Source organism: Aphelocoma coerulescens, chromosome 4, assembly GCF_041296385.1.
Source record: "Aphelocoma coerulescens isolate FSJ_1873_10779 chromosome 4, UR_Acoe_1.0, whole genome shotgun sequence".
Taxonomy (NCBI): Eukaryota; Metazoa; Chordata; class Aves; order Passeriformes; family Corvidae; genus Aphelocoma; species Aphelocoma coerulescens.
Window position 1 is genome coordinate 26,267,859 of NC_091017.1, and position 71,482 is coordinate 26,339,340.

A 71,482-nucleotide genomic window follows, 5' to 3' on the forward strand; every position below is an offset into this window, starting at 1 on the left:
CAACTCAGTTGTCATAGGTGGGATGCTGTGGGCAGCTGGCTGGAAGCACAGCCCTTGCTCTGAAGCTCCAACTTGCACGTCCCTCCACGTCCCTTCTTGGTGGTATCCCTAGAGGGAGAAGCCCTTGTCAGGATGGCACCGGCAGATCTGTGTGTTCCTTGTAGTTCTAGCATTGACTGACAGACTGCACATATTCCAAGTTCTGTTTGCCTGGTGCCAATAGAGCAGCTATCTGCAATTCTTTGCCCCAAATTCCTTTAGTTGTGGTTTGCGTTCCTCAGGAACTGTTCATCTAACATGAAGTGTTTAGGGCTATGACTGCAGAAGTTGCCTTTTTGGGGGCTAACGAGGGAAAGAAAAGGTTCTAGCCCAAATCCAGTCAGGGATCTGAAACAGGGAAGCAGGACGGAGTGGCTTCAAGCAGATCCTAATCTGTCTCCATTTTCACCCCACTACAGGACTGGGAACGGAGCCAGCAGTACTCGCTCGGCTCCATCTCATCAGATACTTCATCCGAACCTCTGCCAAGATTCCTTTTTCTGGAGCCAAGAAATACTGAATTGTAAGTGACAGATAAAGTGTCTCTCCAAAGGCTAATTTCTTGTCGCTGTTGTCCTCAGGGACGGCGGCAAGAATCACGACATAATTCCAGGGAAGAATAGCTTCCTTTATTTGTTTACAGACCAGCTCATATACTTTGGTCCAAAAGAGTGGCTGGAGGTCATTGGTCCTTTGACCATCCACCTCCTAGAATGATTGGCTGAATGCTACAACACCCATTCTCAAAATACTATTCTCAATGAGCCATAACAATATCCACAGTATTCCCCAACAACCTGCACCTGCAAAAATAATTTACAAAATAGCAAACGGTTTCTCAGCTAGTTTGCGTGAGAACAGAGACTTTCACAAGAGGGTGCAAAAAGCTCAGAAAATATCTCTGCTAGCCTTTCTCAGCATCCATAATTTCTGATATACAGTTGACACAGGATTTTGCCAATCTTTTGGGTTTTGCTTGATTCTGCTTGAAGAATTCTGACTTGAACATAGTGGTCTGTCTGGAAGAGAAGTAATGGAAAAGAAAGCCCTAAACCCAGCAAAATCCAGGAGAAACCTTCCTTCTCCATTCAGGAAGTCATTCTTGAATGTTTCTTACATTATGGATAGCGACAGACTGAAATGCTTGCAGTACATTAAAGCTCTTGCACGGGCTGTGTTTCTGGGCTGGGATGTTGCTAACTGAGACTAAGGGGATGTTCTGATTTCTGCAATTTTATGTCTTGGTAACCCTCTGTGCACTGTGAAATTGACGGCTGCATGTTCTTCTGGTTCTGCTCCCTCTAGTGAACCGCCAGGAGGTCTTGTTAGCACTCCAACTAGGGAGGATGACAACGCAGAGGTGAGGATCCACATGTTGTTGTCTTTTCAGATTTGTGGGAAGGGAGGGGAGAGAAGGGGAGCTGCACAACTCAGTTGTCATAGGTGGGATGCTGTGGGCAGCTGGCTGGAAGCACAGCCCTTGCTCTGAAGCTCCAACTTGCACGTCCCTCCACGTCCCTTCTTGGTGGTATCCCTAGAGGGAGAAGCCCTTGTCAGGATGGCACCGGCAGATCTGTGTGTTCCTTGTAGTTCTAGCATTGACTGACAGACTGCACATATTCCAAGTTCTGTTTGCCTGGTGCCAATAGAGCAGCTATCTGCAATTCTTTGCCCCAAATTCCTTTAGTTGTGGTTTGCGTTCCTCAGGAACTGTTCATCTAACATGAAGTGTTTAGGGCTATGACTGCAGAAGTTGCCTTTTTGGGGGCTAACGAGGGAAAGAAAAGGTTCTAGCCCAAATCCAGTCAGGGATCTGAAACAGGGAAGCAGGACGGAGTGGCTTCAAGCAGATCCTAATCTGTCTCCATTTTCACCCCACTACAGGACTGGGAACGGAGCCAGCAGTACTCGCTCGGCTCCATCTCATCAGATACTTCGTCCGAACCTCTGCCAAGATTCCTTTTTCTGGAGCCAAGAAATACTGAATTGTAAGTGACAGATAAAGTGTCTCTCCAAAGGCTAATTTCTTGTCGCTGTTGTCCTCAGGGACGGCGGCAAGAATCACGACATAATTCCAGGGAAGAATAGCTTCCTTTATTTGTTTACAGACCAGCTCATATACTTTGGTCCAAAAGAGTGGCTGGAGGTCATTGGTCCTTTGACCATCCACCTCCTAGAATGATTGGCTGAATGCTACAACACCCATTCTCAAAATACTATTCTCAATGAGCCATAACAATATCCACAGTATTCCCCAACAACCTGCACCTGCAAAAATAATTTACAAAATAGCAAACGGTTTCTCAGCTAGTTTGCGTGAGAACAGAGACTTTCACAAGAGGGTGCAAAAAGCTCAGAAAATATCTCTGCTAGCCTTTCTCAGCATCCATAATTTCTGATATACAGTTGACACAGGATTTTGCCAATCTTTTGGGTTTTGCTTGATTCTGCTTGAAGAATTCTGACTTGAACATAGTGGTCTGTCTGGAAGAGAAGTAATGGAAAAGAAAGCCCTAAACCCAGCAAAATCCAGGAGAAACCTTCCTTCTCCATTCAGGAAGTCATTCTTGAATGTTTCTTACATTATGGATAGCGACAGACTGAAATGCTTGCAGTACATTAAAGCTCTTGCACGGGCTGTGTTTCTGGGCTGGGATGTTGCTAACTGAGACTAAGGGGATGTTCTGATTTCTGCAATTTTATGTCTTGGTAACCCTCTGTGCACTGTGAAATTGACGGCTGCATGTTCTTCTGGTTCTGCTCCCTCTAGTGAACCGCCAGGAGGTCTTGTTAGCACTCCAACTAGGGAGGATGACAACGCAGAGGTGAGGATCCACATGTTGTTGTCTTTTCAGATTTGTGGGAAGGGAGGGGAGAGAAGGGGAGCTGCACAACTCAGTTGTCATAGGTGGGATGCTGTGGGCAGCTGGCTGGAAGCACAGCCCTTGCTCTGAAGCTCCAACTTGCACGTCCCTCCACGTCCCTTCTTGGTGGTATCCCTAGAGGGAGAAGCCCTTGTCAGGATGGCACCGGCAGATCTGTGTGTTCCTTGTAGTTCTAGCATTGACTGACAGACTGCACATATTCCAAGTTCTGTTTGCCTGGTGCCAATAGAGCAGCTATCTGCAATTCTTTGCCCCAAATTCCTTTAGTTGTGGTTTGCGTTCCTCAGGAACTGTTCATCTAACATGAAGTGTTTAGGGCTATGACTGCAGAAGTTGCCTTTTTGGGGGCTAACGAGGGAAAGAAAAGGTTCTAGCCCAAATCCAGTCAGGGATCTGAAACAGGGAAGCAGGACGGAGTGGCTTCAAGCAGATCCTAATCTGTCTCCATTTTCACCCCACTACAGGACTGGGAACGGAGCCAGCAGTACTCGCTCGGCTCCATCTCATCAGATACTTCATCCGAACCTCTGCCAAGATTCCTTTTTCTGGAGCCAAGAAATACTGAATTGTAAGTGACAGATAAAGTGTCTCTCCAAAGGCTAATTTCTTGTCGCTGTTGTCCTCAGGGACGGCGGCAAGAATCACGACATAATTCCAGGGAAGAATAGCTTCCTTTATTCGTTTACAGACCAGCTTATACACTTTGGTCCAAAAGAGTGGCTGGAGGTCATTGGTCCTTTGACCATCCACCTCCTAGAATGATTGGCTGAATGCTACAACACCCATTCTCAAAATACTATCCTCAATGAGCCATAACAATATCCACAGTATTCCCCAACAACCTGCACCTGCAAAAATAATTTACAAAATAGCAAACGGTTTCTCAGCTAGTTTGCGTGAGAACAGAGACTTTCACAAGAGGGTGTAAAAAGCTTGAAAAATTTCTCTGCTAGCCTTTCTCAGCATCCATAATTTCTGATATACAGTTGACACAGGATTTTGCCAATCTTTTGGGTTTTGCTTGATTCTGCTTGAAGAATTCTGACTTGAACATAGTGGTCTGTCTGGAAGAGAAGTAATGGAAAAGAAAGCCCTAAACCCAGCAAAATCCAGGAGAAACCTTCCTTCTCCATTCAGGAAGTCATTCTTGAATGTTTCTTACATTATGGATAGCGACAGACTGAAATGCTTGCAGTACATAAAAGCTCTTGAACGGGCTGTGTTTCTGGGCTGGGATGTTGCTAACTGAGACTAAGGGGATGTTCTGATTTCTGCAATTTTATGTCTTGGTAACCCTCTGTGCACTGTGAAATTGACGGCTGCATGTTCTTCTGGTTCTGCTCCCTCTAGTGAACCGCCAGGAGGTCTTGTTAGCACTCCAACTAGGGAGGATGACAACGCAGAGGTGAGGATCCACATGTTGTTGTCTTTTCAGATTTGTGGGAAGGGAGGGGAGAGAAGGGGAGCTGCACAACTCAGTTGTCTTAGGTGGGATGCTGTGGGCAGCTGGCTGGAAGCTCAGCCCTTGCTCTGAAGCTCCAACTTGCACGTCCCTCCACGTCCCTTCTTGGTGGTATCCCTAGAGGGAGAAGCCCTTGTCAGGATGGCACCGGCAGATCTGTGTGTTCCTTGTAGTTCTAGTATTGACTGATGGAATTCTTTAGTCCCAAATCCCTTCTGTGGTTTCCATTCTTCAGCTGCTGATATTCCAATATGAAGTGTTTAGGGTTATCATAGCAGAATTAGCCAGTTTGGGGAGAAAGTGGGAAGGGAACAGCTCCAGCCCCAATCCAAGTAGGGACTGATACAGGGGAGCAGGGAGTACTGTGTTCAGGTAGTTCCTAAGTGCCTCCATTTCTACCCCGTTGCAGCAGCGAGAGCAGAATCAGTGGCACCCACTTATTTGTTCTCAGGGCAGCAGCTCTTTGTGCTACTGCTTTGAATGTTCTTAACCAAAGTTAGAGGGCGATACGCCACCCTTCCTCACCTCCTGTGCTATAGCTGCTTGCTGAGCTGAGGTTTGCCTGCAGCACGGGGGTGCGCACCAAAGCCTAATTGTATCTTCTTTTCTCTCCCTTCCCTTATGCATCGATGGAAGCTTCTTCAAGGTGAGTTGAAGTTTTACAGTTGAAAATGGATTTTATCTAAAGTGTTATAGGTATTTTTGTTGTTCTTTTCCAAGCAACTCGAGCAGCAGGGATTGAAACTACTTTTAGCAAACGGCAACGGCCAGGGCTAAAGCCTCTGGCCAGTGTCTTAGAGAATGGATCCAATGTGTGTGTGATGGCCTCTAGCAGTCATGGCAGAAAATCCCTGCAGTAAAAGTTGTAGCGGAAGACTTATGCAGAAGGAACTTTAATTTGCTGGCTCTTTCTGCAGTTTTAATTGATTAGTGATTGATTAGTGTTACACGGACACTGGAGTTGCAGAGGTCATTGCTGCCTGTGGTTTCTGAGGGGTAAAAGGCAAACAGCATTTTGTGACCCTTTGGGTGTATCTGACCAGGCCATTAAAAATTGATCTCCCTTTAACTTGGTCAGTACGTTGTCCACAAAAGTTGAATTTGTTACTGGGGTGCAACAGGTCAATAATTATACACTTGAGACAGACAGTGATTTTTTATTCCAGCCTTGCACAAGTCTGGGTGCTCAGTGGTATTTCACAAGTCAGGCACACCCACTATCAAAACTTTTCATTATTTATAAATTTTAGCAAACAAAGGAATGAGTATTATTGGTTACAAGTTACATGGTTATCTTATTAGTTAGTATTCTGTCTTCTCCTGGTTAATGATTGTCTCACTTCTCCTGGTAATTAGTCCGCATGCTCAGTCTCTCTCTTCTGTTGGGCTGGGGAGTTTCTTGAGTTGCTGCTCCGTGAGTCGGTGGTCGCAATCTCCCCCTGCCGGAATTAGTTTTCCCGGCCAGAGCTGATTGCAGGACAGCTGGGATTTTTGCTTTCTTCAGTTTCTCCCTTGTCTCGGGAGCTGTGCCAGGTGTCCTTTTGGCGCAGCAATTCTGCATTCTTTGTGTCCACTCTCAGTGGGCATCCTTTTCGGCAAGCTTTGTTAACCTTCCCCTAGGTGTGAGCTCCTTGAAGCATGACAAGCCCAGAACCTTTACAAGGCACTTCTACCAACAAGGAATTTGTTTTTCCAACCCATGGAATCACTTAGAGCTTGCCTCTTAGTTGCTGTCTATTTCATGGATTAAATCTCCCTTCTAGTTGATTGGGCTTGAAAGTATACAAAGATCCAATATATCTATACAAACAGTATCCTTCCTTAAGAAATCTTTTACATATTCTACATTTTGCATGACATATAACTTCCGAAAATTAAATTACAGGGCATGAACAGCAAAGGGTAAATGTCGCACTGAACAGCCACGGGCAGGTGGATGGCTCAGGTCATGGAACAGGAGCTAATGATGCACCTGTGGCTGATGCAGCCCCTGCAGAAGAGGGAGCAGAGGAGGAGGCCACTGCAAGTTCAGAGTACGTATGGCTCATGCCCTACCAAACACGGAATTCTGTGCCTTTTTTCCTTTTCTGTACAGGACTGAGTTATACTGCTGTGCCTGGTTTATCTGGGAAGCCTCCCCTTACTCTAGTTATTTCCCTCCTTCTCCCGTGTTGCATGATGAGTAAATGAGACCTTTTGCATTTTGGGAGAAAAGGGCAGCCCAAGGCAGATGTACAACTTTGCACACAACCTTAGAGACGAGTGCGGGGGTATGGCAAGGAAGGGGGATTGGTCACAGCTCATAATGTATTGCATTTACATTTTCTGACCAGCTCTAGTAGCGCTGTTAGATATGGAAATAATTCCATTGTTATCGATGAGGCTTGGCATCATGGGACCGGCAGGCAGCAGCTGGGCAAATTCCAGCAGAAATTCCCTGCTTTTTCACACGTGGCATCAGCTGTCTGCCTCTCTCCTGGAGCTGGAGCCCTTCTTCCCAGGGCAGGCTTGCACACAGGCGGTTGTGGAGGTCATGCTTTTATGGCCAGTCCTGGCTGTCACAAGGCCTGATTTGTTTGCATGTGTGATGGGGATCTTGCAGCCCAAGCTGGGTGCCTGCACAGTAAAAGCCCCATTCTGCAGGGGGAAACAGGAAAGTCCTGCTGTAGGAGAACTCCATTAGGATAAGAAAGGTGCAGTGCATTAGAGTGGTGAAATTAAATCAGGTGTCCATGTCACTAGGGGAGACAAAGGAGATGAGAATGATGGTATAAGGTTTTCTGAAGTGTTTCTTTGGGGTGGGGGGGAAAGACACAGGTTTTAATGAAGCTGGTGTGCTTTGAGCCTTTTGGCAAGGCAACGTAGGAGAGCACTTGAGTATGGAACTTTTAGGTGTCAGGTCTTAAATATGCCACCTCAAGGGCTTCTTCTATTCTAAACCATAATGCATTTTGCTATTGAATTTGTAGATGTTTAAGTTTTGGTTGTTTAGTCTGTCGGTGAACAAATCCCACCACTTGATTAATATAAAAAAGGAATACTTTGTTCCTTCAGTCTCAAGCTTCTCTGTTACTGAATGAGCCTTCCTGCTCTGTTTAGGTAAGGCTGAAAGAGCTCAGTGCTGCAGTATTTAACATGGACCAAGGGCTCCTTCCTGGGGCTGGAGCTGGCCAGAGCCGTGTTACTCTGTAGCGTTAGACCTGGGTCCTGGAATGAATATTCTGGGGTGAATAGTTCCCAGCGGAAAGCTGGATGCTGTAGTTCCAAAGCTGTTATTGATGACCTGGTGGAAGTCAAAGCTGCCATACATAAACTGCTAGAGACTGCTGTTACTTCAAATCCCAGAGCAGAATGACTGGCTGCACCTTTCTCCTGGTGAAAGACCAGGACACTCTTTCTGTCAGGGCAGGGAGACCCTAACTGCTCATCATGTGCAGCAAAGAGAGTTAAAGGCAGCAGGGTTTTTCAAAGGAAATGTGTCATGGCTGGTCAGTGCAGTTGCAGGATTATGTGAGCTTTTATGTCTCAATAAGCACTGCAGTGTGGTGATATTAACAGCTGCATGTTCTTTCTCGTTCTGTTCCCTCTAGTGCCCAGCGAGGAGTTGTTATAAGGTGTCCAATTTGCATGGATACTTACTCAGAGGTGAGGATCCACACAGTGTCATCTTTTCTGCTTTGTGGGAGGGGGAAGGGGACAGAAGGGGAGCTGCTCAAGTCGGTGGGCTGATGTGGGATGCTGCGGGCAGCTGCTGGAAGCAGAGCCCTTGCTGTGAAGCTCCACAAGTCCCTTCTTGGTGGTGAACGTACAGGGAGAAGCCTTGGCCAAGATGGCACTGGCAATCTGTGGGTCCCTCATTATTCTGATTGCAGGTGCTCTAAAGTCTCATTTGCCTGGTGCCAATGGAGCAGCAAACTCAAATTCTTTCCTCCCAATACATGCTGTGGTTTTCTTTCTTCCAGATTGTGCAAAGTGAACGACAGCTTGTGTCAACTCTTTGTGGCCATGTTTTCTGTAGTCGGTGCCTCCCTATTGCCCTGGAGAATGCTGACATGTGCCCAACCTGCAGGGTGGACCTCAGTCCAGGACTGTATCATCCCATTTATCTATGAGTACTTCTGCTGCTCAGAACAGACTCAGATGGATCCTGGAGAAGAGGCGATGTCGAGACTTGTTTCTTCATGTATATAGTTATTCCTGTATATAGTTTCATTTAATTCAATGAGAAATGATTGATTTAAATATAGTCTGTCTCCTCCTCTATGCTGGACTCTGCTGACACAGAGATGTTGTTTAACAGGTGGAAATAAGGCTCTTGGTTTGAGCAGTCAGAAGCTCGTTCCTTTCATCCCACTGTAGTCATTGGTTTGGGGGAAATGTGCTAAAGACATAAGCTTTGTAGTCCTTGTGGCCAGTGTGTGTTGTATGGGGAGAAAGAAACAGGCCCTGCTGGGGTGTGAGGCCTTGTATTTCTAAGGACAGACTCTGGTGGATGTTTTGGTGAAAATGTCATGATTTCGGTGTTCTGAAGATTGAAAGAACAGCAGGTTGTGCACGCATGCAAAGAAAACAGTTTTCTTTGAGAATAGGTATCCAGACAGCTTTTCTATGGTCCAAGCTGCTCCATTATGTTGTGGTTAGCATCCCATTGATAACTGCCAGCTGATGACAGGAGCACTGCCAGCTTCTCTGAAGCTCTTTGCCCTTCTAAAAAGCCTGTAAGCTTCAGGGCAATCACAAGAACATGGATGTGTAGACTGCTGTGTTCCACACTTAGCCTGCAAAACAGAAGACAGAAGTAAGTAGTGAGGTAAAGAAATAAAGCAACCACCATCAGCGTCACCATCACTATCATCATCATCTTCATCATTACCATTTACCTTTCCCACTGCAAAAGCAAATTGTCTCCAGGGGGGACAAGGAGCCAGTAGCAGCTCCTAGACCCAGGGTGCTGATGTGGGCTGGCAGCAAGTGGCCCCATTCATCACAGGGAGTTACATGGGACATGGCCAGCAAGTGCCAATGGCATGTACCTGTCCATATATTTGGGAGAAAGCATCATGCTGAAGGCACAGCTCTTTAACTATCTGCAGGGCTAAGTGAGACCTACACTTCCCAAGCTCTGGTTTCAGGGCTGGTGAACATCTCCATCTACCAGCTGGCTATGGTACTTCACAGCTCAGGGGCTGCTGCTGCTGCTGCAATATCCTTCCCTGCATGGCAGCCCTGCACAAGGGCTCCTCTTGCATTTCCCCTTGAAAAATTCTTCAGTTTATAAGCAGACTTTTCACTTCCAGGGGACGGAAACCCCAAGGAAAAATAAACCACCACAGGCTTTGCTACCTACCCACCACCACTGCAAGTGGGGCACCCAGGGTTCATCTAAGGGCATTTGCAATCAGAACACCAAATTTCTTGCTGCTTGAGGAGGAAGAAAAGAAAAAGATGGTTACTTTGTTACACTGACATTTCTAGTCTCTCTGGATTAAAAGAGAGACATGTGCTGCAAGTTGTCCAATACAAAAAGCTCTGCTTCCTTTTGTAAATGAACTTTTTAACAGGTATTTTTAGGATAGAATTCTTTAGTTCTCTATTGCAAGTTTATAGATTTCATAGGTTGTGTGCTGAGCATTTACTTCTTCCAACAGATCCAAACCACTGCTTTGATTTTGTTTGCTTGTTTTACACCTGCCCCAGAAGTTTTCAGTATTTCTCTAGCAATTTGCTATGGTGTGCTGGAGATTGCAAGTCAGCTTAGCTAAAAACAATTTTGATTAATGTGGGAGATGAAAGCAAATGGCATGGGAGTGGTGGTTGGGGCATTGATGCTCTGAGGTGGCAAGAGGCAGTTTGGGGGCTGATGTAACAAGTTTGATTGCCAAATATTTCTGGTAAGGCACCTGCTGTCATGTAGCTTCAGGTAAGCCACAAAAACATGGAGGGGTGAACAATTAAAAAGTTAAATTACATTTAAATTAAAAAAACCAAAAATAAAACAGGGTGGGTTAACATTATCCCACTATTAGCCTGGATGACTGGCCCTTGCAGCTTCCCTTGGTTTCTATTTCACTTGCAGGACTTCAGGCTTGAAAGGTGTTTCCCTGGACATGAAACCTGCACAGCAAAACAGGAGTCACCTTTGGATGGCAGCTGTCCCTGTCCCCACCACAGGCACCTGTCATGCCTTGGCAACGTGATGAACTTTCAGTCTTGTTTTTTCCCTTGGTAACGTGAGAATAAGGTCACTCATTTTCTCTTAGAAAACACAGACTCTAAATACTCATGTGCTCTATTGGAAAGAGTTCTCTGAAAGCCATGAGATTATTTGATCCATAGTAGGGTTTCTTCTTCCCTGAACACAACCTTGAATACTTAAAATTCTTCAGTAGTTGTGGTCATTAACTTTTCCTTATTTCGCTCTACCAGGTATGTTGTTTAAACTCTACACTAATTCCTGCTGCTTCCAACACACAGGGGCAAAATAACTAATTTAATATGTCAGACACAGCTATGGAAAATAGAAACCATATGTGCCTAATGACTGAGGCTCAGCTGAAGTTAGTGCATTGTCTTTGTGCTGCAGCTGAATCCTAATGATTCTGTTCCTAAAACTGGTACAGTAAACCAGCACATTAGGTGTCCTCATTTAATGAGGAGGGAAATAAAAAAAGTCTGGAATATTTTAAACTGTGAGGAATGAGACAACTCTTTGTAGAAATTAAAACAATTTATTAAAACAGAAAAAAAATTGAAAAATTGCAAAAAACTAACAAAATATAAAAATTTGGGATCCAGATGGCTCGAGAGATATGCCCCAGGAGCGCAGGGATTCAGGAACTTTAGGCTTAAGACAGCTCTGAACCTCAGGTAGAGAAAAAAATAAACTTGCAGTTTAGGCTGGTCAAAAAGAAATCTATTTCTAAAAGCCCCTAGAAAGGGGTAGGCTTCTCCAGCACTGCCTTAGCAAGCTGGAGAGGAAGGGAAAATGAGAGTGGGCGTGTCTTCTCTTACACTTTTATAGCTTTTGCTCCGCCCACAGTCCGCCCACAGCCCACCCACAGTCCACCCACAGTCCACCCCCCTGGTTCAAGGCGGTTGGTGTTTTCCCCTTGACAGACCACCTCTGTCCACCAATGGCTCCTCCTGGTCAGAGGGGTGATATCAGTTGAGATAAGGGTCATGTGCTTATGGGGGGCTGGGCTGTTTGTTGCAACTGGGGTTTTTTTAAAATCTGCCTTGAAACCAAGATACAAGTAAAACATAAAAATACATCCAACACATCTTAAAACACTTGTAAAAGTATACAGTAAACGCAGGAAGACCATAAAAACTTGATTAGTGTACCTGGACTGATGGATTGATTTTAACATTCAATTTAAAAATATTAAGCTCAAATTAATTAAAGCACTTAATATGCAAAGACCAAGCACAAATAGGGATTTCATGTATGACATAAACCAAGCATTTCTGGATCTAGAAGTCACCTCCACTCTGCAATCAATGGCAAGGCTCAGAAAGCTGCAGTTTTTTCAGACAAGTTTTTTCCAAGTGCAAGAAAGCAAGGCTCTTTATCTCCCCATCAGACCCATGCATCTGCCTTGCAGTCCCTCAGAGACAGCTACAATCTTATCAGATCACCTGGTGCACTCCAGGAAAATAGAGGGCGACACACTTTAATTTCATTCCCCAAGACGATGCACAGGTACATAAATTCACACCCGCTTGCCCCAGGGATTCAGGACCCCACTGACTTTTTCAGTGTCAGGATTCCTCCTCCTTATACTTTAATTTATGACCTGTATGGAGGTAGAAAACTGTGTGTGTGCACAAAGCACCATCACAGCTGACCCAGCCCTGCTGTGTTGAAGAGGGCAGTATTTAACAAAGCCACGTGGAGGAAGGCTGGGATGTGTTTTCCAGACTACAGATGGCACAGGGATGACTTCTGTGGAAGTTCCTCCAAGGAGTATGTGGGGCACACCTCACCAAGGGGACAATCCCCAAACAGCTCATTCATTATTGATCTGTAGGCACAGGAGAATTGGTTTTTTTTGGAGCTTTGAAAGCCCAGAAAGCAGAGATGCAGCATATTGGCATTCTTCATTTATCAAAAGCCACCCCTTACCTTTGCTCTCAAGACATTGCATGAAGCAGCAGGCTGGCCCCTCCCCACCTGCCCAACTCCTGTTTATGCTTCTCATTCCACATTCTTCCATCACCTTCACTGTGTTGCGGTCCTGTGCATGCTACTGCTTCAGGCCAGCAAAGTTTCAAAGAACCGCTAAAATGCTGTCTAAAAGAAGTCTAAAAATTATGAGCTGTGAGGAACTGTTTGAAGGGGCAAGCATCACTCTGGATTGCATCATGTACAGGTTTTGAAGCTGGGCACTGGGAACAGGGAGTTGGGTACCCACCTTGAACACCAATCTTAAAATGGAGTTTTGAACCGTATGTTTTTAGGTAAAGAGCTTGATGCTGGCCGTGTGGAGGGGGCTCTTCTCAGTGTGCAGACACCTTCATGGCTGTGTGAGGGCAGCAGGCACAGCCTGGAGAGGGGTGGATGTTTTGTCCTTTGTAACACTGTGGTTTTTTAGAAGAGGCCTGCCTGAGGGAGCAGATGAAAGCAGCACCTCTCCAAAGGGAAGGAACGCGGCAACAGGACAGTAACAATTTTCCCCCTCACTGAGACCCATCATCATCCCGTGCCAAGCACTAGGAACTGAAATGTACTGAACTACTGCACAGACCCCCAGCAAACCCCTCCTCCCACTGCTCAGCCTTCCTGCTCCTAAGCTGGCAGCCAAGCTTGGGCAACTGAAGGGGACCCAAATATGTCCAGGTTTTTGGAGGATGGGAGATGCCCCAAAGCCTCCATCCTCTGCCAAGAGAAGCATTTAGGAGGGTGCAAAGCAGACCCAACAATAAGAAACCTACCTGGGAGAGAGGGAGGGTGAGATGGGAGGCAAAATCTTCCCAGTTAATACACAGTAGTGGCACCTGAAAGAAATTATTGGGGTGATGGGGAACACAAGTGCCTCAGGGCCAGCTTCCCTGTGGAGTGGGCCCCTGGTGTCTCTCCCAGCCCCTTGGCCATGCACAGTCTGGCACAGGTGTGTGACAGCTTGCCATGGCTCCTAAAAGCACCTGGCTTAAGCAGCATGAAAGTGCAATCTGGTTCATATCCTGGCCCCTTTGATCTCCATCTTCCAGAGGTTTAGGCCAGGCCCTTCATGCCGAGCACTGAGCAGAACTAAAACTATAGTGCAGTAGGATTAAGTCTTTTCTATCCCTCTCTGCAACGAATGCCCACAGGTTTGGGGATGTGAGGAAGCGACCTAGGGAGAGTGTGGTAAGCAAGCCCAGCAAGCCTGGGGCTGATAAGGGGTTTGTACCCAGTAGGTGCTTTTCCTCCCATCCTGCCTCCTGCTCCCCATTCCATAAGCAGGGGCTCTGACTGAGGGGGGGGGGGGGGGGGCATTTAGACATTTCTGTAACTCACCTTCGGGATTTCACCTGCAACTCCAATCATCCCCGATCGTCAGCAGAGCAGCTGCTGCTCTCTGCTCTTTCCATCAGGTGCGTGCTCCACTGAGGTCAGCTGCTAAATCCCAAGGGAAAAGTCTCCCTCCGATTACTTTTTTTCTAGTAGCAGCTCTTTGTTGAGCTTCCTAGTACCGAGTCTTCTTTGGAAATGCGCACGTGGGATTTGTGAAAACAGGACTGAAAGATTCCGAGTGTGACCAGCTTGGCTGGCATGGGACAGCTGCAGCCTGACCTGCAGCACACAGCACTTACCATACTCTGAGGGCTGAAGGTCTGAGGTGGTTTTCTCTCTCACATGCAGCTTTTCTTTGGATGATGTGGCAGCAGAGTTCAGCTCTGGCTCTGAACTCCCCAAGCTATGTGGATTTAGTTTGGTATGCTCTTCCTCACCCTTCCTTCCTCACTTTGCCAGCTAAATTCAGACAAGGTGCTTGTATGCATAAGAGTTGTCAGAAGAACAACTTACAAGTACAGGAGCTAGAAAAGTCTTGAAGTATGAAGCTGGCAGCCCCCGAAGACCTGCAGGGACAATCCAATCCATCTGGTACTCCAGGGTGCAGAGCAAACAGACTTTTGACTAGTTCATAACCGCAGCATATGCAAAAGGCTCAATTATTGCTTCTTAAAAAGCCCAAATTATCTCCTGGAGTTGGAGACTGACAGCCACACAGTCTCCACAGCGTTATGCACGACTGAATTTTTGCTGGCTTATTCTCTGCTGTTCTGTACTGCCTCTAATTGCATTGCATTTTAACTGTTTAGCATTGTCAGAACTTCAGCCCCGGGGGCAGTGGAGGTGGTGAGAGCTCAATACATCAAATTACTACCCAAAGAGCAAGCAGACAAAAAGCAGAGCGGGGAGGGAGGGAAACAGACAAATGAGCCACATTCATTAGAAAAACAGCAGCCCTGACCAGGGAAGTGTCCTACTGATGACATGAGAAAGGTGAAAGTTGTTAATAATACTAAAGAACACAGTAACACAGTTGCTTTTCTATCAGAAAGCACCAAATCTGGAGAAAATAAATGCTCTGTGGAAAGCAGAGATGGAAACCGATGAAATGCTCCTTGCCCACATAGCACTACCTTTCTTCCCAGTTTTATTTAGCGTGGTTTTTTGTGGTATTGAGTTCTGTAGCTGCACTGTTTAGTGCTGCTCCTTTGAGTGCCATGATGTGGCCCCAAAAGCTGACATTGCTGCTACAGAAGCCCCTCCATGCAAGGCAGTGAGGCAGTTTCCCACAGGCAGGTTTGTGTTTCACTCTTGACCAGCCAGAGGTCCTGATTGCTGCTCCTCTCTTTGGAATTTTGCCACCCACGCAGGTCCTGAAGTGCATCAGAACTCTTGATGAGGCTACCCTATTGAGGCACCTCAGTAGCTTTGACCTCAAATAACAGACTAAGCTCTATGCAGCTTAACACCTTTAAATTACAGGACATTGTTCCAGGGAACAGGCCCAGCACAGCGCAGCGGCCACAATGTGACAGCCGCGGAACGAAGGGGTTACCTGTGGATGCCTGAAGAACAGCCCCAGAGCTGCCCACCATGGCACAGGGTCCCCAGGACCCAGCAGGACCTGCTGGGTGTCCCTTGTAGGCCACCACCAGGCTACTTGTGGGTCTTTGTCTTGCCTACCTGCAAAGCCATGGGGGGAGAAGATCACAGAATGATTTGGGTTGGAAGGGACCTTTAAGGTCTTGTCCAGCCCTCAAGATGAAGCAAAGACAGAGGCACATCCACAGGCACGGCCAGCACAGCCAGCAATAAACATGTTTGTGGTAGCAGAGAGGTTTCTGTCCTTGTTCCAGTGCAGCCTGATAGGGAAGTGCCTCTACTGTGGCTCTCCACCCAGGGAACATGCAGAGTGGATGTGAGGGAGCTGAGAAGATCCTTCAGCTGTCTATGCTGAAAATTTTGAGGGTATTGACATTTCATGTCAGCTGCACTCACCAGGGTTAATTAAAGTCTGTGTTTTATAGATTGTCTATAAACGGAAAGCTGCCTCAACTGGAAATCAATAGAGCAATCTTTAAGCTCTTTTATTTTATTACATATAGGGTTCTAATTGGAAAAAATTGAGGGCCGTAATTAATGGTGCCAGAGAGGTCCTGAGATGTATGTTCAAAGCGTCCTGAGGAGAGTGCTTTGCTGCAGGCAGCGTGCTGGAGATGCCCAGCATGCCGGGGCACAGCATTGAGGCCAGGCTCACTCAGCGCTGGTGAGTGAGCTCCCAGGAGCACTGCAGAAATCCAACAGCAAATCAATAGCCAGCACTCTGCCCAGAAATTGAGGGGACGGCTGTGAAGGCAGTGCTGTCACCACAGGGCACTGCAGAAAAGCCATATCTGCTGGCTGCTGACAACCAAGGAGTGTCACAGATGCTGCCAATGGCCTCCCTGTCCCGAGCCAGTGAGACTGATGTGCTTTATGCCTTTCTCTAAGTCTACTGTGCACTGGTATGCAGTGAAATGGTTCACCCCTCTTCAGTGGGGTGGAGTCATTCCAAAACCACAGGTGCCTTTGGGGCTTATGGAAGGTGAAGTATCCTGACAGGGCTACTGCTTTCCCTTGCAACAGCCTTGCTGGCAGGCCATACAACTTTCCCACAACAAACAGGCCAAGGAATATTTTTCATTTAAACAACTTTCTGAGCAGTGCCTGTGAAATAATTCTGTCCACAAACAATGGAGTGTCAAGGATCAGAATCATTCCTGTGATCCAATAAGCAGAATAAACCCCAGAAGACTGGCCCATTCACGAGCAGCCAACATGAGGCCCTCGGCCAAACGTGTGAGAATAAAATGTAAGTACTTAGAAGGCTAATAAGCTGCTTGTGCTTGAAAAGCATTTCATGCCTACCTCTTCAGCATTTACCTTTTAGAAATAATTATTTTCAACTTTTCTATGTTGTTTTTCTCATTTCTAGACCTTTTCCCTGTAAATAATGACAAAAGCATTTTTCTGTCTGTGAGTCAGATAAGTTACTTGATACAGCATCTTAGGGTAGAAAGCCAATAGTCAATAGACTGTGCCACATGGGGTTTTTTGTTTGGTTGGTTCTTTTCCTTCAGTGCCCACTTGTCTTGTTTAGAGCTGGGTCCGAAATCCCAGCATGCTGCAACTGGTCACTCCCAAAATATTGCAAAGCTTTTTACTGAGCAGGGTTAGACTCTGGGAAGAGCCCAGGGAAACTTTTCTGTGCTTGAAAACAGTGACTTGCTTTCCCAAGTTGAGCCTGAGATAAGCAGTGCTGAAAACACTTTCTCCTGGCAAAACTGAGCCCTGCACACTTTGCTGGCAGTGATTAATGATACCCCAAAGTCTTTGCCACCCAAATACGTTCTTTAGTCTTGGATTGTAACATGTAGATCAGAATTATATACTCGACCTACAAACTTGTTCAACAAGTAACTCACGAGCTGAACTAATTTGTAAGCAGATCCAGTTCAATTACATTTCTGTGGGCATGTTCATTCCACAGTGAAGTGGATGTCATTTACTGCTTTAGCAAATTAGGACACAGAAGCTGAAGAACACAAAATTTAAATAGGACTGTCCACAGAGGATTTAACCAAACTTTAGTGAAAAGACTTTTACAAATATAGATCCATTTTCCTGGTATTCTCATACAGACGAAACTCACAGTGGAGGACCAACTTTAACTTTTGGGGGCTTTTTTTGCCATACTAGTGGCTAGAAAAACTGTAGTGGCTCTTTTAGACATGTATTACAGTGGAGCTGTTGAGCCAGACAACCTGAATTGATTTTTCATTTCTTTTTCATCTACCTGATCCATTGCATGTAACTTCTTTAAATACTGAGCTCTCTCTGCAGACAGTTCATCACTTCCCATTAAAGCCAATTCCAGCACCTCCAGCCCTGCAGAAGTGCCCCAAATATTCTTTCAAATCCTTTCTGTGCTTTACAGATATCCTTCAAGCAAATCTGTCTTCTCTCCTTCATACCAACATTAATTCCCTTGTGATTTTTAACAAGCATGGAAGTTCATATGTCTCCCTTTACTACAAGTTTTGTAATTTCAGGGGTTAAGAGGATCTCAGGCTCTTATTTCCGCTCTCCACTAAACTCACCTCTTTTACTTGATACACACTCAGCACAAGTCAGTCCCTTTGAGAGATGTTTCCCAGCCTTCTGATGAGTTGGTTGTCTGCCGTGCCCCTTATCATGAAGGGCCCAAACACCTTCCCTGTTTTGGTGTTTTTCACTTTTCCAGCATCAGGATTTGCAGAGGCCTGCTCTCTCCCCATCACTGATTGTAATGAGGAGGAGTTTCCACTTGCCACCTCCAGCATGCCTTCTGCAAGGTTTCATGGCGCTCCTGCCACCACCATGCCCAGAATATCTAATGCCTGCTCTCCAGGCTTGTCAGAAAGGGTCCAGCTCATTCTGTGATACAGGAATGTGGAGTAATGGACAATAGTTGTGCTAGACACGGGTAACGGATTACATTTCTGCAAACAGAAAAGGATAGCTACTTAATAAAGATAATACATTTTAATAGGCAGTACATTTTTTTTTTCTTGACGCAACATGGTATTTTCTGAAAGTATTTTGCACAAAAACACAAACAGGTATTTCACAATCTTTCTCTGCTTTTTTCTACTGTCCTTTCACTGTACAACATACCACAAAATATCTTCGGTTTTTAATCAACATGAAAATCCACAGTGACTGCTTTTTTTTTGAAGGAAACTTCATCAATCAGGAACCAGAATAGTTGTAGATGCCAACTAGCATATTTCAGATGGCCTGACCTTTCCAAAGTAGGCATCCAAGACTCCTCTGCTCCTGAAGAACACAAGTGATCCAGGAATACCTGAATGAACCACGTAAGTTCAGCTGAAGCATGGACACTTGTTTGTTCCCCATCTTTTATCAAGCTTCATCAAAAGTCTTCCATGGTGCCACTAAGACAGAAGATTGTCAGATCCAACAAAGTGGAAGTAAGAGCAATGGCCAAGCACAGGGAAAAAAACACTTTTCAGATTTGTCTATAGACATGAACTAATAAATCTGCTCAGTCTCTTACCATAATGCTGGGCAAGTTTTAATATTTCAGAGAAGGAAATTGGAGAGAGAAGTTCCTCAAAAGTGTTGCATCAATAGGTAACAAAACTTAGATGATCATCCTGGATCGTGGTCCTACACTTAGACCAACAGTTGTCTTCTTTCAATTTTCAATTTAAAAAAAAGTAGTTCTTGGAATGCTACCAGTCAGTGGATTGAGACTGAGCAGATGCTCACAGTAATACAACTTTCAAACATTTATAGTTCTAGAAAGGTAGGGTACATGCAGATAGAAGCACTACTTGATATTTTGGAACTGCCAGCTCTGTACAAATTAAGAGCTACTGTAATTAGCACTTGAAACACTCTCTAAACTTCCAGAGTTATTCAATAACCCACAGGAATCCAATGCATTACTCAGAACACAGGGACGAAGGTTCAGCTGTGAAATTGCTTCCCTTGCTGATTCCCACTGTGTGCCCCAGGCTATATGGGAGTCATATTTGTAGCACACATAATGCAATTAGCCAAGGAACAGGTGAAAACCAACTATTGCCTGCTACATTACAAGGATTATATTCAGTAATTTACAGAATTTAAAAGAGCCTCAGTGCAAGGTATATTCCTCCCTTCACAGAAAACAAGCACACACTTCAGCATCTCAGCCGGGCATCCCACCCTGTAAACATTTGTGACAAGCAAAGCATGTGCTACAGTGAGGAGTCTCATGGAAAACACTGAATTAATTTTCATAGTGGCTGTTTGCCCAGTCCTGTTTCAAGGGTCAGGCCCTGTTTGTATTCTGCTACATACAATTAAAAGATCCCTAGCTACCATAAGTTCAACAAAGTATACTGACATATTCCTTCCTCTGTGTGCAGAAAACATTTTTAGTAGCTACTATGCAAACATCACCTAATTTTTACATTATCTTCACCCTTCTTCTTTTTACATTCTCTTCAACCTGTTTCCCTGCTTTTACTATATGTGAAAATAATAAATATATATGATATACCAGTAATTAAGCCATCAAAAAATTACATGTCTTTCCAGAAGGGAAAGGAGATGCTTGAGATTTAGAAGTCAAAACCTGGTCATTAACACAAGTGCCCTGATGGTAAAAAGCTTCAGCTGCTCCACATTTCCCATTGAAATGCAACTTTGGTGGGATGTTCCTGGATATCGTGATAAAACAGGCTGCTTCACATCTGAAATGACAAGAGTATCTCAGGATTATTATTCCAGGTAAGGTTGTTCAGGAACATAAGAGCAAGCTAAAATGGAAGACACAGAATAAATCCAATATGGGTTAGACAATAAGGATTAAATTCATTGTCCAGGCCATTGTCTTGCATCCACACATACTGAACCACCTCTGGGTTTTCAATAATGTAGGCAAAACTGCGTTCTGCTGCTCTAATTCAAGGAACAAAGGAGGTAATTTTGTCCTTTTTATTGGCATCAGGAAAGCTCGGTCTCTGCATGCTAGAGGAAATGAGAATAGGTCAAAACCATCAAAGATGTTCCTCACATCTCTGGTCAGCCAGGTATTTCTCAGTGGAGGGTGATGGGACCCATTCTAGAGGGGCTTCATCCTACAGTGCTGGTGGGAGGCTGGGCTTTGCCAGAGCCTCTGTTGGGTCCATCCCACACATGCTGGGACACCCAGCTCCTCAGAGCATCCTTCTCCCCTACCTCCTGCTCTACCCTGGTCACATAGGACCCTTCCCACAGCTGCTTCCTTCTCCCTCAGCAAAGGACCACAGCTCTCCACAAGCGAGAGAAGCAGCTCCATGGGAAGTGGATATTGTGGTGCCTGAGAAAGCTTCATACATGAAGGACAATGCAGTGCCCACATCAAAACCTGGGTTTCAGAGGTGCTCTGATGGTCTCTGCCCTCTCACACATAAAAATAGCATCCAGCACTTGCTGTGTATGTTAACCACCAAGGATTTCAAGAGGTAATAAACTACCTCAATCAAAGTGCTGGCTTTTTTCATGAAGTGAAAAAGATTCAGATTTTTCATGGAAAAAAAAAGGAGCAAAAAATTTCTGGGTACCAAATATTTTTTTTTAATAGGTATCTGCCTTTAAAAATCTATTCTTTCTCACACAAACAGAAAGAAAATTCACTCAGGGATTTACATCCAGGAAATGCTGAACAGTTAAAGTCACATGCTCTTGCCTATATAGGTCTGTCTCTGGAGCTGGAAGCTTCTTCAGTTTGCCTGTGAATCTGGTCACGATGGTGTGCTCAAGCTGAGCTTTCTTTAAGACATTTTTCCTTGAGGCTGCTGCCAACTTAAGTCATTGCTCTTTTTGGTTTGCATTTTTAACCCTTTTTTTTAGTTATGTGGCACAATACTGAGACTAAAAAGTATTAAAGGGACTGACAATCACTAATGTTATGGGATGGAAAACAAAGGCTATGAACTTACATATTTATTGCTGAGATGTGAAGAGTTGCCGAGTTTTATTCTTCCCATGAGATGAGTGCTCTCCTAAGAAACAGAAAATATATTTGCATCAGATAAACATGGAAAGACAAAAGGACCAATGAGTCTAGCAGGAACACATCACTGACCACTGTACAAACCAGCCAGTCTCCTTGTCAGATTTACTTAATGCCAAAAATTGTTCACACGATAGATTTTTAGTACTCTTCCTAGTTTATCGATTATCTCCCCTGTGATTTGCTCAAAAATGGTGGGTTACTACCACAATGTATTTTCCAAGGTTGAAGAGGAATAAGACTTTAATTAATTTATAGCTATGATTAGAACATTGAACTATAAAAATAAGAAGATAGAACTATAAAATTAATTTTTGCCAGTAACACTGACATCAGCTCAGTTCCTCCAAAGCAGAAGGATGAATATTTAAGAACTTCACACAGTTCTCAATCCTCCTTCCCTGGAGAAGCAGAGGCACTACCAGCAGTTACAGGCAGGCAAATAAGAATCCAGATGAGGACGTGTTTACAGATGTCCCGTTTCCAAGGGCATGACTCAGGAATGGCAGTGGAATTACTTTGTGTCAGAGATTTGTACATGGAGATGAACAGGGAGTGGCATTCACAGACTGTCCAGAGCCACATGGAGATAGGCATGAGGGTGGGAAAACCCAAATGCCTCCAGGAAACTGCCTTCTGCCTCCCTGCTCACCTGCAGGAGACAATTTAATTCCTCATGCACACATGAGAGGCAAGGAAGTGATGTATTACATTCCAGGAGAAGTGAATATGTGTTAAAAAGCTACAAATGATCAAGGGCCTGGGGTTGCAAATTGTAATACAAGTTAGGATTATAGAAAAATTCACTGATTAGGCATTTAAATGATTAGCAGCCAAATTAAATAGTTGCACTCCTGAAGAGAATGGAAAAGACTTATCAATAGTTTTCCAACAGCTTTTCTTCACAGCAAAAAAGGCTCTTTAATTTAGTCCAGCTTTTTGGAGATGAGTACAAGACTTGGTATCTGCTAAAAACTGTTCAACAATAATGTGCTGGAATTGTGTTCACTTCCCAAGGGTTCAATTTTGGAAAAAAATATTTTAAAGTAATTTTGAAGTGTTGCTAAGATAGAGCTTCAGAAGTTCTGATCATGTCACATTTCAGGTAGAGAAAAGGGAATCACAGGTTTCTTCTAGGAAAAAAACTGAAACATCTTAACAAGGCATATTTTTTGTTAGATGAAAATCTTGTTTTGAAAAGCTAAAATAAAGTGAACCAGTTCAAATATTGCACAGTTTTATACTAACAAAGGAATGATATTTTCAAGAACGCTCATTTCTTTTTCAGTTCTTTTCCCCTTCTGCATGTCTCTACTTTCCTTGCTTAATATGTAGAAATAGAAGATTAAATAGAGAATGAAAGAGAGAAGTTGGCAAAACTATTTAAAAAAGAAGGCGATGGAGAAATTAATTGTGAAATATATTACCATGCAGAAGATACTCAATAGTGGTAATAAATATCAGTACTTTTCTATCAATTCCACTCTCAGCTGTTTTTTCTGCAGACAGATTCACATGGAAGCACCCCAGGAGAATAACATGTCTAAGGGCAGGCTCCAGAGTCAACGTAGCTCCCTGATTACATCCCATTTATGCCACTAGACCTTGGATCAGAGTATGAAATGGGCAAGCAGCGTTGGCTGCAGAAGGCAGAGTGTTTGAGTGGTACCTGCCCACAGCGGTAGCCAGGCCAGGGAGGGTGACTCTGCCTTTCTGCACACCCTGAGACTGCAGCACACAGACACTCACGCCCTATCCAGATTTCCTGGTGCTACACACTTTATCCCTGGAACAGTGAACAGTGTCCCCCTATAATATCAATGTCTGGTGAGGAATGGATGCAGGCAGGGATGCTCTATGTTGCTTTGCACTTCCAAGAGGGCAGGAGCCTGCAAGACTTGTGAAACGAAACCAAGTTATGGCTGCTCCATGGTTGCAAATATGCCTGAAGATATTTTTGTCCTAAGGTCTGTGATCATTAGTGCCAGCCAACAATTCAGTGACGATGAGACAATGATTATACACTGGAGAAGAAGTGGTCACAGATGCTCTCTGTTCAAGAGATAAAAGGGTAATGGATGGATTTAGATACAGGGCTGCAGTATGCCCAGAGACTGCACAGAGACGTGTCCAGATCAGTTTGGGAGTTCAATGGTTCAGCAGTTTGATGTTCTGCTAAATATCCAGATGCAACTCAAAGAGCAAACCAAGAAGAACATTCAGACTAGGTGCAAGTAAGAAGACATTTATATTGATCTCAAAACAGCCTTAACTGACACAAACAGGTTCCAAGACTGAAAAAACTCCAAACTTGCCCCCAAACCATCACCCACCAAAACAAATGGGTTAAACCTTGCTTCCCATAAAGGAAATGAAAACTAAATACTTGTGTTCAGTAGCTTGTTAGAACAGATGGCATTTTAATAGATTGAAGAAATTATTTCATACTGAAGTTTTTGGTGACTGAGAAAATAGAGGGTGCACTGGAGGTGCTCAACCAGTCCAGATAGATTACCTGGATCCTTTGAAGGCTGTCACAGAATCATAGAATTGTTAAGTTTGGAAAAGACCTTTAAGATCAAGTCCAACCATCAACCCAGCAACATCACCATGTTCACCACTAAACCATGTCCTCAAGTGCCACATCTACACATTTTTGAACACTTCCAGGAATGATGACTCTGTCACTGCCCTAGACAGCCTGTTTCAACAACATCCCTTTTTGTGAAGAATTTTTCCCTAATATCTAATCTAAACTACCTTGGTGCAACTTGAGGCCATCATTGAAAGAGAAAGGGTGCAGTTCCACAAAATATACCAACAAGAGCAAAATTGCTGCACAACATCGTCAGTGAAAAACTGGGATTTTATTTATTCTGAATTATGCATTTAGAGAAAGATGATACACAAACTCTAGTTTTGTGCAGCAGGAGATGGAAGGTATCAGGAGAAACCTGAACTGTCAGCTGCTCACTATATAGGTATTCAGCATCTTGAATAAAGGTATTGGTTGGTGTTCTGATATTCTGATCCAATTTGATGGATAGTATGGCAATAACTTTCTGATAATGGGTTGAAAATTCACTGTACATTTGTCCACCTTGAAAAGTAAGTGTGCAGCCTCAGAAAAATGGGAGATGAAGGGAACTGGAAGAAAGTATTTGGTGCATTTAAAGTGCTACCAACTGCACAGCTGCAAGTGCTACGTGACCCCCTTTACCTGTGGTCCTGCCTTGTGACACCTCTCCTGATGGAGGAGGAGTTGTGGGCTCAGATAGGTTGGCAGAGGGCAGTGAGAAGCCAACCTCACATATATCACGCACTTCTACAAAAACTGAAAGAAATGATGCACAGTTTGAGAAAGAGGCCTTAGGCAGAATATTTGGAAAATGAAGTCAGATACTGATGTGGAAGTTTTAGCTGACATGCAAAGCCTCACATTACACCTTTTATTCTCCCTCTCATACTCCAGTGTTGCATCTGTTTGTTGATTTTTGTCTGAAATTGGATTGCAAAAACAAAGACATAGGCATCATGAGGTCTCTAACTATTACTGTCATATAACAGACAGATCTCTAGTCAAACTATCACGTTCATTGCTGCAGGAGGCTGCAGATATCACAGCAAACCAGACAAATTTGTGGAATTAATAGCCACTGAAATCTGTGAAACACCAAGGATACAAAGTCTGATTCAGGATGTCTCCAAGCCACGGACTGCTGAAAGACTATGGTGGAGGACAGGCTATTGGAGTCCTTTCCTGTTTGTCACGCTTCCTTTCACACCTCATGTGATCCACCCTCAGTGACAGGATTTGAGGCTACATAGATCCAAGGTCCGAGCAGGTACAGCTGGCTCAGATGATGGTTTCTTAGCCTCAGTACTAAAGGAGTCAGTGCTGCAGCAACCACTACAATACAGCACAGGTCTTTCATACACACAGCCTCCATGTGGCTACCCTTTGAACACTTCTGCTAGAGCCTTGGTCACTGATCCACCCAAAGAAATTGGCAGCGTAAGCACTGGGCCTGATCCGATACACCCTGCACACATTCTCCTCTAAAACAAGGCCGTGGTTCAAAAGGATAAAGATAAGGAAGACATAAAAGAAAAAAAAACCAACTTTTGTACTCATAAATCCTCATCCTTCAACGTACTTGTTTTGAGTTTATGGAAGGTAGACTGAGTACATGGATACTGAGGGCTGTTCCAAGCTGAAAGATAGCCAGGAAAGAAATAGTGCTGCAGTGAAAATGCAGGGTTTTATTCCTAATTAAAATTTCACTTGTGCAGTATTTGTTTTGATTTTTCCCTCACAAATATATCCATTTCTAACTATTAATGTTGCATCCTGATGCCCATGTACCTGAATAAGTAATGGGTACAATCAACTGAAATTACAGATTACAATAAGGTCAGTTTTGAAGCTCTGAAACAAACATTTCTTTGTCTCACCATTGTGGAAGGATATTGGATTAATCTCACTACAACTGGCCCTCTTCCCCTGCCCCTCCACATTTGATTCAGAATCTGAATATAGTATTCAGAATACACACACACTGCAGAACATCATGACATAAAAGAGAGTACAGACTGAGTACTATGAGTACAGAAAGCCTTTGACCTGGGTAAAGCCCTCTGACATTATTGGGAAAGCTGGAAGAAAAAGGATGTAAAAACAGTCTTTCACATAAAAAATAGGTTGTACCGCATCTCAAATTACATTGTCTGTAAGAAAGAAATTAATTGTGCTGTTATTTCACTGTAATATCTGCTGCTGAGAAATTGCTGGTAAGTGTCACTCAGGTTTGGAGCAAAGAATTAAAGCAAGCTTTCCATAAAATCTGATTGCAGAAGCCTATCTTTTATAAAAGTATAAAACTACCTCTGCAGACACAGGGAAAAAAATGTCTGTTTTTACCATGCTGAAATAAAAGAAAGAGGGGTGTATTACAGATGCTGGAGAACAGCATTAACTGGGAACCAGTAGCTAGGTTTGATGTGGGCCAGTGGGTCCAGCACCTGCAATGTACTGCAGCTCCCCTGCCACACACTTCACCATTTCCCTGCAAACTGCTCCTCGCTATGGCTAGCACGACAGAAGGATCTGAAAAATTCCCCATGGCAGAGAGAGGGTGTGTGGAAAAGTTCAGGTGAAGGACAGGAAGGCAATTGCTGCCGAATGGGCAGCAAAGAGTGGGAGGTGGCTCCCTCATGAGGAGCATCTCAGAAAACTGCAGGCTGTAAAGTCAGCAAATGCTTCACAGGGGAAAACATCACCTGACCCTCAGCAGTCTGAATCTAAGACTGCTTTAAAAACCCTTGAAAATGTGCACAGCTCACAAGTCAAATTAGAAATACAGCAGGAAGCATATGCTGTTTTGACTACAGTTTGACTATGTTTTTGACTATGGTTTTGTCCAAAAGTTTCAGCTGGAAGTGTGTGCAGTCAGAACTTGGTGGTGAGAGTAAACACAAACAGAGTCCAACCACAAGCTGTAAGGAGCTAAGAAAGTTTATTCCACAGTTTCTGTGAAGAAAGAAACACAACTTCAGGCTATTATACAATACAAGGTTAAAAAAATAAGAGTATCAGAAAGTGAGAAAGAAAAGGAAAGGGAGGGAGGTACTTGACATCTTTCTCTGTTGCAAGGCGAACCTTTCCTACAAAGCGGCATCTAGGTGTTCTACCTGCAGGGGGAAAAACATAAGACCCTGAAACTACATCTCAGAATAGGAAACAGAAAAAATCAGTATCATATCCTACATTAGCAGGAACACCCACTCTTACTGTTCCTAAGCATGCAGCATGCCAGCAGACTGCTCTTCACTGACCTACACTGCTTATCTTGCAAGTAATTGGAAGAGGGAAGGGAATTTCCATTGACAGAGTGTCTCATCTACGGGGTCAGATTCTTCTGCTCCTAAAGACATCTGGATCCTAGATATAAAGAAAAAGAGGTCAAAGTCCCAATGCATGTTGAGAAACCTCATGGCCCACTATGGAACTATACCCCCTCACAGGGGTACATTTCCCTTGGTTGGGTCCATAATGAGGTAAGCCCCAAAGATTTCTTACCTTCTTAAATGTCACGGTCTGTGCTTAGATGTACTCAACATAACAGGAAACAAGGTCTGCACCAGCTCCTGATTTGTCCCATTGTTCCAAAACCACATCTGTGGTTTGATGAGTGAGGCAGAACAATTAGTCTCAGCATTTGGAGGGTTGTGGAAAGCAGTGACAAAGACAATGTCATCCCACCACATTGTTTCAGAACATCACAGGATTTTCCATGTCCAAGCCCTAGCACCACAGTGGGTTGTCTTGAGGTACATTCAGTTGAAGCAGCAGATAACAGCTCTAAGGCCATCATTCCTGTTGAACAGCAGCAGCTTTTGGAAGAGATGTGGAGCGTATGGAGAATGCAAGTTTTTCTGCTTCCTCGGTTCATGCTATCGTGCACTGCACTGCCATCTCAGAGCACCTCTAGGTATTAAACGGTCTCTTTCCCCAGCACGATTGCAATAGGTTAAAGGGGTTTCAAATGGACCAGGTTAAGTGTCTCCCAAATATCCATCTTTGCCTGGTACGTTTTCTCATCTCTGTTTAGTAGCAACACTTGAATTTTCATTTTTGTCCACAATGGGTATCCTTGGAAGCCCTAATGCAGACAAGTACCACAGACCCTTCTCCAGCCTCAGGTGCCTTTCAGCAAACTCAGTGCAGAACAGGCAATACCCCTACAAGCCAAGTAAGTCATATCCTACTCTTTCACCTCAAAACAGCTCAGTCTGGTCATAAATCACGCTTTATTGGATCAGCTTATGCTTAGGTGCCAAGATTATACCCATGCCGGAAATATTATGTCACCTGCACATCCCTACAAGACTTTACATTGAATATTGAACTGGTGTGCTTCCATTAAAAGGCCTTTCATACATTTTACCTGCTCTAGAATAGTTATTCCAGGCAAGGGCCATAAAACAAAATTGTCAAGTCATTACTCAGGTATCAATACTTCTATCACGCATCATACACCTGTATGGAGTAGCCTTACCCAATTTTCTATTTACTATCCTTTCTGTAACTGAACAATTTTCATTCCTTGATGTTTTTCATCAGTCCTAAAAAGGTGATCAATACCCTTGCTGTTTCTCAGTGTAATACACAAGAACCCTTACAGAAAAAGTTAGGTCTGTTTTCAAGAAAGGCAATACTTTAACCTCATGCCTCATGGTATTGATCTCTTAGTCATCAATTAAAACCCTTCATCTTATATTCTCAGGAAATATAACTGTCACTGACAAGCAAAATGTGCAGTTCTGTGGGCTATGTTGAATCTCAAATAAATATTTTTGCAGGTAGATTTTCTAGAATGCTGTATTGTAGAAGATCATTTATTCTCCCTAGGGAGAGTCACCCTAAATTTGCCTGTACAGCCAACATGAAATGGCTGCCGTAAGTCCTGCATTTGTACTTTAGTGTAAAACTTCTGAGACGATTCAGCATCCTGAGCATTTTTACCCAAGACGAGTTTTCAAGTTAGATGCAAGAAGAGGCACTTATCTTGCATCAGGTGTTGCAGTTCACTGACAAACATGCATGAAAAATTTACTGAGTCTAGTTTAGTTTTCAGGTTTTTTTACTTTACATCAATTCTACACCAGTTGTGCCTTAGAGCTCAAAGCCATTAGCAATTCCATCTTTCTAAGAAGACTTATAAAAAATGAGAATATTAAAGCTCCATTTTACCTAGTGTAATACCATTAAAAACATTACATAAGTCCAGGCTTAATTGAAAACCATTCTTTTCCTGTACTCTTTTCACATTAATTGTAGGTATTTGAAATAATACTCTTGAATTCAGCTGTGTCTCTGAAAATGGAGTCTTTCCTTTTCCTTTCATTTCATATTCAGAACCTAATTTTAGAAGTCCTGAAATAGGATCCTTCAGTAGTCCATGGACTGCCACAGGTCAGCCCCTTCCAGCTCAAGGCAGATGGGATAAACAGCCCTCTGGACACATACATCTCTTTCAACTATGTGCAGCTGGCATAGTTTTTAGACAGATAAAATAAGGCAAGATTAAACTCACCATAACCTTTGATCAAGATCTATGCACAACACTGACACAGGGTCCTTCTAAGTTGCTAGCTTGAACAGTTTGTAGGTCCGTATTTGTCCTGTATATATTTTACAAAATTATATAATCTCAAAGTCTTCTGTTTGGAATAAAAAGCAAAAATGAAAAAAAACCCCCAATGTATACTTCTAATAAAGCTTAATTTGAATACATATCAAAGCAGAATTGCACTGTATATATGCTTGACCTTAGGGAGGAGCTGCCTATTGATAGTGAGAGGATGATGTAGCCCTGCCTGTAAAGTTTAGGCTGCTCTTTAGATCTTTCTTTAGATCTGCTTTTTAGGTCTTTCTACTCACAGCTCCTTGTAGTTTTGCTGGTATGTGCAGAGACAGCCACAACACACACTTTTTAAACAGCTGGACCAAGGAAAGAACACAGGCAAAGAAGTTTTATGCAGGGCAATTGTTGTCAGTAGCTGTGAGAAGGCCCATGAGTCAGACAGTTCTTGTGTCTGTACTATAAGAAATATTTGCCTTTATGCCTGAGCTTTTAACGAAGCAAGTAAATCTGATTCCAATGGGGAGGCATCCTAACATATTTGAAATACCTGTATGAGTGACAGATATTTCTGGAAGAAAGAGACCCCTCTGCCAGAGTGCTTTTAATTTAAGAAGTAAGTGAGTCTAAAAACCTGGGCAAAGCAGGACTTCAATTTCTGTGAAAGCATGTTTAATTTTGAAACATATGATGATGTAAGAATTCAAGAGAAAATGGCAGCTAGTTTAAATATGAATTGTATTAATGAGAAGAGGGCAAGAATCTTGTCTTCTAAGTGGTTATGACTCAAACCTTCTAATTATAGCATGCACAAATCATACTTCAGTATAAAGGAATATCAAGCATCCTCTGGATGGAAGATGCTCAGATAATCCGTGAGCCAGTAGCTGATTAACAAGCACCAGAGCTCATCTGGGGAAAAAAAAAGTGAGCCTGTGTCTTTTCTCGTTTACCCTGCTGTAAGCCACAAACATTTCTGCTACTGTCAATGAAGTCACTTTATTTCTGAAATGGCATGAGGGCAGAATCAATCAAAAAATGTCCATTAATTAGTTTCTAACTTAATTCAGTTTAAAAAACAAGCAAACAAACAAAAAAACCCAACAGTGGGGCAGAATTATGTGTCCTGTGGTGGAGCAGGCCCTTCCTGTCCCACTCTACCCCTAGCTCTGTGTCATGAGGCCATGGGGAGGGACCTTGCCCGACTCTGATTTGTTGCAACGGCTGCCAGAGATGCCCTGTAGGTGTTTTAGACTGCATGAAAACTTCTGGGAGTTGCAGAGAAGGCTGGAGAGTCTAAATTGTGCCTCTCCAGCAAGCAGAGGATAGTTCAGATCAAGTGCTGTATTTCAGAGGACTTCCCAAGGATTTGGACAAAAGGAGAAAGCAGCGATTGGTCAACCTCAGAAATGTCAGTAGGAGAAACAGATGGCCAAAAAGCTTAAAGACAAAAAAAGAGCTTTATACCTAAAAAGTAGGAAGTAAGCGATGGAAAGACTTCTGCAGATGAGGGGGGACCTACATGACTGAGAAAGCATTGGGTGAAGGTGTGAAGTATCACCATGGCTAGCTCTACCATGAGAGATTTAGGGATTTTGATTGATTAGTCAGAATTTTGTTCTGCCTCAGTCTTATTTTGTGCTACTCCATTTTTTTGCAGAATCTATTACTCCATCCATCTCTTTCCTTTGAGACTTTGCTTTCTTTTGTGCATGTTATGAATAACCTTTGCTCCTTTAGGCTTTATATCACTTATTTTGTAAGAACCTGAAGCACAGGACAGAGGGATTTGCAATGAGAGTAGGATTTTGAATGCAAAGGGTGACTGAGTACAGGGCTCAGTCACTGTACACTGACTGACACCAACTCCAACAGAACCCTGATTACATACAGCACTGACTCCAAACCTTTTGATCCCTGGGATATTAGCTTAGTTGGTTGGAGCATGGTAATAACCACATCAAGGTTATGGGTTTGATCTTCATGTGGGCCATTCACTTAAATTCACCTGAGGGTCCCTTCCAGCTCAGAACATTCTGTGATTTTGGTATTACCAGTCCTCAAACCTCCTTTTACAGCCAGATCTAGCTGATAAATACTGTGATCACTGTTACTCCTGAACATGCCTCGCTAGATCGCTTACCATCAATGATTTTAAAAAATATTTTCCTAAACCAGTCCTACTTCTCATTCCCAAGTACTGACAGCACACACAGAACAGCTGAACTGCAGCTCTACAGGCTCCCAGTCTGGGCATTTGCACTATAGAGGAATTGTTTGCAGCGACTTTGACCTGACAGGAAGTGAACATGGGCTTGCTATAAGAAATGACATCCCAAAAACTGCTCTTCTCTGAGCTCAGACAGGGAAACAGACATACACACAAAGGCAACACTCACCAGTCTCAGAAGAAGTTGTCTTCACAGAAAGAAGTTTGACTCCTTCTTTGTCTGACTGGGCCCTGTTGAAGTCAGAAAACATTTAAGCAGACAGTCAGCACACATGTTGGTCAGCCAAACAAAACTCTAAAATGATGGTCCCAAGGAGGCAGCATCTACTCCAGTCTACACTGGCAGGCTTAAAAAGGGCTTTGCATGGGGTCATGAAGTGGAAATCTTGGTGGTGGAAAACACCATATAACAGTATCTCTGAAAATACCTTTCTCTTACAATATGTAATAAATCACGTTTAATGACTCCAGGCTTAATCTAGGACTTCACAGAGGAGATACATCTGGGGAAAAGGAGTCATACTTTTTCTGTCAATGCAAGCCCTTTAGACATATTGAATTGCAAAGAAGGACCACTTCAGATGCCCAGGGAGTCAAGGCTACCAAGTAAATCAGCAGCCCAAATGTTGCTTTTGGTCATAGAAGTGGCCACTGCCAAGCTCAATGGCCTTTAGCACATATCTTCTAATGGATCTTTCTCAGTTTCCCTCTCCTCACACTCCTTATGCCGCTACTATTTCAACTGAGCCTACGCAAATGGTCTAGTGGAAACAAGATGGGACAGAGGAACATGATATAATGGGGACCAAAAGAAATATAAATATAAATAAGTAAATATAAAAATAACCCACAATAAAAAGGAAACACAATAAAAAGAAAGAAAACATGAACAAAAGAAGGGGAGTGGGAAAAGATGTGGGGGGAGAGGGGAAGGATCAATGGGGCAAAAAGTGGAAAAAAAAAGAAAAAGACTGGGCCAATGAGTCCTGTGGCACAGTATAAGCTGTTTATCCATTTCAAAATGACCACTTGCAAAACAGTTGAGAGTCACCACATTTCTACCCATGCTGAAACAGCTGCTTATCATGCATACAGGTCTACAATAACTGCAAGTGCAGCACTTTCAACAGGATATTTCTCTTTGGGCTGGCAACTGATTATTATGTTTAAACAGAGAAAGATGAAAGAAAATCCTATGCAAAATCTGCTACATTTACAAGTGCCCTGTGATAGATCTCAAAGCAATGAAAAGGATTCAACTTACTGTTCAGCACCGTTCTCTTGTCTCTCTGGAAGAAGAAAAAAAAGTTAATACCATTTTGACTGCTGGAACTCAAACCCCAGACATTTAGACATGACTATTGCAGCTGCTGGCACAAGGCTCAGTTCTAATTTTGCAGTATTGCATTAAGTTCATTCACACAATCAATCAGCTTGAATAGTAATTGTTATTTTTCTGGTCATCTATGGAAGTGAACTGATGCTGCTCCTACTGATGCTTCTGGAAACCAGGGAGAATGACAGAGGACTTGCCCAAGAGCACAACAGAAGCACGTTTTTTTCCCTGCAGCTCCCAAATCCCTGGGTAGCTGGCGCAGAGGACATGAGCATGCGATGGTTCTTGAGTACACAACAACTGAGCTAAAAGATACGGGGTGAGGGGACTGAGGGAACAAGGGTGTTCCTGAGGCCGTACCCCCTGTGGGGTACAACCTGGCACGACATCCGAGAACAGAGTTTGTCATCCCCATCGATGAGGAACAGGTTTGTCTCCAAAATGAATCATATGCTGAATGTATTTTATGCTTACGTGCAAGTGTGGGCAGATACAAGGGGCCGGGGGTTACATCAGAGACACGGCACCAACTCCATGGCACCAAGTACAGGGCTTTCCATCTGCAGGGGAAGTGCACTGGATGGGTCTGGGCAAATCCTACAGGAAGCACCACAGGTATCTACTCTATCTTCAAAATGAATTTGCTAATACAGTGCCTGATGGCATTTGCACAGAGGGGAGGCTGGTAAGGAAATGTTCTCCATCTCACATCTTTGTCTCCCGACTCTGAATATTCAGTAATTTCCTAAGTAAGGATCATACCTTCCTCTGTTTATCTGGGTCTGTTTTGCCATGTCATTGGCTAAATTGGTTGTGACACACTGTTTGTCTTGGTTTACAGTTTCAATACCCTGTTGTGATTTTGTATTTCCAAGGCCAGGTGATTTCACAGCTCTGCACAGGTCTCCTAACTCACACCAGCTCACAGGGACAGAAAAACCACAGTCTGGATTCAGATCTGGGTTTTCACTTAATGGAGATTTACACTTACCTGTGGCCTGCCTGGGCAGCCCTGAAATATTCGTCAAATGGACTCTGATGGAACTATAACCCATTATCTTAAGTATTTAATGGACAACAAAGAAAGAGATACTGACTTTAGCTGCTCTGTCAAAATGACTATTTCTGCAAATACTGTTTGCTCAGGGATTTTGTTCCCTGCACATTATACTGTAACTGGAAAATTTTACTCATGTGTCATGTGCATGTGTGTGTGTGTGTATGTACCAGGTATATCCCAAAAGAAAACATTGATATTTCTTTGCCTGTGTCTAGAAGAAAGATAAAATACATAAAGGGATTTTGTTGAATATCTTCAAATTTAGTTTTCACTGTCTATTTCTATCTGATTGATTGTGTTAGCACAGGCGTTTGTTAGCTCTTTGTAGCTGCAAAATCATGAACAAAAGGCTTTACAGCATTATATGTTCTCCAAAAATCATTTTTGCTCACTCTGCTCTTCCTACTGATTTTGAAAATGAAGTGTTAGTTTCCCACATTAGGCAAAACACTTCAAAATACAAAAGGCTTTCCCACCAGACTGCCACAACAGTGATGGTTAAGGTAATCTAAAAGAGATCTTTTAATAATGAAAAGCACATTGATTTCCCCCCCCATCCCCTGCAGAGAAAGCAAACCAAATACCTGGAGTTTTCTTCTGGCACATCTTGTACAAAGCCACCAGTGAGAAGACAGAGAGGGTAATGACTATCAGGGTGATGACAATTGGCAAGATAACATCTGCAAAAGAGGGAGAACAATTTTGGCTGCTGCCTCTGACTTACACTGCCTCTGTGTATAGGCACTTACACACACTGAGAGGCACCTCCAGCTCCATTTCACCAAACATTACCCATTTCTCTGGAGCAGGGTAACCTGCTGCTCCTGTTACTCTTCCTGCAACCACTGAGCCTCAGGCTTGGACTCTCTGGGGAGGGAAGACTGAAGCATCTTCCTTCTCCCACCCTTACCCCTTCCCTGACACTCATGCTGCCCTGTGTAGATACAAAAATGCTGCTAGCGAGGATTTTCTTGTTATTTTCTAAGTCCGTGAGAGACTTTTCTCTCTCACAGAAGAGGTAGCAGGGAATGTAAACAACCCAGACACCTGCAACCTTGAAAAGTCTTGTTTATGGTATAGTAGAAAAATATTTTGACAATGGATGTTTTAGGATTTTAGCCAATCACCCCCAAGGGGTGGCTGGCCCTTTGTCCAATTAGGCTATGAAGAAAAAAGTCTATAAAAGAGTTTGTAAAATAATTAAATAAATCAATCTTGCTGCACAACTCCTGCCTGCTGGATCTTCTCCTCCTCCTCCTCCCTATGGCTGCGGGACACGGTGCTATACCGTAGGAACCAGGCCTGCGGTAATATTTGGTGCTGCCCGACGTGATCTGCACTCTCTGACGTGTCCTGCTGCTGCGAGCCAAGCCGAATTCCTCTAGAGGTACGCTGCTCCCCTTTGCCCCCCGGGACCGGGAGGTCCGACAGAACTGAGAAATGGCAAACAGCGGCTCACAAACCGAAGCTGCGATGCTGGTCTGGAAAGGTGTGTTTAGCATATTGCGCACCTCCATTCCTGAAAACTCAGTTCGGGAATTATTAGACTGGGCTACTTTAAAAGGGATTTCCATGGACAGAGATACTGCCCTGGACTTTGCCTTATGGCAGGAACTCGGATGCGCTGTCCGACAGGAGCTCCCGACTGGGGACTCAGCAGCGTTAGAATTATACAAAACCTGGCGTTCATTATTTATCCTGCTGATAGACCTTGACTGTGATAGCAGGGCTGGCTCGTCTATCTCGGTGATGAGTGACGGAGGAACGTCCGAAGGGGGCCCCGTTGACTGGGTTTCCGGGGAAAATGATAATGGATTCAGGAAAACCCCCCCGGCTCCACAGGCAGAGCCTGCGACGGCTCACCCTGCACAATCGCAGGACTCCGCAGCCCCCAGGAACCCCGCGCCGCCAGAGGCGGGGGGGTCAGAGCAGCGGGAGGGCGCACAGCCTGCCTTGCCGGTCGGCTGGGCAGCGGCCACGGCTTATCCAGTGCCTCAGATCAGCGGCTTAGCCACTTGGATGCCCAGAGAGGCTCCTAGCTCGGTTCCGTATGGACCTGGATCTAACTTCTTAGCCGGCGTAGCGCCGGGCGTGCCTGCCCCGGGACTCCCTGGGTGTGGTCCGCTGCCCTCCCTGGCGCTGGACTGTTCTGCGCAGTCGCAGAACCGAGCCATCGACCTCTTAGTGCAGCATTTGCCTTTGCTGATGGAGCTGCCAAATTTATCCCGAAGGATGGAGGAACTCCTCACCCTGTTAGAGCGGCGAATGCCCGAACCAGCGCCGCCCGCGCCCCCCCCGCCATCCGCGGGAGACGCGGCTCCGAGCCGAGAAACGGCGCGGCCGGCGGCGAACCCGGCAGCGGCGCAGCCGCGGGAAAACCCGGCAGCGGCAGCGGCTGCGGAGACGCGGCCAGAGACGGCGGCTGCGGAGCAGCGGGCAGGGGCAGCGGCACCCAGAGCGACCCCCGAGAGCGGGCCAGCGGCAGCAGCGCCGGGCGCGGCTGGGGAGCGCGAAACAGCAGCGGCAGCGGCGACCGCGCCGAACGCAGCTGCTGTGCCAGAGGCGGCGGCGCCGAGAGCGGCTGTAGCCTCAGAGACGGCGACAGCAGTTCCAGTACCAGTTCGGTCGGGGCTGGCCGAGACGGCCTCCCGTATAGAAACTGGTGCAAAAACTGCCGCGCAGCCAGCTGCAGTCTGTCCTGTCTGTTCTGCCTCTAGCGAACTTAGCCAAAGTGCCCCTCCACGTAAATTTCTGTTCACTCCCAGCACCCCAAAGTTGCCTTTGCCTGATGATTCCTCGTCAGGCAGTGAGGCAGATGAGGTGCTGGCCCCAGGTCGTCAGGCGGCTGTAGCCGCGCGGCGAAGAAAAAGGCTGCGCCGGTCTCGCCCCTGGACCTTTCAGGACTGCACAGTAACAGTGCGTCCGACGCATTATAATCGCTTCTTAGAGTCCCTTAAGATGCGAGCATTGGAGGAGGGTGACTGGAGGTCATTAAAAATCCTTGGAATGCCATATAGATCTGCGGATTCTGGGGGTAACCGGGGAGCTGTTACACTCCATCCACAGGCGGTGCCAGAAGTTCAGGATGGTAGTGCTTCCCCTAAAGGGGAGATCCAAGCTTTCCCAGTGTATAAGGCTCTCCCAGATTCAGGGGAGCATGACAAGCATGAGGTAATTGCCTGGAAAGTTGCCCAGGACCTCCAATCCAAGGTGGCACAATATGGACTAGGTTCTGCTGAGGTTATGCAGATAATAAGGGTGATAAATACGGATTTGCTTTCTCCATTTGATATCAGACACTTAGGTCAAATTCTATTTCAACCTGTACAATTGACAGTTTTTGAGAAAACCTGGAGAAAGCTGGCCGGCAAGACTGCATTAGCAAATATGCAGCTCCCTGCTGCTGATCCTAGACAGACAGCAGGAGTGGATGCTTTGATGGGGACTGGTCCCTTCTCTGATCCCAGTCTACAGGGTAATTTGCCCTCTAGCATCCTGCAGCAAGCTCAACAGGTCGGCATGGCTGCCCTGTTGAAAACCATAGAGTTGTCTGCGCCCAGAAAGCGATATACTGAAATAGTTCAAGGCAAATCAGAGTCATTCCTCTCTTTTGTAGAGAAAGTTGCTGCTTCTCTTGAGAAGCAGGTTGAGGATGACGGGTTAAGACAGATGTTGTTAAGGCAGTTAGTGAGGGATAACGCAAACGAGGAGTGCAGAAAAATCATAGATGCCTTACCAGGGGACCCTGAGGTAACAGACATGGTCGAAGCCTGTGCTAAGGTGGGATCTGGGAACCAGAAAAGGTCTGCTTTGGCTGCTTTCCTGCAGCCTGTTCACGCATCTTCTGGTCGTGAACCAAAGCCACCAAAACAGGTGAAGAGACGGAAGCGGCCTAAGCCGAGCCAAAAAGAGAACACACCGATCCCCCAGTGCAAGAGGTGTGGCAGGCCAGGCCATTGTACGGGCTACTGTAGATCCCGGACTCATGCCGATGGTCGGCCTTTGTCGGGAAACTTCCACCGGGGTGCAAGGAGGGGGAATTGCTCTCCGATGCAGTCGCTCCCCCAGAGAGTGGCACAGGTACAGGCACAGGCCTACCCAGCCACCCTAGAGACAGCACCCAGGGATCAGACGGCACCCACGGATCAGACGGGTTTGACGTCCACACCGCAGCCACAGTCGTCTTAGACTCTAGCGGTATTTATAAGGTTCCCTTGGATGCATATGGACCCTTAGCCCAGGGATCCAGTGCGATGCTGGTGGGAAAATCTGATGTTGCCCATCAAGGAATCTTAGTGCACTCAGGAGTTACTGATTCTGACTTTAAAGGTCAGATTTGCGCTATGGTCTCCATGCAAAACCCCCCTGTAACTATTCCTGAAAAGACCTGCCTTGCTAAATTAGTGCCTTTTAAGTCTTGTGTCCCCAGGGTAGAACAAATTCAGGAAGATAACGGCAGTGGATCTACGGGACTTCCACAGGCCCTCTGGACTGCAGACATCTCTGACCAAAGGCCACAGATGACACGTACCCTGGTCCTGCCAAGCGCCCAACCACCCCGGATTCAGCTTCGAGGTTTGATTGATATGGGTGCTGATGTAACTATCATCTCCTTCTCTGCGTGGCCTCCCTCATGGCCTTTAGCCCCGGTGGGATCGGCCATCGCAGGATTAGGAGGAACCACACAGAGCTATTTAAGTGAACGGCCTGTGGTGGTGAAGGATTCAGAGGGACACACAGCTACAATTAGGCCTTATGTTGCTACCACTTCCTGTAACCTTTGGGGACGGGATGTGTTGGCAGCTTGGGGCGTACGGATTGGGACAAATTTTAGCAGGGGTCACTGTGTGTAAGGGCGCACAGTATCCTACACTGCCTTTGTGGTGGTTCATTAACACACCAATCCGAGTCAGACTCTGCTCAGTTAGTTGAATTAAGGGCTGTTACCATGGCTTTTCAGCGATTCTCACAGGAACCTTTGAATTTGGTTACTGACTCTGCTTATGTAGCAGATATCACCCAACGCTTAGATTGTTCCCTTCTGAAGGAGGTGAATAATGCGGCTCTGTTTTCGCTGTTGCAAACCTTGTGGTCTGCAATTCAGGCTCGAGTGCATCCGTATTACATTCTGCACATTCGAAGCCACACCAATTTACCAGGTTTTCTAACGGAAGGCAATGCCAGGGCTGACATGCTGGCAAACCCTGCATGGGTAGGGCCTCAGCCTGACAAAATTGCACAAGCCAAGGCATCGCACGGTTTCTTCCATCAAAGTGCACATACCCTGCAGAAGCAGTTTCATTTAACGCCAACCGAGGCGCGCGACATTGTCAGCGCTTGTGCTGACTGTCACGGACTCGCTGCGCCTTTGCCAGCGGGGGTAAACCCCAGAGGGCTAAAAGCCTTGCAGATTTGGCAAACGGATGTAACTCACGTCCCAGAATTTGGTCGGCTGAAATATGTGCACGTGTCTATTGACACTTTCTCCTCAGCTATGTGGGCTACTGCTCACACTGGAGAGAAGAGCCGTGATGTCATTGCCCATTGGAAATTGGCTTTCTCAGTCCTGGGCGTGCCAGCTTCTGTGAAAACCGATAATGGTCCTGCCTACGCCTCCGAGAAGACACGGCAGTTTTTACACCTATGGGGTGTAGACCATACCTTTGGTATCCCACATTCTCCTACTGGCCAAGCCATTGTTGAATGTGCTCATGGTACCTTGAAGCATGTTTTGGACAAACAGAAAAGGGGAATGCATGGAGAAACCCCACAGAGCCGACTAGCAAAAGCTTTGTATACAATTAATCACCTTACAGTACCACAAAATTCAAATAATCCTGTTATTCTGAATCATTTTTTCTCATTGCAGTCTGCAGGTGACAGACAACTGCCCCGGGCAAAAGTCTGGGTGCGGAATTTACTCACTAACCAGTGGGAAGGCCCACATGAGCTTATCGTCTGGGGTCGTGGGTATGCTTGCGTTTCCACAGATACTGGGATACGGTGGCTACCTGCAAAATGCGTTCGCCCTGACCTACGGCACCAGAGGCAGAACAGGCAACCTCTGAATGATGACCAGAACGCCAATCATCCAAATGGCGACCAGAATGTAGAGCATCAGCCTAATGACTCTTCTGATGATGACCAGGATGTCAACCATCAGGCAGATGGTCCTTCCACAAGCAGAGACTGAACTTTAAATTTCTTGTTATGGAGTCAGATAGTTAAAGCCTTAAGGACATATTTAGAATTAATAACTGATGTAGATTTCTATTTGGCATTAATAGTAGAGTTGTTATCTTATAAAACAAAAAGGGGGAACTGTAGATACAAAAATGCTGCTAGCGAGGATTTTCTTGTTATTTTCTAAGTCCGTGAGAGACTTTTCTCTCTCACAGAAGAGGTAGCAGGGAATGTAAACAACCCAGACACCTGCAACCTTGAAAAGTCTTGTTTATGGTATAGTAGAAAAATATTTTGACAATGGATGTTTTAGGATTTTAGCCAATCACCCCCAAGGGGTGGCTGGCCCTTTGTCCAATTAGGCTATGAAGAAAAAAGTCTATAAAAGAGTTTGTAAAATAATTAAATAAATCAATCTTGCTGCACAACTCCTGCCTGCTGGATCTTCTCCTCCTCCTCCTCCCTATGGCTGCGGGACACGGTGCTATACCGTAGGAACCAGGCCTGCGGTAATACTCCGGGAAAAGTTTTAATATGGATGAAGAACAGACAGTAAAAATGGTATAAAAAGGACTCACCTCTAGCATCAGGTGTGCTCTTGGCAGAGCGCCAAGGCACCCAGCCATTACCCCTTTGCTTTACTTTATGTGTCTCTTATTGCCTTTATATTAAACCCTTTAAATTCTCACAGGAGAGTGAACCTCGTTTTTCACAGGAGGGCAGAAGGCGAGGCCAAACACTGGCACTCGTGTTTGGATGGGAGCAGCGAGGTTCTGCCCAGCCCACCTTAGCACTGGTGGTATTATGGAGAGTGTCCCCTCTTTCCTTATCACTCCAATGAGTGCACAGGCCAACACACTGCCAAGCCCCAGCAGATTTCACTGCTGTATGAAGCTGTTCTGCACCAGAGAGGTCGGGGCCTGGGAAGTGGTGGGCTTTGCCAGACAGGGGGATCCCATGCAGGCCCAAGCAGGTCACATGCAAACACCAGGCAATCACAGAGCATCGCACACAGATCTCTGCATTTTGTGGAAGCCACAAGGCCTGGAAAATGTCTCTGTGTCTTGGGAACCCTGCTCAAAGCCCCTGACTATGGCATTGGTGGGGTTCCTGTATCTGGTAAGGGAGGAGATCTTACCTACAGTGCAGACAGCTTCAAGAAAGCCATTTTGTTAAACATCCCACTGCTGAATAGCAGTGCTTTAAGGAGACCCCCAGAAATGGAAGACACAATAGATTTGTCTTCCAGAGGCTAAAATAAGTGTTATGGTAAAAGTGTCTGACAAGACCTGACAGCACTTTAAAGGGCTGTCATTTCAGTGTCCCACAGCTGACAGCTCTGTCATTCAGCTCTCAAACATTACCACATATGATAACCCACATCGCTTTCACTTATGGATTAAAAAGGTACAAGTACTGTAATACTATGTCCTTAGTGCCCTAAGAATTTCTTAAGGTAAGACAGATGCAAGATGAGCTTTGCATTTTTACTTGGTTCATGTTCTGCATGGGATGCTCCCTGGCAACTGGTCCCAGAAGGATTTAGGACCTTTTGTAAAACCAGTGGGTACTGCTGGGACAGCACCTGGCAACATCCCCTCTCCATTGGCAAATTCCTTTTTTTTTTCTTTTTTATGGTAAAAGTTGCAAAGGCCTGAAACTACTCAAGGTTATCCAAAGCCTGGATGGGGCAGTGTTAATTAAAGGTGGGTGTGAGCCCTCAGGCCTCCCTGGGAACACATCTTGGCACGAGGCTGAGTGGTTCAGGGGATGCTGCAGCTCTCAAGAGCTGGCAGTGCACTGTCAGCCCCAGTGCAGCTCTGCATCACAAGTCCACAGCACAAGCCCAGCCTTACAAGCAAACACCAAGGTGTGTCTGGCCTCATCCCCTGCCCTGGATGTACAGGGGGGAAAAGCAGTGCAATGTAAAAATCCAGGCTGCATGGAAACCTCCATCACAAAATAAAATCTAAATATTTTAAGGTTGTGTCAGTTTCCCTGATATTATCAAGGGGCCTCTGAGTTTCCTGCTGCCAAATTATCTTTATAATGAATTAGACTGTAGTTCTGCCTCACCAGAAGAAAGGTGTGGATCCACACCTCAGGGAGCAGAGTTTTTCACTGGACAGTAAAATATATAAAGAATACTAACTCTAAATGCAATTATCCTTAGGGTATTCCCAAAGGCAGTAAAGCATCTGTGATTCTCCAGCTCTGTGAAATTTATCACTACCAGGTATGTCAACACATACTCTTCAGCAATCAACAAGACCTGTTTGGGGAAAGACTTAAGTGCAGGCAGAATAAGCATCTTCCAGTGTTATACATCTTAACTGGGACTTCCTGAAAACACAACGTCATCAAGCTAGACATTTTGAACCAGGCACCACCATGTTTTCAAACCCATTTCCAAGCAGCTGTTTTCTCTCAGTCACAAGTTGGAGATCAGGGCACCCCTGCTAGCTGTGAGCTTTGCCTCACCCCAGTAAACAAGGACTCACTACCTTTCTTTCACACTTGAGGCACCGGGAAGGAAAGGCACAACACCTTCCCCCCAAGCCTCCCTTAGTGTTGTGGATAATTGCCATCTGCTTTCCAGTTTGCTCATGATTAGGCAGGGGGATCAGATAAAAACCCACTGCATGCCACACAAGGAGTCTGGAAAACACCTACCTGTGACAGGTTACTAATACTAATTGGCTGCGACTGTGAAGGTGGCACCTCTGCAGTTGTGGACCCCCCAGTTCATTCTTCTCTGCTCCACCAAGTGCCCTGGTGCATGTCCTGTGGCTCTTCTAGAAGAGCATTAAGATGGAGGGGCTGCTGAGTTGAAACCCAGAGAAAGCCCTGGGCATGGGGAGAAGGAAACAAGACCTTCAGTAAAGATAAACAAACTGTACTTCTTTTTCTCCAATCGTACTATGCTTGCCTTCAATATGGGGTTAATAAGAGGATTGAAGTATAGTCGCAGTATGACCCAAAATGAGTTCACAAAAGGAATTGAATTATCCCTTAGGAAAAGAAAAATGTCTGGGCACTGTTTGGAAACTAAAAGCAAAATTATCCTCTGTAGCTGGGGTACAGCAGCAGGTGGCTATGATAGAAACAAGGGGACTCCCAGATGCACACTTTTAATCTTGTCTGCTCAGGGAAGGATTGGTAGATTTTGGGAGAAGAGCCTCTCAGAGGTGGAAAGTGTTTTCTCAGAGTTCGGAAAAAATAGATGAATTGCGATGACAGCCTCTACCTGTTGCTACCACACATCCAATACTTCTCCAGTTCCCCATAAAACAGCCATTTAATTAAGGAGTCAGCTTGACAAAATTAGAATAAACTCTGCTGGAGCTCATTGATGACCAGATCCTTTTTACTGCCAGTTTTCCTCCAAAATGAATAGCAGGCTATCATAGACTCCATCATAGATGACTTTTGCCTGGCTCTCCTATTTGCCACTCACATCAGTATGGCTGACTGCCTTAAAAACAGCAAAATCAGCCAATTTTCCCCCTTTCCCATATGACTCATCCAGCACAACACTGATTGGTACTCATTTGTTTCCCAAAATGCCTATGTGATTGTGTCCAAGTTAGCAGCAGCAGCATTTTTATGAAGCACTTTTAGCAAAATGTCAGTGGCTTTGCCCAAGCTCTGATAAATATCTGCTTAAGATGAACTGAATCCAGCAGGGACTTTACCCCAAAGTCTCAATTCAGCAACACAGCTAAGTCCACACTTAAATTATTTTCTATTAAATTATTTTGCAAAGTGGGATGAACAAATGAGTCAGGGCCTTGAGTCTCTGGCATGTTCAGCAGTTCCCAGGCTGTTTGCCCAAAGCTTACTGACAAAACAGCAGTAACAACTGTAACAGAACTCACCTTTTCAGTGATGAGGAGAAAACCCAGTTGCACACATCCTCCTTCTTATATGAGGTGGGAACCAGACCAGTAAGTAGTTTCCTGTACCCATTGAAAGATAAGATTTGGGATAATTTTCCCCCTATGTATATAATGGATGAAAAACTGTAGCATGAAAAGCCTTTTGTAGATGCTCCAATGTTTAGAAAAAGCTGGCTAAAATGAATTCTCATCATCCAAAGGATGAGTGCTCAGCAGAGAGATGGAAGAAAGGTTCCAGTGCCACTGAGGACTGGCACAGCATTGCCAGCCCAGCTGGTCCTTTCCTGACCACCTTTACACCTGGCTGTACGAGGGGAATGAGTTTTGTGAATAAAACGCATGTTCACAACCTGTCAAGGATGCAGTCTGGTGCTCCATAAGTCCCATTTAATAGCTAATAAAATTCAAACCAAAAACCAGAATCCTGTTGGATAAGTAAATACGAAGCCACTGTGATGTGTTTCCGTGCAAACTTTGCTGGAGCGGTGACAAGTTGCCACTCAAAGACCCTGAAGATCCCTTGGTTTCTTGCCTGTATACAACGATGGCACCTGCCTTTGCCATCCTCATTCACATATAGAAATTACCTGCCTGGAAGTTGGCAAGCACTCATTTACCCAGCAATCCCAGCTGATCACTACCTTATAAATGGGCAGCTCAGATAGTGCAAAATTTCTTTTCAGGTATTTCTTCTGTATTCACCTTGGCTCCTGAGGATGGGAATTTTGTGTATGTCTCTCTCTGCCTCACCACCACTGCTGTAGCACCCAGGTGTCTTGGCCAAATAGCAAGACCACACTGCAGCAGATGAGCAGAGCTAAATCTATCGTCCATTTGTCCTAAAGCTTGCTGGAAACTCCTCTTAAAGCTTTCTTGATCTAACTTGCTGAGACAAAACAACCAAGGCAACTCCCATCTCCATAACATCAACACTAAACTGAGCCAGTCCTGGCAGGTAGCAGGTCTGAGCAGTAACCTGGGGACTTCAGGCACTGCCCTGATTCAACCAGACAAAATAACACAGCCCTGATAGGCTTTAAGCATCTTAAAACCAGCAGTCACATAAACCTCAGAGTTCACTGATACATCTACTGGCATCCTGTTACCTCTTACATAACAGCAAGGGCAGTTTTCAGTGTAGCAGAAGCACAGCATGAATCGGGGGCGGGGGGGGCAGCAGCACCTGTGAATGAGATACACACCCTACATCATAGTGCAGGAACTATTATTGTATTTCCTAATTCCCAGCTGCGTACACTCCTCTGCTCCAGAAGCCGTGGACACCAGCCACGGCTGCCTCAGGCCTTGCAAAAGTAACACACCCAATTTTCCGGTTTGCTCTGACCACCGTTTGCATCCCTGTGGCAAAAGACAACAGGTTGGGGTTTTTTTTTGCTTGATGCAGGAAAACACTGGCCTGAGGAAACCCTTTAGAGTTCCCTTTCCTCTTGCATTTGTTCAGCATAGAGGCACAGGGTACTTATGTTGGTGAGAGCAGGGAAAACCAGATTTGGGCAGAGGGGAAGACAGCAAGAGACTACAAATTTTCTAAGCCTCAGCAGAAGCATCATGTGGTTACAATGACTCTTCCCTCAGTAAAGGCAAGTGGCAAATGTCTTTTGACTATCTACCTTTGAATAAAGGTGCTGCAAGAGGAGGCCTGTGCTTGTGTCTGCTCTCTAAATAAACCAGCCTGAATGTATAGTTTACATTGCAGGGTCACAGAGCATGGGCTTTTCCCAGATGAGGGCATTTTATTAACTAAAGAAATGCCATGAGACCAACAGTAATCCACCCAGGATGCCTGGAGCAAACTCTTCTTTTGTAAATGGATAAGGAAGTTACAGGTGCTTTAATGCCCACAGCTATAGAGAGAGCACCTGGTTGCCTGTGGCCCAGGCATTCTGGTACCAGAAATCTGGGATGTGTCTGTAAAACTGATACAGCAGTGGCTGAAACTGCAAACAGACTTTGGGCACAAAGGAGACACAGGAGAGGGTACCCCAACAAGTCCCCTCTGAAGTCTGAAACTCAGGGAACTGTAAAGGCTGTTCTGACCATTCAGGTACTCATCTTTCAGTGCAAGTAATCTGTTCACACACAACAGCTATCAGAGGCACCAGGAACAGATACATCCATAGGTCCTTTCTCCCTCACAGGTACACCTGGCTGAAGGACCTCTGCTGAGAGGCAGGGACCCTGCTGATGTCACATTTCATTACTTGGATCTCCTGGTCACCTCTTTCAGCCTGGTTTTCCTCCTCCAATCCCATTAACCAGCCCACTGCCATACCTAAGAGAAGTCTCTAAAGCCATAGCATGGCAGGATGTCATTTTGAGAAGAAAAAGCAGCGTGAAGGCCCAGTTTCTTGAACTGCTCTACCAGCAGGTTGCAGGGTAGATGCTCCTGCACAGGGAAGCCCTTTAAGAACATTACCTCATCTTTAGGACAATGAGTAGGGGATGAGTGCAGTGAATGTTGGAATTTCAGGAGAGTTTTTCTCTGCTTGATGTTCTGTTTGCCAAAAGAGAGGTGATGGGTGGTTCCTACCTTGGCAATGTATTGTTTCTGTCTTGTGAGCAAATCTCTCTTCTTTCCTTCTTTCTGATGGGCAAGGGCCATCGTGTCCTGCCCTCTCCAGAGGATGAGGAAATGAATTCAGTGTGAGAAGGTAACTGAAGGGCCACCTCATCCTGGTAGCCAGCTCAAACAACAGGATTTGTTTCTCACTTCATGGCATGAGGGTGCCTCATGCTGGTTTCTGCTCTCCAGTTCTGAGCAGGCTAATGTACTTCAAACTGAAGTAGGCTCCTCCAAGCTTCGCATGGCTCTGATTACATAGCCTCTGCAATCTTGAGTAATTATTATTGCCAAGGGCTCCTCAGAGTTCAGCACGAGGACTGCCAAAATTGCAGTGCTGCAGAGGAGTCCCCTCCCTCAAAACTCTTTCTGACCCCAAGTGCTGCTGGGAGAGTTGGGAAGGGAAGATCAGCTCAAAATAAGAAGGCTGGATAAAGAAAGAAGGCCTTTCTTCAGTTTCAAGGGTGCAGCACTAACACACCATTTTTTCGTGTTGCTTGCAGCACATCTCAACTCCACTGTTCATGAAGCAGCTTGACAAGGGAGGAGTTGTTGTCCCCACTGGCTGGGACTATGAAGCACGTCCTTGGTAGTGAGCAGGATTTCACACTGCAGACACCCTCTGTTGAAAACTAAAAGTGTAGTCTCAAGTGTCAACACAGACAAGTTCATTTCTTGAATCTAAGGGTAGGGCTATGCCAGCAAGCATAGAAATGAGGGTGGCAGAGGAGGCTAACAATTCATGGCAGTGCAAAGATCCAGCCCCTGCCAATGATATCCCACTTGAAGACACTGCTTGACACTAAAACCTACTTGCACTGGGGGCTGGGGTGGGGAGTGGGCACAGGATATTTTCCCATAGCTTGAACCACAGCTCAGCTATGACTCTTTTGCAGCAGCTCAGGAGAAAAAGGAGAATTGCTGGATATTTCAAAAAAATTGAAGAGAGAAGACAAAAAAAATCAGACACTGGTTTGGGGACAAAACCATTAGCTTGAGCTGTCAAAGAAGAACAGAGAAACCAACAGGGAGGCTCTGGAAAAAGCCAACAGAGGAAAGGTCAAAATACTGATGCTCTGCAGTGGAGCTAAGGGATGGATGCCCAGGGCAAAGCCACAGACATGCCTCAAGGCCAGAAGGCTTAATCCCTCTGCCACAGGAGCCGCCTTACACTTAGTCCTGTCCCTGAGCAGTGACAGGGAAAACTGCAGGGTCAGGAATGCCCCTCTCGCGAAGGGCATTCCTCTGATGCTGCCCCTCCATTCAGTGTCACTCCATGCCTACGGAAGCACCACTGCAGGAGTCTGCAGAGCCCTCCCACTGCCTGCGTCCTCCACTGCCCTCCGCACAGCATGCTGGAGCTAACTCGCCTTTGAACTGCACTTTGTTGAGCTGTGCTTCAGCAAATTAAACTATTTATTAGTCCAGGCTTAATGAAGCCATTCACCACTCAAAAGGTTCACCTGGAAAGCCCACAGCGTTACCCTTGTGGTGGGGAGGCTGTAGTCAGTGCTGAGAGCATCCCTGTGCAAGACCCAAAACACAAGCAGTGGCTGTGCCACTGCAGGCAGGGTTGCCACTGTCCTGGGTGCAATGCTCAGGCCCCGTAGACATATTTGGGTTCTTCTGGTTGACTGGGGTTTTCTACAGGGTTCTTTCCTGAAAGTCTTTAGGCAGCCTGATGATTTGTAAATATTTTTCCACTGAGAGCCATTGGGGTAGATGGGTGGCCAGAATAGCTCCAAAAGAATAAAAAATACTAGTCCATGGCTCATTAAACTAACATTGCTGCTCATCTGGAGCACAGGAAACTGCTCCTCCAGACCAGGAAGAGAAAAATCCTCATTTTAAGCACCAAAAGGCTTTCCATGTTTTTTTTCTGGAATAACTGCAGCCACTAAGGAGTAAATTCACTTCCAGGAGAAAACACTCAGGAGCCCACAGGGATTCACAACTGCATTATAGGGAAACAAGTGCCTCAAAAATTTACAGGTTTTTAGGAAAGTAAATGTTTGTTTTGCCTCTCTCTTGAAGAGAGAGAGATAAAAAAAAAAAAAACCAAACATTCAGGCAAACAAGTCTATTAATATTTACATAGAACATAGGCATATATTTGCTCCATAATGTGTTAGCTAGAGAACAAACCATCTGCAGCCCTCCACCCAAAAAAAAAAAAAAAGGACTCCCAGGTGCGAGTACCAAAAAGTCCTGCTAAAAGCCTCCTGACCTGGTACAGCTCCAGACCAAGAAGGAAAGAACAGAACCACCCTACCACTACTCCCTTGGAAATGGTTCATATTAGCAGTGGGGGCTTTGCTCCTCCCTGAAGCCACCTGTGGACAACTCCCATCAGAGCCAGCTGGTGCAGCTCACCTAATCACAAGGCTGGGTTTTTCCCCTTTATTTGAAAAACAGCTTGATTGGGCTCCACGTGGAGCATCGTGCTCCTGTTACTTATGTTATGGTTTTAAAGGCAGTCACAGTGATTCACCTGTGAATGATGTTTACTGTGTCCCAGTAGTCTGCCAAGGTTTCTGTGCATGACCTTGATCCCAAGAACAGAAGTGACAGGTAAAAATGCCCAAGGAAGAAAAACGGAGAGGTTTTCTTATTTTCAAAATATTTTTTTATTGTTTTTAAATAAAGTTTCTGCTTAAGCCAAGGGAAAATCTGAATTTGTGGCCTGTCCACTCACCTGTGTACGGCAGCAGCCCTGGCCCCTTTGTGCACCACTGGGCTCAGGACATGTGGCTAGCTGCAATGAAACACAAGATTCAGGAGACCTTGTTTACTTTCTGCCTTCCTCAAAAATTATTACTGATATTTTGTGGAGTTGGTTGAAGTATTTAAGAGATTGAAGGCATTGACCATGATTTCTGACAGTAGATTCAAAGCAGGTTATAGTCTCTCTCTGTGAAGTTTTGCACTGCTGAATTAGATCAAATGCTGATGCCCTTGGGGGCAATAAAAATAATTCCAGCTTGTGACAGAAAATGAATTATAATTCAGAATAATTCTTAGTAGAAATCATATATTGTTTAATTACAGCCATAACGGCTATTTGATTTTGAGATAAGAAGTGGTTACCACAGTGACCCAATTCTTAAAGATGATTTTTGCCTAACGCTGTATAAAACGCTTTATGATACCTGCCTTCACAAGAAAGCAATTTACGAAAATGAGTTTTCCTGGTGTTAGGCCTGGGGTATGAACAAGCAACATAGGCTATATATGGAAAAACATTCCCCATTTCGTTACTGCCTGAAAAGCCCATTTCCCTGCAAGCACACTCATAGATGTTGTCTCAGATTCAGAGCAAGCTACAAATCTTGCTCAGCTTTCAAGACCATGTAGACTCTGTGGAAGAATTTCAAACCTTTGAGGAGTATTAGAAAAAAATGAGCAAAGGAAATCAGAGACAGAGACATATTTGTTCTGCAGAACAAGCCATCCCCTACTGCCTACCATCAGGGAGGGTAAAAAATGTTTTTACTTACTCTGAACAGTCTTAATATGTATTTCTCTAATAGACCATCCATCAGCACTTTGAGGAAACATACCCTGAAGTCACAACCATTGCTAGAGTCAAGCAAAGGCACATTTTGACATGTGAAGTAAAATGCAATCCTCAGTGAGACTAGTAAAAATTATCATTATTCAAGAATATAATCTTTTTGGGGCTTCTTTTGGTAATCCTTGCTATTTCCCTGCATCCCTATGGTGGATTTAGAGGGACTGGTCTGCAGGGTTGCTCTAGAGAGTGCAGACCTGCTCCTGTGCCAACCTGTGTGGGAAGCCAGGTGTCTGGCTGCCTCCCACTAATAACCCACCATATGTCCCTGGCAGCCTGGGAGGGTGATGCATCCCATTTTCACTTGGGTTGCCTGGTAGTGAAACCTGCTTGCCCATGGGCAGGACCCCTGTGGGCAACCACAACCATGGTCATGGGACTGAAGGACTGGGCTCGTCGCTGGACCTCTGCTGCCTTGTGGAATCCAGTTATTTGTCTACCTTCAGATCAAAATAATTTTGGTTAATAAAGAGAGTGAGTCAGAGAGAGAGGCAGCATTGATCCAGCTGGGGTGGAAAGCAGGTTTTCTCATGCCATTGTAGGTTTTCTTGTCATCAGTGATTGCCCTGCAGTGGACTACTTTGATATACAATATCCTATACTACATTCACCCTTCTTAAATTACTTCATGACCCTTGCTCTGATCCTCAGGATAGCCCTGATTTGGGAGAGTACAGAGCTGACAACCCCTGTCCAGTGAACTCTGGGTTTCTCACTCCCTGAGGTGTCTTCTCCTGCCAAAAATTCCTGGCAAACTGTAGCTAATCATGTGCAAAACACTGATGCTGTACCTCCAGGTGATTAGTATACCAAGCCAGCTCAATTTGGGCTTAGTTTAGGCTGTTGGCTATAAATAATCTTTTATTTTTGGAAGGTAATAGATGAAAACTTCTTCCTTCCTGAAATGGAAAGGCAGTGGGTGTTTAAAGGTCTTACACCTTGCTTCAAAGCTGACCCACATGGGAGGAGATGAAACAGGAATGTGGCCTTTGCAGCTTCCCTGGGATGTGCAGTGAAGGGGCAGGAAATTTCTCTCCCTCTCACCATTGAGCGATAAGTATTTTCAATAGGATCTTTAATTAAAAAGTGTTGGGCTTGACAGTAAAGGTCTCCCAGCCCCTGCTGCCATTGTTCAGTGGGGATGAGGGAGATCAAGCCCTAGAGCCTTCAAATGTTTGACTTACTGAAAGCTGCCCCTCTTCCTCAGTGCTCCCCTGTCCCTTACCCATGATGACACATTTCTTCTAAAAGCCATCCAGTCCTGTCCCAAAATGCACATGGTACTGAGTCCACTCAGACAACCTCAGCTGTTTAAACACTTTTGCTTTCCAAAAATGTTGGGTCCAAAGGGCAGAGGATTAGATAAGAAAAATCCTAAAGGTGATTTAATACTTTGCATGAAAATGCTAATATGCTAAAGCAATTCCAAATATGAATTTAATACATAAATAATTAAGCAGCTCCTACTGGTCTCAAAGCACTGAGTATGAGAAATGAAGGATGCAAATATGATGACCGGAACAAGCCTGTGCTTCAGGTCCCAGACACTGGACTCAGAAAAGTGGGAAGTCATCCCCACCCATTCTTAAACACTCAATGTGTTGCCAATTACCTAAAACCAACAGTTATAATGGAAACATTTTTGTGAGAAATGATCTTCCTCATGTAAAGCATGAGCTTAAAATATCCTTATTCAGCACTGGATGCATTTCCACCCCTCTTCCCACACCAGAGAGGGCCCATGGGACCAATGGCTGAGGAGCAGCCCTGCCTCTGGCAGGCCTGAGATGGGTTCCCTGTTGCTCTCAGGAGCACCAGCCCATCCCTCTGAACACAGGTCCAGCAGCAGCATGGCAAGAAGAAAACTGAATATTAATTCTGGTTTTTTGCTGTTTTACCTTTCGTGACAGAGCAGGTCGGTCCCTGGGAGCAGAGCAAACCCCCTCAGCCCTATTACAAAATTCTGGCAGAGGAATAGTTGAACATTTGAAAATATCAAGACTTCAGAGACTTGAAATAACAATCTGAATGGTTACACTTCCAACAGTTTGGAAAAAACCCCACAAACTTTATTTTATTTTAATTGCTGTTTACCTGGGTTAAAGTTAAAACACTCTCATAAGGGTTAAAACAGCAACAGACTAATAAACCTGGAGGAGGAGGGTTAAGGCAGAGTTTAAATTTCTCTTTGTTTTGGGCAGGTGTGTTTGGGTGGGCTTTCTTTTGCCACCCAAGGGCTGCAGTGATCCTCAGGTTCCTGAGGCTGAAGGCGGAGGGAGGTGCAGGTCTGCCCCACGAGGCCCCGTGAGGCCCCACGTGCAGAGCTGTGTCCAGCTCTGCCCAGCAGCAGCAGGATGTGCCTGTGGAGCAGGGCCGGAGGAGGCCGTGGGGATGTGTGGAGGCCTGGAGCACCTGTCCTCTGCAGGCAGGCTGGGAGAGCCGGGGCTGTCCAGCCTGGAGAGGAGCAGGGTCCGGGGAGGCCTCACTGCGGCCTCCCAGTGCCTAAAGCGGGCAGAGAGCGATGGGAGAAGGGCAAGGGTTTCAGACTAGAAGATTGGGGAGATTGGGATCAGATGTTTGGCAGAGCTGTGAGGGTGCTGAGACATTGGAACCGGCTGCCCAGAGAAGCTGTGGATGTCCTGTCCCTGGAATGTTCCAGGCCAGGCTGGACAGGGCCCTGAGCAGCCTGATCGGGGGGGTGGCAGCAGAACCAGGTGATCGTTGAGGTGCCTCCATGGCGTTCTGGAGCTCCATGGGTGTGCGAAACGGAGACCCGTTACTGGGGCATGGAATGTTGGCACCGGTTGCCAGGGGCACTCCTGCTCCCAAGCTTCTGTTGACACAGAGTCTGCTGAGCCAGTTGACGGATTCTCTGCTGCGCAGCAGACGTGGAGCATCCGTCTTCTCCATCCCAGGTGGGAATAAAGACGATTTGCTGACTTTTGAGAGCCAAAATCTGGACTGACTATACAGGTGAGTGCAGACAATTCTTGAAAAGGCTTCTGATGCTGAGGGGCTGGTCTGGGCTGCAGGATGGGCTGCAGGTGGGCTCAAGTACTGGGGTCACGGACTTCCCCTCCAGTTATGGACAGAAACTGGAGACTCAAGAGTGGGAGTCTTGGGGCATGGGGGTATTCAAGAGAACAGGCATTCCAAATAGTTGATCTCTTCTTTTCTGATAGGTTTGGAAGAACAGTTTTCCGGAACTGTGAAAAATCTGCAGTGGGCTACCAGGAGGAACATAAGGGATCTCTTCCCTGACATTCCTTTTTTGGTGTTAGTCCCACTTGCTTTGCTGGTGGTTTTAGATCACAAAACACCATGAGCTCAGTAAGTACTTTACTACTCAATGCAAATCTGATTCTTGAAACATTTTGCAAGGGACTTCTAGAAAAGAATTCAAGAGTTTGGAGCAAATGCACAGAAACAGAAATCTTTCCAAACTTCCTGTGAGTTCCCGCTTTTGGATACTGAAGGTTCTGAATCTCTGTGGGTGCTGGCAATAGTTCAGAAATGCTTACAGTGTGAGTAACAACATGATGGAATTGGGAACTGGTCTCCTCATTTTCAAGCCATTGGACAGGCTATTTGTTGGTGAGGCAACATGTAGGAGATGAGGGGCGATGTCTTTTTCCTGATGCGATGTGCTAAGGTGAAAATGGTCCATAGCACCATTTGATGCATATTCCAGCCTTTGCGGGAGTGTTTTCGGTATCCTCGTGTGCTGTCATTGGTGCTGCAGAACCCGAGGGCCGTGCTAATATTGCTGCCACAGAAAATGCTAAGGCTTTGTTCTCTCTCAGCATCAGCGAAAGCGCCCTGGAGGACCGCTTGATTCCACTCAAGCTCGGAAACGGAGCAGGCTGCTGCCCTCCAGTCCTGGTGGAACCTCGCAGGCAGAGATAGTAGACCTTGAAGGAAGTGGTACACTTGCTTTTGAGCCTGGTAAGAACAGCAGTTGCCTCTGGAAGGTTTGGGTTCATTTGAATGTGTGCTTTTGCCAGTTTCTAGGCCCTTTACTGGGGAGGAAGGGAAACCTTGGGGTTTAGGAAGCACCTGATATGGCATCCCTAACGGCAAGCCTTCTGACAACTGTTTTGGTTTGTTCCTGAGCTCAATACACTGGCTGCTCGTGGGAGATGAGCTCTGCAGCAAAGGTCCTCCAGTGCTGCTCAAACACCTGAATGTGTGCTCTGATGAGCTGGTGGTCACCATAGATGCCACAGGGGAGGGTGGCAAGCTGAGTTTGGGATCTCCCAAAGTGGATGAAGATAAGGAAAAGTTTGTCTTTAGCTGTGTCCCATCCCTCAAGGGAACAATCTACAGTATGGTAAAACTGTAAAAAAAAAAGGATCCCCTCTAGTGTTGGTTGGTTGCTTTTTTCCTTTTGTGTGCTAAACATTCCCCTGTGTGAGATGAATCATTTCTTGCTGTGAAGCTCCCATAGCTGTTGACATCCCACAGAACTTGTGAGGGGCTCAGCTGCTCTTCCTCTTGCACTGCCCCTTCAGAGGACGGGGCTGGTAGTGCTCCCTGTGGACTGCTGGGGCAAAGCTTGAGTGCAATGTTGGACGTGCTCCTGAAAAAAAGAAACCCAGGGCACAGTGAATCCAACCTCAGCCTGCTCCGCACTGGCAGCCCTTTTAATTCCTCTGCAATCTCTGATCTTGATTCTAACGTTCTGTTTTTCAGCTGATGAAGAAGTCGTCATAGATCTCACGGGCGAATCTTCTGAGCCTGAAGTCATCGTTATCAGTGACGATGAGTCTGATGTGGTAAGTAGTGAATGGCACACTCCCCTCCATCTTGCAGTCAAATTAGTTTTCTTGCCTGTCTTCTGGCATCTTACTAAGTACCCTGGCCTCAAAGGTTGGAACATGGCTCTGATTTACCACATTAGACACAGTTCCCAGTCGAGCCCAAACACACTCATGAACACATCAGCATCCCTGAGAATCGCTTGCAGAGAGGGGATGAACAACCTAAGAGAGGTTGTTGCTTCAGTGATTTAAAGGAGACCACAGGAAGTCTTTGACTTCTCAAATGAGAAGTGTTTTAGCTGCAACATCAGTTTAAGGTACCCCTCCCACTGAGGTGTAAAACACAACTGCACCTTACTGGGGTGCAAACTAGTTCTGTTCCTTATTCCAAGAAGCCTTTAACAGAGTCACGTTTGTTTGCTTTTTTAAATTTTCCCCTTCTATTTGGAAGGAATTGATTTACCAAAATATGGGTATTGATCTAATATCGACACCCAACTAAGACGGACATATACTCTCTAACAGAGTAGAGTCAGAAAGTGTATGTTTATTCCAGTGCCAGGCAGCTGTGCAGGATAGCTCCCTGATGTGCACTGCAAAATTACTAGCCAAACACAGAGTCTGTTTAATTAAAGAGGTCTTGAATATTCAAAATACAAATGCATATTTATAACATTGACACCTTCCATTCTCCTCTTCGTATGGTATTTAGTTTGAAAGTCATGAAGCATGCGTAGTTTGTTCTTTGAATTGCGTTGGTTGTCTCTTTATTTGGGGAGTGGTCTTAAAAGATGAAGTAAAGCTACTCTCCCTCACTTTGACCTTTCTACCTTTCTGATTTTTGACAATACAAATCACTCTTAGGGGACTTCCAGTTCCTCCTTTTGTGACTTCTGAATAGGCTCTCAGAGGTGGAAATTAGAAATTGTCTCCATTTCTTTGAATCTATTTATCAGGGTTTCTGTTTCTCGTTAAAAGCACAGCTAAACAAATAGAAAAGTGACAGGCAACTAGCTACCTACATCTAAAAACTTCTTTCAGGTCTGGCTCTCTTTAACTACTTATTAACACTTTATCAATTCCAGCTGGGCCATCTACTTTAACTAATTTCAACAAAGCTATCCCTTAACTAAAATCTTAATGTTTCTTTTAAAATCCATGTTTCAGAATATTTTTGATCCAGCCCACAGGGCAGTGTGTCTGCTCAAATTTGGGGTGCCGCTGCTGCTGTGCAAAGCAGAAACATGCAGCAAACATAGCATGGGAGCTATCTCCTGAAGAGCAGCTTTGGGTATGGGGTTTTATGTCTTCAGCAGCTCTTCATGTACTAAGCAGTGTTCAGGCGAATTAGCCAGTTTGGGGGAGAACGAGGGAAAGAAACAGCTCCAGCCCCAGTCCAAGTAGGGACTGAAACAGGGGAGCAGGGAGTACAGTGTTCAGGGTGGTTCCTAAGTGCCTCCATTTCTATCGCCCTGCAGGACAGGGAGCAGAGCCAGCAGCAGCCACATCCTTCCAGAGCATCAGAGAATTCAGCCAAGGCCCTGGCAAGGGATGATGAAGAGGAACCAAGAGAAAATGATGGGTATGTGAGAGAGAAAGTATCTACTATCTAAACTCCAACTTCAGATATGTGGTAGGAATAAGTTTTTACCAAGCTTTTGGCTTCTGTGCAAATACTTCAGACCCGGAATAGAGTGGCCTGCCTGGAAGAGAATTAAAATAAACCCAGCAAAATCCAGCAGAAGCGTTTCTTCTCTGTTTGTGAAGCCATAATTGTATAGAAGAGAAAGGCTCGACATGCTGAAATGCTGGCAGTACATAGAAATTGTTGCAGTGGTTGTGTTTCTGGGCTGGGATGTTGCTTAATCAGAATAGGGCAATAGGTTTTAAGTACCACCGTTTTCTTTGTTGGTAACCCTTGGTGCCCAGTGAAATAAATGGCTGCACGTTCTTTCTGGTTCTGTTCCCTCTAGTGCATGGCCAGCAGGTCCTGCTATTCCTGTGACGAGGGAGGACAACAACTCAGAGGTGCAGGACAGGGAGCAGAGCCAGCAGTCTCCACTTGGTTCCAGGGAGGCAGAGAATTCAGCTGAGCTGTGGGCAGGTTACAATGAAGAGGAGCCAAGAGACAACGATGGGTATGTGACACATGAAGTGTCTCTCCAAAGTGTAATTTCTTACATACAGTTGACACAGGATTTTGCCAAACTGTTGGATTCTGCTTGATTCTGTGTGAAGGATTCTGATTTGGAACATAGTGGCCTGGAAGGGAACTAATGGAAAAGAAAGCCCTAAACCCAGCAAAATCCAGGAGAAACCTTCCTTCTCCATTCAGGAAGTCATTCTTGAATGTTTCTTACATTATGGATAGCGACAGACTGAAATGCTTGCAGTACATAAAAGCTCTTGCACGGGCTGTGTTTCTGGGCTGGGATGTTGCTAACTGAGACTAAGGGGATGTTCTGATTTCTGCAATTTTATGTCTTGGTAACCCTCTGTGCACTGTGAAATTGACGGCTGCATGTTCTTCTGGTTCTGCTCCCTCTAGTGAACCGCCAGGAGGTCTTGTTAGCACTCCAACTAGGGAGGATGACAACGCAGAGGTGAGGATCCACATGTTGTTGTCTTTTCAGATTTGTGGGAAGGGAGGGGAGAGAAGGGGAGCTGCACAACTCAGTTGTCATAGGTGGGATGCTGTGGGCAGCTGGCTGGAAGCACAGCCCTTGCTCTGAAGCTCCAACTTGCACGTCCCTCCACGTCCCTTCTTGGTGGTATCCCTAGAGGGAGAAGCCCTTGTCAGGATGGCACCGGCAGATCTGTGTGTTCCTTGTAGTTCTAGCATTGACTGACAGACTGCACATATTCCAAGTTCTGTTTGCCTGGTGCCAATAGAGCAGCTATCTGCAATTCTTTGCCCCAAATTCCTTTAGTTGTGGTTTGCGTTCCTCAGGAACTGTTCATCTAACATGAAGTGTTTAGGGCTATGACTGCAGAAGTTGCCTTTTTGGGGGCTAACGAGGGAAAGAAAAGGTTCTAGCCCAAATCCAGTCAGGGATCTGAAACAGGGAAGCAGGACGGAGTGGCTTCAAGCAGATCCTAATCTGTCTCCATTTTCACCCCACTACAGGACTGGGAACGGAGCCAGCAGTACTCGCTCGGCTCCATCTCATCAGATACTTCATCCGAACCTCTGCCAAGATTCCTTTTTCTGGAGCCAAGAAATACTGAATTGTAAGTGACAGATAAAGTGTCTCTCCAAAGGCTAATTTCTTGTCGCTGTTGTCCTCAGGGACGGCGGCAAGAATCACGACATAATTCCAGGGAAGAATAGCTTCCTTTATTTGTTTACAGACCAGCTCATATACTTTGGTCCAAAAGAGTGGCTGGAGGTCATTGGTCCTTTGACCATCCACCTCCTAGAATGATTGGCTGAATGCTACAACACCCATTCTCAAAATACTATTCTCAATGAGCCATAACAATATCCACAGTATTCCCCAACAACCTGCACCTGCAAAAATAATTTACAAAATAGCAAACGGTTTCTCAGCTAGTTTGCGTGAGAACAGAGACTTTCACAAGAGGGTGTAAAAAGCTTGAAAAATATCTCTGCCAGCCTTTCTCAGCATCCATAATTTCTGATATACAGTTGACACAGGATTTTGCCAATCTTTTGGGTTTTGCTTGATTCTGCTTGAAGAATTCTGACTTGAACATAGTGGTCTGTCTGGAAGAGAAGTAATGGAAAAGAAAGCCCTAAACCCAGCAAAATCCAGGAGAAACCTTCCTTCTCCATTCAGGAAGTCATTCTTGAATGTTTCTTACATTATGGATAGCGACAGACTGAAATGCTTGCAGTACATAAAAGCTCTTGCACGGGCTGTGTTTCTGGGCTGGGATGTTGCTAACTGAGACTAAGGGGATGTTCTGATTTCTGCAATTTTATGTCTTGGTAACCCTCTGTGCACTGTGAAATTGACGGCTGCATGTTCTTCTGGTTCTGCTCCCTCTAGTGAACCGCCAGGAGGTCTTGTTAGCACTCCAACTAGGGAGGATGACAACGCAGAGGTGAGGATCCACATGTTGTTGTCTTTTCAGATTTGTGGGAAGGGAGGGGAGAGAAGGGGAGCTGCACAACTCAGTTGTCATAGGTGGGATGCTGTGGGCAACTGGCTGGAAGCACAGCCCTTGCTCTGAAGCTCCAACTTGCACGTCCCTCCACGTCCCTTCTTGGTGGTATCCCTAGAGGGAGAAGCCCTTGTCAGGATGGCACCGGCAGATCTGTGTGTTCCTTGTAGTTCTAGCATTGACTGACAGACTGCACATATTCCAAGTTCTGTTTGCCTGGTGCCAATAGAGCAGCTATCTGCAATTCTTTGCCCCAAATTCCTTTAGTTGTGGTTTGCGTTCCTCAGGAACTGTTCATCTAACATGAAGTGTTTAGGGCTATGACTGCAGAAGTTGCCTTTTTGGGGGCTAACGAGGGAAAGAAAAGGTTCTAGCCCAAATCCAGTCAGGGATCTGAAACAGGGAAGCAGGACGGAGTGGCTTCAAGCAGATCCTAATCTGTCTCCATTTTCACCCCACTACAGGACTGGGAACGGAGCCAGCAGTACTCGCTCGGCTCCATCTCATCAGATACTTCATCCGAACCTCTGCCAAGATTCCTTTTTCTGGAGCCAAGAAATACTGAATTGTAAGTGACAGATAAAGTGTCTCTCCAAAGGCTAATTTCTTGTCGCTGTTGTCCTCAGGGACGGCGGCAAGAATCACGACATAATTCCAGGGAAGAATAGCTTCCTTTATTTGTTTACAGACCAGCTCATATACTTTGGTCCAAAAGAGTGGCTGGAGGTCATTGGTCCTTTGACCATCCACCTCCTAGAATGATTGGCTGAATGCTACAACACCCATTCTCAAAATACTATTCTCAATGAGCCATAACAATATCCACAGTATTCCCCAACAACCTGCACCTGCAAAAATAATTTACAAAATAGCAAACGGTTTCTCAGCTAGTTTGCGTGAGAACAGAGACTTTCACAAGAGGGTGTAAAAAGCTTGAAAAATATCTCTGCCAGCCTTTCTCAGCATCCATAATTTCTGATATACAGTTGACACAGGATTTTGCCAATCTTTTGGGTTTTGCTTGATTCTGCTTGAAGAATTCTGACTTGAACATAGTGGTCTGTCTGGAAGAGAAGTAATGGAAAAGAAAGCCCTAAACCCAGCAAAATCCAGGAGAAACCTTCCTTCTCCATTCAGGAAGTCATTCTTGAATGTTTCTTACATTATGGATAGCGACAGACTGAAATGCTTGCAGTACATAAAAGCTCTTGCACGGGCTGTGTTTCTGGGCTGGGATGTTGCTAACTGAGACTAAGGGGATGTTCTGATTTCTGCAATTTTATGTCTTGGTAACCCTCTGTGCACTGTGAAATTGACGGCTGCATGTTCTTCTGGTTCTGCTCCCTCTAGTGAACCGCCAGGAGGTCTTGTTAGCACTCCAACTAGGGAGGATGACAACGCAGAGGTGAGGATCCACATGTTGTTGTCTTTTCAGATTTGTGGGAAGGGAGGGGAGAGAAGGGGAGCTGCACAACTCAGTTGTCATAGGTGGGATGCTGTGGGCAACTGGCTGGAAGCACAGCCCTTGCTCTGAAGCTCCAACTTGCACGTCCCTCCACGTCCCTTCTTGGTGGTATCCCTAGAGGGAGAAGCCCTTGTCAGGATGGCACCGGCAGATCTGTGTGTTCCTTGTAGTTCTAGCATTGACTGACAGACTGCACATATTCCAAGTTCTGTTTGCCTGGTGCCAATAGAGCAGCTATCTGCAATTCTTTGCCCCAAATTCCTTTAGTTGTGGTTTGCGTTCCTCAGGAACTGTTCATCTAACATGAAGTGTTTAGGGCTATGACTGCAGAAGTTGCCTTTTTGGGGGCTAACGAGGGAAAGAAAAGGTTCTAGCCCAAATCCAGTCAGGGATCTGAAACAGGGAAGCAGGACGGAGTGGCTTCAAGCAGATCCTAATCTGTCTCCATTTTCACCCCACTACAGGACTGGGAACGGAGCCAGCAGTACTCGCTCGGCTCCATCTCATCAGATACTTCATCCGAACCTCTGCCAAGATTCCTTTTTCTGGAGCCAAGAAATACTGAATTGTAAGTGACAGATAAAGTGTCTCTCCAAAGGCTAATTTCTTGTCGCTGTTGTCCTCAGGGACGGCGGCAAGAATCACGACATAATTCCAGGGAAGAATAGCTTCCTTTATTTGTTTACAGACCAGCTCATATACTTTGGTCCAAAAGAGTGGCTGGAGGTCATTGGTCCTTTGACCATCCACCTCCTAGAATGATTGGCTGAATGCTACAACACCCATTCTCAAAATACTATTCTCAATGAGCCATAACAATATCCACAGTATTCCCCAACAACCTGCACCTGCAAAAATAATTTACAAAATAGCAAACGGTTTCTCAGCTAGTTTGCGTGAGAACAGAGACTTTCACAAGAGGGTGTAAAAAGCTCGAAAAATATCTCTGCCAGCCTTTCTCAGCATCCATAATTTCTGATATACAGTTGACACAGGATTTTGCCAATCTTTTGGGTTTTGCTTGATTCTGCTTGAAGAATTCTGACTTGAACATAGTGGTCTGTCTGGAAGAGAAGTAATGGAAAAGAAAGCCCTAAACCCAGCAAAATCCAGGAGAAACCTTCCTTCTCCATTCAGGAAGTCATTCTTGAATGTTTCTTACATTATGGATAGCGACAGACTGAAATGCTTGCAGTACATTAAAGCTCTTGCACGGGCTGTGTTTCTGGGCTGGGATGTTGCTAAATGAGACTAAGGGGATGTTCTGATTTCTGCAATTTTATGTCTTGGTAACCCTCTGTGCACTGTGAAATTGACGGCTGCATGTTCTTTCAGTTCTTTGAACTCCAGTGAATGGCCAGACCGTTTTGAGAGTCCTCCGAATTCGCAGGATGACATCACGGATGTGAGGATCATGTTCTTATAAGACGTTCTTATCATTTCTGCTTCATGGGAGGGGAGGGGACAGAGGGGGAGCTGCACAACTCAGTTGTCGTAGGTGGGATGCTGTGAGCAGCTGGCTGGAAGCACAGCCCTTGCTCTGAAGCTCCAACTTGCACGTCCCTCCACGTCCCTTCTTGGTGGTATCCCTAGAGGGAGAAGCCCTTGTCAGGATGGCACCGGCAGATCTGTGTGTTCCTTGTAGTTCTAGCATTGACTGACAGACTGCACATATTCCAAGTTCTGTTTGCCTGGTGCCAATAGAGCAGCTATCTGCAATTCTTTGCCCCAAATTCCTGTAGTTGTGGTTTGCGTTCCTCAGGAACTGTTCATCCAACATGAAGTGTTTAGGGCTATGACTGCAGAAGTTGCCCTTTTTGGGGCTAACGAGGGAAAGAAAAGGTTCTAGCCCAAATCCAGTCAGGGATCTGAAACAGGGAAGCAGGACGGAGTGGTTTCAAGCAGATCCTAATCTGTCTCCATTTTCACCCCACTACAGGACTGGGAACAGAGCCAGCAGTACTCGCTCGGCTCCATCTCATCAGATACTTCGTCTGAACCTCTGCCAAGATTCCTTTTTCTGGAGCCAAGAGATATTGAATTGTAAGTGACAGATAAAGTGTCTCTGCAAAGGCTAATTTCTTGTCGCTGTTGTCCTCAGGGACGGCGGCAAGAATCACGACATAATTCCAGGGAAGAATAGCTTCCTTTATTCGTTTACAGACCAGCTTATACACTTTGGTCCAAAAGAGTGGCTGGAGGTCATTGGTCCTTTGACCATCCACCTCCTAGAATGATTGGCTGAATGCTACAACACCCATTCTCAAAATACTATCCTCAATGAGCCATAACAATATCCACAGTATTCCCCAACAACCTGCACCTGCAAAAATAATTTACAAAATAGCAAACGGTTTCTCAGCTAGTTTGCGTGAGAACAGAGACTTTCACAAGAGGGTGTAAAAAGCTTGAAAAATTTCTCTGCTAGCCTTTCTCAGCATCCATAATTTCTGATATACAGTTGACACAGGATTTTGCCAATCTTTTGGGTTTTGCTTGATTCTGCTTGAAGAATTCTGACTTGAACATAGTGGTCTGTCTGGAAGAGAAGTAATGGAAAAGAAAGCCCTAAACCCAGCAAAATCCAGGAGAAACCTTCCTTCTCCATTCAGGAAGTCATTCTTGAATGTTTCTTACATTATGGATAGCGACAGACTGAAATGCTTGCAGTACATAAAAGCTCTTGCACGGGCTGTGTTTCTGGGCTGGGATGTTGCTAAATGAGACTAAGGGGATGTTCTGATTTCTGCAATTTTATGTCTTGGTAACCCTCTGTGCACTGTGAAATTGACGGCTGCATGTTCTTCTGGTTCTGCTCCCTCTAGTGAACCGCCAGGAGGTCTTGTTAGCACTCCAACTAGGGAGGATGACAACGCAGAGGTGAGGATCCACATGTTGTTGTCTTTTCAGATTTGTGGGAAGGGAGGGGAGAGAAGGGGAGCTGCACAACTCAGTTGTCTTAGGTGGGATGCTGTGGGCAGCTGGCTGGAAGCTCAGCCCTTGCTCTGAAGCTCCAACTTGCACGTCCCTCCACGTCCCTTCTTGGTGGTATCCCTAGAGGGAGAAGCCCTTGTCAGGATGGCACCGGCAGATCTGTGTGTTCCTTGTAGTTCTAGCATTGACTGATGGAATTCTTTAGTCCCAAATCCCTTCTGTGGTTTCCATTCTTCAGCTGCTGATATTCCAATATGAAGTGTTTAGGGTTATCATAGCAGAATTAGCCAGTTTGGGGAGAAAGAGGGAAGGGAACAGCTCCAGCCCCAATCCAAGTAGGGACTGAAACAGGGGAGCAGGGAGTACAGTGTTCAGGGTGGTTCCTAAGTGCCTCCATTTCTATCGCCCTGCAGGACAGGGAGCAGAGCCAGCAGCAGCCACATCCTTCCAGAGCATCAGAGAATTCAGCCAAGGCCCTGGCAAGGGATGATGAAGAGGAACCAAGAGAAAATGATGGGTATGTGAGAGAGAAAGTATCTACTATCTAAACTCCAACTTCAGATATGTGGTAGGAATAAGTTTTTACCAAGCTTTTGGCTTCTGTGCAAATACTTCAGACCCGGAATAGAGTGGCCTGCCTGGAAGAGAATTAAAATAAACCCAGCAAAATCCAGCAGAAGCGTTTCTTCTCTGTTTGTGAAGCCATAATTGTATAGAAGAGAAAGGCTCGACATGCTGAAATGCTGGCAGTACATAGAAATTGTTGCAGTGGTTGTGTTTCTGGGCTGGGATGTTGCTTAATCAGAATAGGGCAATAGGTTTTAAGTACCACCGTTTTCTTTGTTGGTAACCCTTGGTGCCCAGTGAAATAAATGGCTGCACGTTCTTTCTGGTTCTGTTCCCTCTAGTGCATGGCCAGCAGGTCCTGCTATTCCTGTGACGAGGGAGGACAACAACTCAGAGGTGCAGGACAGGGAGCAGAGCCAGCAGTCTCCACTTGGTTCCAGGGAGGCAGAGAATTCAGCTGAGCTGTGGGCAGGTTACAATGAAGAGGAGCCAAGAGACAACGATGGGTATGTGACACATGAAGTGTCTCTCCAAAGTGTAATTTCTTACATACAGTTGACACAGGATTTTGCCAAACTGTTGGATTCTGCTTGATTCTGTGTGAAGGATTCTGATTTGGAACATAGTGGCCTGGAAGGGAACTAATGGAAAAGAAAGCCCTAAACCCAGCAAAATCCAGGAGAAACCTTCCTTCTCCATTCAGGAAGTCATTCTTGAATGTTTCTTACATTATGGATAGCGACAGACTGAAATGCTTGCAGTACATAAAAGCTCTTGCACGGGCTGTGTTTCTGGGCTGGGATGTTGCTAACTGAGACTAAGGGGATGTTCTGATTTCTGCAATTTTATGTCTTGGTAACCCTCTGTGCACTGTGAAATTGACGGCTGCATGTTCTTCTGGTTCTGCTCCCTCTAGTGAACCGCCAGGAGGTCTTGTTAGCACTCCAACTAGGGAGGATGACAACGCAGAGGTGAGGATCCACATGTTGTTGTCTTTTCAGATTTGTGGGAAGGGAGGGGAGAGAAGGGGAGCTGCACAACTCAGTTGTCATAGGTGGGATGCTGTGGGCAGCTGGCTGGAAGCACAGCCCTTGCTCTGAAGCTCCAACTTGCACGTCCCTCCACGTCCCTTCTTGGTGGTATCCCTAGAGGGAGAAGCCCTTGTCAGGATGGCACCGGCAGATCTGTGTGTTCCTTGTAGTTCTAGCATTGACTGACAGACTGCACATATTCCAAGTTCTGTTTGCCTGGTGCCAATAGAGCAGCTATCTGCAATTCTTTGCCCCAAATTCCTTTAGTTGTGGTTTGCGTTCCTCAGGAACTGTTCATCTAACATGAAGTGTTTAGGGCTATGACTGCAGAAGTTGCCTTTTTGGGGGCTAACGAGGGAAAGAAAAGGTTCTAGCCCAAATCCAGTCAGGGATCTGAAACAGGGAAGCAGGACGGAGTGGCTTCAAGCAGATCCTAATCTGTCTCCATTTTCACCCCACTACAGGACTGGGAACGGAGCCAGCAGTACTCGCTCGGCTCCATCTCATCAGATACTTCATCCGAACCTCTGCCAAGATTCCTTTTTCTGGAGCCAAGAAATACTGAATTGTAAGTGACAGATAAAGTGTCTCTCCAAAGGCTAATTTCTTGTCGCTGTTGTCCTCAGGGACGGCGGCAAGAATCACGACATAATTCCAGGGAAGAATAGCTTCCTTTATTTGTTTACAGACCAGCTCATATACTTTGGTCCAAAAGAGTGGCTGGAGGTCATTGGTCCTTTGACCATCCACCTCCTAGAATGATTGGCTGAATGCTACAACACCCATTCTCAAAATACTATTCTCAATGAGCCATAACAATATCCACAGTATTCCCCAACAACCTGCACCTGCAAAAATAATTTACAAAATAGCAAACGGTTTCTCAGCTAGTTTGCGTGAGAACAGAGACTTTCACAAGAGGGTGTAAAAAGCTCGAAAAATATCTCTGCCAGCCTTTCTCAGCATCCATAATTTCTGATATACAGTTGACACAGGATTTTGCCAATCTTTTGGGTTTTGCTTGATTCTGCTTGAAGAATTCTGACTTGAACATAGTGGTCTGTCTGGAAGAGAAGTAATGGAAAAGAAAGCCCTAAACCCAGCAAAATCCAGGAGAAACCTTCCTTCTCCATTCAGGAAGTCATTCTTGAATGTTTCTTACATTATGGATAGCGACAGACTGAAATGCTTGCAGTACATAAAAGCTCTTGCACGGGCTGTGTTTCTGGGCTGGGATGTTGCTAACTGAGACTAAGGGGATGTTCTGATTTCTGCAATTTTATGTCTTGGTAACCCTCTGTGCACTGTGAAATTGACGGCTGCATGTTCTTCTGGTTCTGCTCCCTCTAGTGAACCGCCAGGAGGTCTTGTTAGCACTCCAACTAGGGAGGATGACAACGCAGAGGTGAGGATCCACATGTTGTTGTCTTTTCAGATTTGTGGGAAGGGAGGGGAGAGAAGGGGAGCTGCACAACTCAGTTGTCATAGGTGGGATGCTGTGGGCAGCTGGCTGGAAGCACAGCCCTTGCTCTGAAGCTCCAACTTGCACGTCCCTCCACGTCCCTTCTTGGTGGTATCCCTAGAGGGAGAAGCCCTTGTCAGGATGGCACCGGCAGATCTGTGTGTTCCTTGTAGTTCTAGCATTGACTGACAGACTGCACATATTCCAAGTTCTGTTTGCCTGGTGCCAATAGAGCAGCTATCTGCAATTCTTTGCCCCAAATTCCTTTAGTTGTGGTTTGCGTTCCTCAGGAACTGTTCATCTAACATGAAGTGTTTAGGGCTATGACTGCAGAAGTTGCCTTTTTGGGGGCTAACAAGGGAAAGAAAAGGTTCTAGCCCAAATCCAGTCAGGGATCTGAAACAGGGAAGCAGGACGGAGTGGCTTCAAGCAGATCCTAATCTGTCTCCATTTTCACCCCACTACAGGACTGGGAACGGAGCCAGCAGTACTCGCTCGGCTCCATCTCATCAGATACTTCATCCGAACCTCTGCCAAGATTCCTTTTTCTGGAGCCAAGAAATACTGAATTGTAAGTGACAGATAAAGTGTCTCTCCAAAGGCTAATTTCTTGTCGCTGTTGTCCTCAGGGACGGCGGCAAGAATCACGACATAATTCCAGGGAAGAATAGCTTCCTTTATTTGTTTACAGACCAGCTCATATACTTTGGTCCAAAAGAGTGGCTGGAGGTCATTGGTCCTTTGACCATCCACCTCCTAGAATGATTGGCTGAATGCTACAACACCCATTCTCAAAATACTATTCTCAATGAGCCATAACAATATCCACAGTATTCCCCAACAACCTGCACCTGCAAAAATAATTTACAAAATAGCAAACGGTTTCTCAGCTAGTTTGCGTGAGAACAGAGACTTTCACAAGAGGGTGTAAAAAGCTTGAAAAATATCTCTGCCAGCCTTTCTCAGCATCCATAATTTCTGATATACAGTTGACACAGGATTTTGCCAATCTTTTGGGTTTTGCTTGATTCTGCTTGAAGAATTCTGACTTGAACATAGTGGTCTGTCTGGAAGAGAAGTAATGGAAAAGAAAGCCCTAAACCCAGCAAAATCCAGGAGAAACCTTCCTTCTCCATTCAGGAAGTCATTCTTGAATGTTTCTTACATTATGGATAGCGACAGACTGAAATGCTTGCAGTACATAAAAGCTCTTGCACGGGCTGTGTTTCTGGGCTGGGATGTTGCTAACTGAGACTAAGGGGATGTTCTGATTTCTGCAATTTTATGTCTTGGTAACCCTCTGTGCACTGTGAAATTGACGGCTGCATGTTCTTCTGGTTCTGCTCCCTCTAGTGAACCGCCAGGAGGTCTTGTTAGCACTCCAACTAGGGAGGATGACAACGCAGAGGTGAGGATCCACATGTTGTTGTCTTTTCAGATTTGTGGGAAGGGAGGGGAGAGAAGGGGAGCTGCACAACTCAGTTGTCATAGGTGGGATGCTGTGGGCAACTGGCTGGAAGCACAGCCCTTGCTCTGAAGCTCCAACTTGCACGTCCCTCCACGTCCCTTCTTGGTGGTATCCCTAGAGGGAGAAGCCCTTGTCAGGATGGCACCGGCAGATCTGTGTGTTCCTTGTAGTTCTAGCATTGACTGACAGACTGCACATATTCCAAGTTCTGTTTGCCTGGTGCCAATAGAGCAGCTATCTGCAATTCTTTGCCCCAAATTCCTTTAGTTGTGGTTTGCGTTCCTCAGGAACTGTTCATCTAACATGAAGTGTTTAGGGCTATGACTGCAGAAGTTGCCTTTTTGGGGGCTAACGAGGGAAAGAAAAGGTTCTAGCCCAAATCCAGTCAGGGATCTGAAACAGGGAAGCAGGACGGAGTGGCTTCAAGCAGATCCTAATCTGTCTCCATTTTCACCCCACTACAGGACTGGGAACGGAGCCAGCAGTACTCGCTCGGCTCCATCTCATCAGATACTTCATCCGAACCTCTGCCAAGATTCCTTTTTCTGGAGCCAAGAAATACTGAATTGTAAGTGACAGATAAAGTGTCTCTCCAAAGGCTAATTTCTTGTCGCTGTTGTCCTCAGGGACGGCGGCAAGAATCACGACATAATTCCAGGGAAGAATAGCTTCCTTTATTTGTTTACAGACCAGCTCATATACTTTGGTCCAAAAGAGTGGCTGGAGGTCATTGGTCCTTTGACCATCCACCTCCTAGAATGATTGGCTGAATGCTACAACACCCATTCTCAAAATACTATTCTCAATGAGCCATAACAATATCCACAGTATTCCCCAACAACCTGCACCTGCAAAAATAATTTACAAAATAGCAAACGGTTTCTCAGCTAGTTTGCGTGAGAACAGAGACTTTCACAAGAGGGTGTAAAAAGCTCGAAAAATATCTCTGCCAGCCTTTCTCAGCATCCATAATTTCTGATATACAGTTGACACAGGATTTTGCCAATCTTTTGGGTTTTGCTTGATTCTGCTTGAAGAATTCTGACTTGAACATAGTGGTCTGTCTGGAAGAGAAGTAATGGAAAAGAAAGCCCTAAACCCAGCAAAATCCAGGAGAAACCTTCCTTCTCCATTCAGGAAGTCATTCTTGAATGTTTCTTACATTATGGATAGCGACAGACTGAAATGCTTGCAGTACATAAAAGCTCTTGCACGGGCTGTGTTTCTGGGCTGGGATGTTGCTAACTGAGACTAAGGGGATGTTCTGATTTCTGCAATTTTATGTCTTGGTAACCCTCTGTGCACTGTGAAATTGACGGCTGCATGTTCTTCTGGTTCTGCTCCCTCTAGTGAACCGCCAGGAGGTCTTGTTAGCACTCCAACTAGGGAGGATGACAACGCAGAGGTGAGGATCCACATGTTGTTGTCTTTTCAGATTTGTGGGAAGGGAGGGGAGAGAAGGGGAGCTGCACAACTCAGTTGTCATAGGTGGGATGCTGTGGGCAGCTGGCTGGAAGCACAGCCCTTGCTCTGAAGCTCCAACTTGCACGTCCCTCCACGTCCCTTCTTGGTGGTATCCCTAGAGGGAGAAGCCCTTGTCAGGATGGCACCGGCAGATCTGTGTGTTCCTTGTAGTTCTAGCATTGACTGACAGACTGCACATATTCCAAGTTCTGTTTGCCTGGTGCCAATAGAGCAGCTATCTGCAATTCTTTGCCCCAAATTCCTTTAGTTGTGGTTTGCGTTCCTCAGGAACTGTTCATCTAACATGAAGTGTTTAGGGCTATGACTGCAGAAGTTGCCTTTTTGGGGGCTAACGAGGGAAAGAAAAGGTTCTAGCCCAAATCCAGTCAGGGATCTGAAACAGGGAAGCAGGACGGAGTGGCTTCAAGCAGATCCTAATCTGTCTCCATTTTCACCCCACTACAGGACTGGGAACGGAGCCAGCAGTACTCGCTCGGCTCCATCTCATCAGATACTTCATCCGAACCTCTGCCAAGATTCCTTTTTCTGGAGCCAAGAAATACTGAATTGTAAGTGACAGATAAAGTGTCTCTCCAAAGGCTAATTTCTTGTCGCTGTTGTCCTCAGGGACGGCGGCAAGAATCACGACATAATTCCAGGGAAGAATAGCTTCCTTTATTTGTTTACAGACCAGCTCATATACTTTGGTCCAAAAGAGTGGCTGGAGGTCATTGGTCCTTTGACCATCCACCTCCTAGAATGATTGGCTGAATGCTACAACACCCATTCTCAAAATACTATTCTCAATGAGCCATAACAATATCCACAGTATTCCCCAACAACCTGCACCTGCAAAAATAATTTACAAAATAGCAAACGGTTTCTCAGCTAGTTTGCGTGAGAACAGAGACTTTCACAAGAGGGTGTAAAAAGCTCGAAAAATATCTCTGCCAGCCTTTCTCAGCATCCATAATTTCTGATATACAGTTGACACAGGATTTTGCCAATCTTTTGGGTTTTGCTTGATTCTGCTTGAAGAATTCTGACTTGAACATAGTGGTCTGTCTGGAAGAGAAGTAATGGAAAAGAAAGCCCTAAACCCAGCAAAATCCAGGAGAAACCTTCCTTCTCCATTCAGGAAGTCATTCTTGAATGTTTCTTACATTATGGATAGCGACAGACTGAAATGCTTGCAGTACATAAAAGCTCTTGCACGGGCTGTGTTTCTGGGCTGGGATGTTGCTAACTGAGACTAAGGGGATGTTCTGATTTCTGCAATTTTATGTCTTGGTAACCCTCTGTGCACTGTGAAATTGACGGCTGCATGTTCTTCTGGTTCTGCTCCCTCTAGTGAACCGCCAGGAGGTCTTGTTAGCACTCCAACTAGGGAGGATGACAACGCAGAGGTGAGGATCCACATGTTGTTGTCTTTTCAGATTTGTGGGAAGGGAGGGGAGAGAAGGGGAGCTGCACAACTCAGTTGTCATAGGTGGGATGCTGTGGGCAGCTGGCTGGAAGCACAGCCCTTGCTCTGAAGCTCCAACTTGCACGTCCCTCCACGTCCCTTCTTGGTGGTATCCCTAGAGGGAGAAGCCCTTGTCAGGATGGCACCGGCAGATCTGTGTGTTCCTTGTAGTTCTAGCATTGACTGACAGACTGCACATATTCCAAGTTCTGTTTGCCTGGTGCCAATAGAGCAGCTATCTGCAATTCTTTGCCCCAAATTCCT

General features: G+C 45.4%; 1 protein-coding gene across 8 annotated transcripts; it reads right to left on the reverse strand.

Annotated features, from left to right (window-relative positions):
• Positions 1 to 17,491: 17,491 nt before the first annotated feature.
• Positions 17,492 to 49,253, reverse strand: LOC138109562 (endomucin-like). 8 transcript variants are annotated; one of them, XR_011150586.1, is made up of 8 exons: positions 49,131 to 49,240; positions 44,302 to 44,382; positions 43,097 to 43,270; positions 34,825 to 34,920; positions 33,109 to 33,133; positions 32,014 to 32,075; positions 21,397 to 21,459; positions 17,492 to 20,166 (listed from the first exon to the last, which is right to left on the reverse strand). XR_011150586.1 is itself a non-coding variant. In XM_069013190.1 (6 exons), the coding sequence occupies exons 1-5, from the start codon at positions 49,198 to 49,200 to the stop codon at positions 21,401 to 21,403; spliced, it is 312 nt and encodes a 103-aa protein (XP_068869291.1). In that variant the 5' UTR covers positions 49,201 to 49,229; the 3' UTR covers positions 17,492 to 20,166; positions 21,397 to 21,400. The 8 variants fall into 8 exon arrangements, 4 of the variants coding, with proteins under 4 accessions (XP_068869291.1, XP_068869289.1, XP_068869293.1 ...); XR_011150587.1 differs by lacking the exon at positions 43,097 to 43,270 and having other exon boundaries at positions 49,131 to 49,231; XR_011150584.1 differs by lacking the exons at positions 17,492 to 20,166; positions 21,397 to 21,459; positions 43,097 to 43,270; positions 44,302 to 44,382 and adding exons at positions 27,005 to 27,161; positions 27,306 to 27,411; positions 27,550 to 27,647 and having other exon boundaries at positions 49,131 to 49,242.
• Positions 49,254 to 71,482: the final 22,229 nt, after the last annotated feature.

Coding starts and splice junctions, on each gene's coding strand:
- LOC138109562 (XM_069013188.1), bottom strand. CDS start 49,200: ATGAACCATTTCCAAGGGAGTAGTGGTAGGGTGGTTCTGTTCTTTCCT. Junction 34,921..49,130: donor TTGGTCTGGAGCTGTACCAG/GTCAGGAGGCTT, acceptor CCTCTTTTGCAG/ATGTTATCTTGCCAATTGTC. Junction 32,076..33,108: donor CAAGAGAACGGTGCTGAACA/GTAAGTTGAATC, acceptor TGACTTCAACAG/GGCCCAGTCAGACAAAGAAG.